At 45.5% G+C, this 69,149-nt stretch overlaps 6 protein-coding genes across 6 annotated transcripts; 4 read left to right on the forward strand and 2 right to left on the reverse strand.

The window, feature by feature from the left end:
• Positions 1-13,485: 13,485 nt before the first annotated feature.
• On the forward strand, positions 13,486-23,614 carry VPS72 (vacuolar protein sorting 72 homolog). The gene is made up of 6 exons (XM_007950899.2): positions 13,486-13,602; positions 17,708-17,860; positions 18,035-18,149; positions 19,164-19,340; positions 22,731-22,875; positions 23,227-23,614. The coding sequence occupies exons 1-6, from the start codon at positions 13,486-13,488 to the stop codon at positions 23,612-23,614; spliced, it is 1,095 nt and encodes a 364-aa protein (XP_007949090.1).
• Positions 23,615-25,400: 1,786 nt separating this feature from the next.
• TMOD4 (tropomodulin 4) lies at positions 25,401-28,769 on the forward strand. Its single transcript, XM_007950903.2, has 9 exons — positions 25,401-25,523; positions 25,749-25,905; positions 26,229-26,345; positions 26,841-26,930; positions 27,116-27,246; positions 27,339-27,446; positions 27,838-27,981; positions 28,236-28,380; positions 28,747-28,769. Exons 1-9 carry the CDS (start codon positions 25,401-25,403, stop codon positions 28,767-28,769), a joined length of 1,038 nt encoding a protein of 345 aa, XP_007949094.1.
• Positions 28,770-29,451: 682 nt separating this feature from the next.
• Positions 29,452-32,120, reverse strand: LOC103205549 (sodium channel modifier 1). The gene is made up of 7 exons (XM_007950902.2): positions 32,070-32,120; positions 31,748-31,818; positions 31,445-31,533; positions 31,249-31,346; positions 31,039-31,127; positions 29,692-29,886; positions 29,452-29,551 (listed from the first exon to the last, which is right to left on the reverse strand). Exons 1-7 carry the CDS (start codon positions 32,118-32,120, stop codon positions 29,452-29,454), a joined length of 693 nt encoding a protein of 230 aa, XP_007949093.1.
• Positions 32,121-33,088: 968 nt separating this feature from the next.
• On the forward strand, positions 33,089-40,497 carry LYSMD1 (LysM domain containing 1). The gene is made up of 3 exons (XM_007950900.2): positions 33,089-33,268; positions 39,624-39,976; positions 40,359-40,497. Exons 1-3 carry the CDS (start codon positions 33,089-33,091, stop codon positions 40,495-40,497), a joined length of 672 nt encoding a protein of 223 aa, XP_007949091.1.
• A 1,587-nt stretch (positions 40,498-42,084) lies between these two features.
• On the reverse strand, positions 42,085-42,639 carry TNFAIP8L2 (TNF alpha induced protein 8 like 2). Its single transcript, XM_007950906.2, has one exon. It carries the CDS (start codon positions 42,637-42,639, stop codon positions 42,085-42,087), a length of 555 nt encoding a protein of 184 aa, XP_007949097.1.
• Positions 42,640-55,134: 12,495 nt separating this feature from the next.
• Positions 55,135-64,915, forward strand: SEMA6C (semaphorin 6C). The gene is made up of 18 exons (XM_007950907.2): positions 55,135-55,252; positions 57,556-57,670; positions 57,963-58,026; positions 58,171-58,227; positions 58,607-58,708; positions 58,922-59,012; positions 59,222-59,341; positions 59,527-59,615; positions 59,933-60,150; positions 60,433-60,564; positions 60,872-61,024; positions 61,256-61,429; positions 61,726-61,872; positions 62,168-62,245; positions 62,371-62,426; positions 62,912-62,956; positions 63,313-63,408; positions 63,870-64,915. The coding sequence occupies exons 1-18, from the start codon at positions 55,135-55,137 to the stop codon at positions 64,913-64,915; spliced, it is 2,901 nt and encodes a 966-aa protein (XP_007949098.1).
• Positions 64,916-69,149: the final 4,234 nt, after the last annotated feature.

Here is a 69,149-nt window from a genome sequence, read left to right on the forward strand (position 1 = left end):
GGTGGATGCAAGGAGGAAGTGGTAAGGATGCTGTTACAGTATGAGGATTGCAGTAAGTGTCACAAAACAGAATGTGTATGGATTGCTGAACAGAAAACCAATTTCCTCTATAAACTTTCACCCAAACTACAATAAAAAGTTAATTAATTAAAAGACAGCCCTTAAATTCTGAAAATAAGTTAGAAAATCTTTACTGTTACTAAGTTAATGAGCCAGCCAAGATAAGTGCCAAATTGAAAACAATCCAGTCAATTCTTGTTAAAATAGAAAGCTGAATCATCTCACTGTGCCACAGAAAATTTTTTATGATTAACTCAGTACCAGTCTTAAGGAAGCACTCCATTTTGGTCCTTGGTCCCACCCTGAATTGTATTTGTGGTGAAAAAGTACTAGAAGGCTGGTTTCTGGCAAGACACCACTGTGACTCTGCTACAATAAGAGCACAAATTTACCTGTTACTACTAAGTCACTGGAGACTAAAAGTCACTATTGAAAAGAAGAAAATGTAAAGGAAGAGAAAAACTATTAATATAATTCTGAAAAGTATGACAAACTCCAGAGGGGGAAATGAGTAGGGCTTTAAAAGAGGAGATAATTGAAACAAATTTTCAGAGTGGAGAGCTTGGAAATAAGAGAGTCCTAGACACCCTACCCCCCTCATGTGTGTGTGGAACAAAACAGAGTTGGCCTTAATACCAGAGCCTCTCCCTGTGCTTTCAGAGCAGAAGCATTTCCGTCAGAAATGAAATGACATCACCTACCAGATGAGAAACTAAGAGGCAGCGTATGACTGCCTCCAATGTTTTAAGTACATATGTAATTTGGGGACGCTAAAGACTGGCCGGATGTGCATTCCTCAGGCAACTAGAGTTTTGCTTGAACAGGTCATAGAAAAAGCAGTCCAGACACCCAGCTCAATAATGACCTATTAACACTACTACATAAATGTGTCTGTAATTCCTATGTAGAGCACAAAGAGATCAGTCTTCTTAGAAGCAAAATTCTAACTCTTAGGGGTCTCTTGGTTGATAAGACTGAGAGCCAAAGGCTTCAAAAGGAAAAAAAGTCTTCACCAAAAATCTGTATGAAGCAATCTCTCTGGTTCTAGTTAACTTGGAATACTGAAAGTCATTCTAACTATACCCTTTTAAGTTGGAGACACAGTATTTTCTCCACATGAAACTACTGAGAAACATGTCTGAAATGTCAGCCTGCCTCCTGAGAAGTATTGCTGAGCATACAACTCTAAAAGATAGTGTTTTAAAAAAATTTGTTCCATCAATAATAATGAGTGAAGCAAGCCAATTTAAGAAGACTAAGCCAATTATGAAAAACAAACTATACCACAGAGAAAAGCTAAATGTTGTTTCTTATCAGATGTGCATTTTTCCCCGGAATCTTCCAGGAAAAAGAAAAAGATGCTCCTATAAACAAAAGCTTGAAATCAGTTTGATCTACCAGTCCTGGGGTCAACTGAGAGTCAACTAAGAGAAGTGTAGCAAAGAATGAGCCACAAATTTACTAAGACTCATCATGATGTCACACAGCTCTAATACACCTTTGCCACTAGTAATAATTTCTCTGTACCTGAGTTTCTTAATTTGGAAAACAAAGGAGTTAAATTAAAGCATCTCTACATTTCCTCCTAGTGATAAACTTAGGGTTCTCAGGTCTCAAATATATAAGCCTTGGCATGAAAACTTAGGTTGAAATTATGAAATAAAGCCAAATCCTTCTTTAAAAGATCTTCTTTAAAAGTCTCCTAGATAAACCAGCCATGGCTAAATGGCAATTGAGATTTCTGACAGAGTGCCACCTTCCAGTTCTACTTCCAAACCTTACTCAATCCATCTTGAAAAAGCAATGAATTCTGCTGGATTAGAATGTATGTATTTCAGCAGGGAAAGCCTAAGTTTAATGAATATCATAATGAGTATTAACTGTCCCCAAAATGCCCTCTCTAGGCAATCAGCCCCCTCAAGAAAATAAGAGATATGGCCAAGTTACTTTGCCAGCAGGCCCCTTTGAGGACGGTGAAACTGATCAGACTTGTTTACCCTACACTGTGCACAAGAAAGCTAATACACTCTAGCTATTTGTTGTTGTTAGTTGCTGTCGACCAGATTCCCAGTAGAACTGCTCCATAAGGTTTTCAAGGCTGTGACCTTTTGGAAGCAGATTGCCAGGCCTGTCTTCTAAAGCCTCTCTGGGTGGGTTTAAACCACCAATCTTTTCACAAGTAGTCGAGTGGATTAACCATTTGTGTCACCAATGAAGAGCTCTGGTAGCATAGTGGCTAAGGCACTTGACAGCTAACCAGAAGGCTGGCGGTTCAAACCCACCAGCCACTCCTCGGAAGGAAGGTTGGGCATTCCTACTTCCGTAGTAATACTGCCTCGGAAACCCAAGGAGGGGTCGCTATGAGTTGGGCGACTCGATGGCAAACAACAACAACAACAATTCTCTCCCCACAACTTCTCCTGACCTTCCCGTAAGCCCAGCCCATCAACATTACTGATCCTCTGGGACAATGCTTGTTGTTGTCGTTATGTGTTGTGGAGTCAGCCCCGACTCATAGCGACCCCTCCTTGGGTTTCCGAGGCAGTATCACTATGGAAGTAGGATTGCCCAACCTTCCTTCCGAGGAGTGGCTGGTGGGTTTGAACCGCCAGCCTTCTGGGTTAGCAGTCAAGTGCTTTAGCCACTATGCTACCAGAGCTCCTGGGATAATGCTTACTCTGGGTTAATTCCATATTGCTCAGTTAAGTACACAAGGTAAATAATGAGATATATCAACTTCCTAGAAAGAAACTGCCCTCTTCATTCTTTTGACACAATCTTTCCCAGATCCCAAAAACATAAGAGACTTTCTAGGAATCAGATGTTTATAAATTAATACATATAGTCAACAGGTATTACAAATAAACAGACTGGAATTTCATAGGAAGGGAAAGAAAAATGATTGGAGACAAAGCTTAAAAACATGAGAGGGTTAGGAAAAAAGTTCACTTCAAAAAGAAAATAGAGACATGAACAAAACAAGGCCAACACACAGTAGAAACTAAACAACACTCTTTTGATGGGAAAGGGTGGAGATAGGAGGTGTAATAGGGGAAACAGGCTAGGAAGGGCTTTCATTTAGGAAACATCATCAATCCAAACACTCTCGGAGTGAGACTGAATGGTGGGCTTGGTTTGGAACACATAAAAAACGGAGATTCCCTCTACCAGGCTATCAGGAAACAGCATACTTCCTGAAGTACACTTTTATCCTTGACTAAGAAAATACAGCCCGTAAAAAAAGAGAAGAAATTGACAATGTTGGTTTTCTTCTTGCTTCCTTTACATCAAAAATACCCCAAAATTCTAGGAAAGAAAATGCCCACCTAAATAACCGTCTTCCTTTACCCAATTCTATCTCTGGTCCAGTGTTACTGCAGTCTTCCACCTTTACAGGCTGTAGTTTCCATTGTATTATCAAAGAAAAACAGGCCAATAAAATATTTAATACCTATTAGGTAGTATATATTTGAACAAAAGTATTAATCAGAAGAGTTTTATTATCAGCCCAGAAGAGCTCACAGAAATTAACAAGCAAACATACTATTTTGATATTCAAAGCTAACTTATAAGTACACAATACTAATTAATATCAGATACTGGATACCTATAAAACTAGTTAATTATACTTGACGCTGGGCTTAAGCAGCCATAGTAGAGATAAGTGGTTAATCAAAAACAATGACATTCTAATGTCAATCCTTAAATAGTTTTTTGGCAGAATCTATCAACAGGACCAAAGAAGTGGCCGGCAAGGGTGGGGGGTGAAGAGAGAAAACAGAAGTCTCTTCTCACTTATAAAGTATCAGCCAAAATGAGAGCTGGTGAGAGTCTGACTACATGACATTCTGATCTATCTTTAAAGCTCCAAATTTCAGCTTCTCATGCAAACAAAGTGGCTTAAGTAACATTACTTTTCACTAATGTGGAAGAACCAAAGGGAAAGAGATCAGCCTTAGAAATGCCTTACACTGTATACAAAAAACACAGACCAAATAAAAACAACCAGAACCCCTATCATTTGGAGTTACCAGATTACAGCATAGTTTACTGATGCGGTACTGCTGGGAAGAACAAAGTGATCTGAATGGACTGATGAGGCTGGCCTTATGATAAAGGTCCCAAGCAAAAATATTTCAATCCTGTGTCCTCTGGGGTTTCCCTTAGCAGTCCAAACAAACAAACAAAAAATAATAATAAATAAGGAATGAAGCTATAAATTACCTGCAAATCATTTGTGCTCATGATAAAATCGTGTAAGTGAAGGGTAACAATTTCAATGTTCTGGTCTGAAGCAGGAGCTGCAGTTTGTGATCATCTAAGGTTTCAAGTGCTTTTCCTTGGGGGAGTCAAACATGATGTTATCATACAGCTCTTCTTTCAGGAAAGCAGTGTTTGCCTTAGCACTCTACCTTTCCTTTCTACCTCCTCCATTAAGTTAAAATCAAGTCTCCAGAACAGAAATTCTTTAATTCTTTCATGGTAGTAAAAAGTGGTTCACTACCTGAATTTCAAACTCTTGACAGAAGTTTAATGGTGAAAAAGGCTCTCTATACACTGGCGTGACAAAAGGTCACACTATTAGCAGTGCCTCATCAGAGCTGATTTTATTATTAAGTGGTGTCATTGTCCAAATGATGAAGATGAAGGAGAAAAGAAGGGAAAAAATAAATTCCTTTTACACACACCAAAAAGCTGAGACTAGATGGCAAACTGCATCACCTTTTATTAACAACGAAGGTGTAAGAATAAGCACATGATGATGGCTGCTGTAAACTGGTATTAATGTATAATTGTCTCCCCCCAAACCCAAATACGGTCATTAACCCAATGGGAAAAGATGTTAAAACATCTCTTAGAGCTTATTATTTGCTATACCTTCTATAACTGACTTGTCAGCATCTTAAAAGACCAGCCCTGACTTGATGGTAAAACAATCTAGACAAGGGTGTAATATTGGAAAAGAAAAACTCATCTAAAGAATCTCCCCTTCTTAATTTGAATGCCAAAAGATTTTGAGCCTGCAAAGGTTATGAGTGGATTCTATAAAACTATGTCAATCTGTCACCTGAACCCTGATATTTGGTTTTATATCTATTTTCAACACTGCCAGAGAAGTTTACCTTTAGAGTTTCACTAAAATTTAAGTGGAGTTCAGGTAAACATCCAAGAATAATAAATTGGTTTTAGGACGGTTAAAACACACACACACTTGGAGTTTCTACAAGCAAGCCTTCTAAGCTTTTAACAATTTCAGAAATCATGAACCATCTCTTATTCCTGCCAACTTCCTAATTTCCTGGTGCCATCTAGAAGCACTCTCCTACAATCAAAAACAAAACTTCTTACTAGCCTTTTTTGTTTGGAATCAAACATTATGTCCTCTTCAAAAACATATCCTCAAAAGGAAAAATCATATTAAATTAAATTCACTAAGCCCACACCTAAATGAACACAGTTACATACACAAAAAAGCCAACACTGGATTTGCATACAATTATCTCATAATGTTTTCAAGCATATTTAAGAACAGAATTTTTTTAAAAAATACAGTTGAATCCAACTGTTTAAATATTTGCCAAAGAAGCAGAGAACAAAGGATGTAAGAAACAAAAGTGAAAAAGGAATTTAAAACTATTTTTAACTTGGACATTTTTACACCTTGACTTCATATATGAACATAACAGAATCAAGGAGCTTTAAAGTCCACTAAAACCTAATCTCTGACTCTCTGGTGAAAATATAGTAATTAAAAAAAAAACTTATATAGTCTATATTATTAACTTCTAGTCCTAGTATCTGGCAGAGAATATAAAAACCTACAAAAGTAACATAATAACATCTAAAAGAGATGATATTAGGACTATCCAAAGTAGGAGTATAGACAGGAGGAGGATGCATCAATAAAAGACAAAAAAAATATTTCATTTTACTCTTAAATCTGTTCACCTGATCAATGCCTCCATGAAACAGAGGCTAAACCAAATTTGGGGGTATAAACTCATGGCTCTTAAGATTAAGATCGTTTCTAACATCATTCTATAATCCTTGGTTCCATTCTGACTTGATAAAAGAAGTTAGCTTAATACAATGGAACATAACTCAACAATAAAGAGAAATGAAGCCCAGATACATTCTACAAAAAGAGTCAACCTTGAAAACACTGAGTGAAGTCAATCACACAAGGACAAATACTGCCTGGTCTCACTTATATGAAACATCTAGAATAGACAAATGCATAGATATCAAAGTGTATTAGGGGTTACCAGGAGTAGGAAAGAGGGAGGAGTTGTTATTAGTTAAGAACACTTGAGTATCTGTTAAGAGTGATGGAAAATTTGGCAAAAGATATGAGTGATGATTGTACAACATGATTAAAGTAATCAATGTCATCGAATTGTTCATGCAGAAAATGTTGAGTTACTTATTCACTTTAGTTACAATTCAAAAGAAAGAAAATTTGCACACCATATACAATCATTCTTGTTTCTGGGTACCCTGGGGGTAAGAGGAAGTTTCAAATAAGGAGATACTATAAAAAATCTGTCACTCTTAACTTTATCCTTCAAGGTTAGAGCTCACCTGCAATGTGAATTGTTCTGGCCCTCTAATGCTTTTATAGGAAAGGCAAAAATCACCTCTCAAGAAACTAAAAATAGATGTACATAAATAAGACTACAGCTACTGAAGAAGATACTTGTGACTATGAATTCACTCATCTTGAGCCAGAATAGGAAAGGTGGAACCCTCTATTGAGCCAATTCAAAATGGCATGGATGCAATCCTAGACCTAAGGAAATGTCAACATCTCTAAAACATTCAACATCTGGCAATCTCTCCTGTTCACAGTGCAGAGGCAACAGGCACTGCGGGACACCCCACATTTCTGATAGAACCTCTCGTTCACTTTCTGACTCAAATTCACCACCACCACATTTTCCCTCCTACACACAGTCTGTTGTTTTTCTTGTGGGCTCCTCAGCCCTCTCTCAATCTTCATTAGTTTCTAACTTAGAGCTCTCTATATTCCCTGACTCCATTCTCCAAATTCCAATTTCCTGATACATCCTAAGCATTCTCCCAGATCACTTCCTATTATGCAATATTCCTCCACAGCACTCAGAACCACCTCCACCCCATCTTTCTTCCTAAGGACTAATTCTCAACATCACTTCCCTCAGCCTGTACTGCAATTAAAGACTACTTCACCTTCCTCAACAGCCTGTAGTCTTTTGACCTTAATTTCCTATATTCCTCAGCCTCTCTTCAAAAATTTTTATTCGTTCTCAAAGTTAAGCAGTCTAGAGATAGGAGTCACCAAAGGAAGGTGTTTGAGAAAGCCTATGTGTACGGATTTGTGTAAGGAGGGGAACGAAGTGAGAAGGAATGACACATGTGGGGAAGTCTCTGAAGAAACAGGGGGGTCTGATAACTCCCACAACAAAATTCACGATTCCCTAACTCCCCAGCAATCTAGAGGGTCCTGTAACTCTTCAATACCTTTACGTCTCATGGCTTTTCTTCCACATTGTGTATCCAATTAACCTCACGATCAACTTGGATTCTACCTGCCGCTCATACTAATTCCTTTGATGAGTGCTTTGTTTACTTACGTTCCCCCCCCCCCACTCCCCACAGTTTCCCTTCCTACCCCACTTTCAATCTCCGTCCCTTCCAGAGTCCACAACCCGGTCTATTCGAAGACAGCCTATGTTTTTGACGGCTTTTTCTCAACTGAACCTATCCTTTCCTCATAGTCCACTGGCCCCTCTGATACCCCTGCCATTTGAACGCCCAGTCTTCTGTCTTCTTACCCGCAACCCCTCGGGCACCTTCCAAGTGCCCTTCCAGCTCTTGCTCTTCTAACGCCCAATCGTCACTAGCCCCCTCCCCACGCGCCGCCCAGCTTACCTGAGGATGTGGTGCAGGAAGGAACCCCGGGATCCACGGGTAAAAACCCGACCGTCGACGGCCCAGAGGAGGCCGTCGCCATCTTAGTAGCCCCCCACTTCAGTTCCCTCGCTCCCTTTCGAGTTCTTCCTCCTCTCGGAATCGAACCTTCCCCACGTCTCTTCACAGAACCCGCGTTCTGTGGGCCACCTCCCCGCCCCTTTGGGGCCTCTCTCAGACACGTCTAGCCAGCCCCAGGACCAGTTTAGGGCCGCACCATTCGGCTGGCATGGGGAAAGACACCCGTATCGCAACCCTTCCACAACTTAAACTGCTTTCCACGGGGCTATTTTCCCCTTTCACAAGGGAATAAGCTCAAGCCGGCTCCTGGGACCGGGTGTTGGAACCAAACCACACCTAAAGGTATGAGGAGTGAGATGTCCCGCAGAAGCAAACGCCCCCTCCCCCTCCTCCCGTCCACAGCCTGTTTCTCGCCCAACCCCAACCCTTCACTTGAGTGTCCAGGGATGTCCATGCACTGCGCATGCGCCCGACCTTCTCAGCGTTCCATCAAGTCAATGGGAAGGGGCGGTCCGGAGAGAAGCGGAATCAATCAGGAGGCTGGTAGAGGTCACGTGAGGCGGGTCCCTTACGCCCTGAGGAGTCCAAGGGTGGAAGACTCACGCACCCTGGGCGGTCTACCTACCCTACGGTGGCTCGATGGGTCAATTTAGATTTGGCTCTTTGAGACCAGTGTGTTTAGTGCTCTGAACGCCAGGAAAGGGTCTACCGAGCTGGCCCTCTCAAATTCACAGCCCAGGAAAGAATTCTGGAGCAAATTACTTGTGTCAAGTCGGAGGTATTAAACAGACGAATATCAAAAAACCTCATAAACCACCAAGAATCTTTACCCGGCCTTTTCCGGGTTTACTGCCTTGTTTATTATTTAGTTTTATGTGCGTATATGTCTTTGCTTCGGAATGACATTTGATGCATGTGTTTTTGTTTGCCTCAAGCACAACGCTGGGCACAATGACAGAGTTCAGTAAATATTTGATGAATGAATGAATGAAGCCTTGTAAAAATAGGCCACGGTAGACTATTAGACCATATCACAACCTTCATGTGATCCAAATGCTTAGCCTCCCATCTCTCAATTCTCTAAGCTAAAAAGGGCATAGAGACAAAACACAGAGAAATTGCCCCATTCCTATCTTCTAGTCTAGGTACTAACCCATTCCACTTCTAACAAAGTACGTTGGAGATTCTGAACCCTGGTGGAAATCTGGAAACCTGTCTAAACAGGTTGTAAGCAATTGCACAGTAGGAGTTGTTGGTTTGGTTTGCTCTTCATTTCCAGCTTCTCACCGTGACTCTCACCGTGATTGAGTACATCGTAGGGATAAATGAGGAGGAATTTAAAAAAAAAAAAAAAACTAGATTTTATAGCTCTCAGGTGGCCAGGTTATTCTATCTAATGTCTTCAGGATTCTTGAAAGAGAATCTAGGACCTCAATGTCTGTACAATATCCTCTTCTATCCTTCCCCCAACCCAGATCCAAGATCGTTTCCCTGCTGCCACCTGCTGGATTATTCGTTCTCTTTTGAATACAGAAAGACAAACTTAAAATGATTGGATTGTCATTTGTAACTTCGAACTGTGTACTATTGAAGTATTTTATGATGTCAATACCCGTACCTTCCACAAAACTAAACAGTACAAACATTACGTGAGGGCACACTGCCTAGAACAACATTTGTCTCATTAGATGTTTAACACTCTTCAAAGTGTGGAAGAGCAAAGACGTTACCTTGAAGACTAAGGTGTGCTTAACCCAGGCCATGGTATTTTCAATCACCTCACACGCATGTGAAAGCTGGACAATGAATAGGGAAGACGGAAGAAGAATTGATGCCTTTGAATTGTGGTGTTGACAAAGAATACTGAAAATACTATGGACTGCCAGAAGAACAAACAAATCTGTCTTGGAAGAAGTACAGCCAAAATGCTCCTTAGAAGTGAGAATGGCCAGATTTCATCTCCCCTACTTTGGTCGTGTGGTCAGAAGGGATCAGTCCCTGGAGGAGGACATTATATGTGGTAAAGTGGAGGATCAGTGAAAAAGGGGAAGACCCTTAAAAGATGGATTGACAAAGTGGCTGCAGCAATGGGCTCAAGCATAGCAAGGATTGTGAGGATGGTGCAGGACCAGGCAGTGTTTTGTTCTGTTGTATATAGGGTCTCTATGAGTCAGAATCGGCTGTACACCACCTAACAACAACAATAAATATATCCCTGTTTCCATATAAAGTATGGAGTTTCTACCATTTCCTGAGTTACTTTAGTTATCAGCTGGTATAGAGGTAAAGCTGTTTTTGATTTAAAAATTGGAAATAAACCAATAAAGCCTTGACTTACCAAGGCAGTAGGTCAAACAAAGGGATCTGATTTGTCACTTGGATAAAGGGGTGAATTTGATTTCGGCCCTCCTGAAAGAAGAGAGCCTTGTTTTGTATCTTCTTAGGGGTATTAGTTTCTCCTCTATGTACCGGAAAATGGTTACTAGGACACACCCACCATGTTTATCTCTTTGTCTCTGTCATGACTGTGAACACTTCAGGACAAAGATGATACCTTATCAATTTTTATAACTGAAGCATCTAGAACAGTGCCTGGAACAGAATAGGTGCCTAATACATAGGTCCTGAATATATGAATGGATGAAGGCAAAATTCAAGTGGAGCTAGGGATATTTAAAAAGTAGGCATATCCCATCTTCCCCACAACCTTGGCTCTGTTCCCACTCCTAGATTCCATCCCTAGGGCGTCCTCTGAGTCATGGAGCCAATCTTCTCCAGTAACATTCCTGGTGGCTATACGTGGAAGTAGGGGCAAGAGAGGACAAGTTGGCTTTGTGCCCCAAGGAGGTGAAAAAGGAAGTTAGAAAAGCTTCCTTTGTATCTTAGAACAGTTCCTAATGTCAGAATGGAATGGCAAAAGAAAAAAAAAATCATGTGGCTGGCAAAAACAATGTAGAGGCAAGAATAAAAGGATAGGTACTTACTTATTCAATTTGTCATCTGTTAATTCAGTCATTCAGTGTACATTATTTAGCCACAACAGCCCCAGGCACTATGAGTGTTTCTGGTGTAACAGATGAAGATGAAGTCTCTGCCTTCAAAAAAGATCACAAACTAATGAAGGAGACAGACACATAAATCATTATAATAAAAGCTCTCATCATGGAGTGTGTACAAATTCTACGGTTTGACAACAGTGTTCTCAGAATAAAAAAAAAAAAATGGGAACAGAAGTTGACCCAGAATCCTGAAAATGCCACAGATTATTTTAAATTGGCACTATTTCCAGAGACTCTAGGAGGCATGAGCCCCATAGTTATTTGAACTATGCTTGGAAAGAGAGGAATGATAAGAGGAAAGACTTCACTGCCCTGTAGAATGAAAATTTTGCCAGGTAGATAAGAAAGGACAGGGATTCTAAGGAGAAGAAAAAGCATGTTGACATAACAGAGATTTGGGTTCAGGGGAATAATGCTGGAATAGGATATATGGGAGGGTGTGGCAACAGCGAGACTAAAAACGCAAGGAGAAGATAAATTGTGAAGGGCTTTGAATGGCATATTAATAGTAGTTATCACCTACTAAAATATTTACCTATTTAATAGTTAAAATACCTACCTAGTAAACATCTACCATGTGCCCACTGAAACTGTGCTAAGATTATATTTTTAAAATCTTTACAATAGTGTTAAATGGTTAAGTATTATTATTATTAAGCCCCATTTTACAGATGAGGAAATGAGATTCAAAGGTAAACTCATATAGCCAGGAGACCTTAAATCTCACATTAGAATTCAGGTTTAATAGTGCAATATTATTGCACCTCAAGGAGTTCAGACTTTATCATGTAGAAAATGAGGGTACCATTAAAGGCTTTGAGCAGAAGAGTGACAAAGTCAAGTCAGTGGCATCACTAAGGAGTGCAGGAGTCAGATTACACCGGTGACACTGTCAAAGTGACACCAAAATGACTGTCTATATAATTTTGGTACAGTGTTTCAGCAGAAATTTATTATTTTTTTAATAAAAATATCCCTGTAGTTAGTTATAACAAGAAAAACATTTTTCATAAGCTCAGCTTACATGTGTCAATATACCTACAAGGCTAAAACTCTATGCTAATTTATTTTTTAAACCTTCTAATGGGTTCTGAGGAGCTGAGATGGCAGTGGTTAAGGCACTTACCTGCCAACCAAATATCCAGAGGTTCCAATGCATCAGCCACTCTGTGGGACAAAAATGAGGCTGTCTGCTTCAGTATAGATTTACAGCCTTGGAAACCCTATAGGGCAGTTCTACTCTGTCCTGTTGTTGTTGTTGTTATGTGCCGTCGAGTCGGCCCAACTCATAGCGACCCCTCCTTGGGTTTCCGAGGCAGTATCACTACGGAAGTAGGATTGCCCAACCTTTCTTCCGAGGAGTGGCTGGTGGGTTTGAACCGCCAGCCGTCTGGTTAGCAGGCAAGTGTCTTAGCCACTATGCTACCAGAGCTCCCACTCTGTCCTGTAGGGTGCTATAATTATAATCCACTAGATGGTGGTGTGTTGGTTTTAGTTTAATGCATTCTGGTCAGAGCTGTCATCGTTATCCAACCACAATGACACTTTAAATCATGTGGTTTCATCTGCATGCTACAAACACTCGAGTGTTTTTGTTGCTGCTGTGTTTTTATAGTTGGCTGGTTTTATCAAATTTTCTGGTGTTTTAGCTACAATATTGAGGTAATTAGTATTTGTGAACCTATATCAATAACTTTTTTGAGAAAGAAGTAGTAATTAAAGGAAAAGGAGAAAAATAAAAAAAAAGGCTTCCCTTTTGTTACCAATAATGTGACTAATTTGTAATTCAATATAGATTTTACAAAACATTTTATTGTTGGTATTCATATAGTCTAAGAAGTATTACATTTAAGCAATTTTATCACGTATTTATCTATATACCACATATTATTTTACGATTAAAATTGATAATAAACATCACTAAGTATGCTGTATGTTCAGGTACAGGAGGAGGTCCATGGGGGCTAAGGGGTGATGTTATGAGTTACCTCACTGGGTGACACCAACCCTAGTGACGCCACTAATTATTGGCTTTTAGAAAAGTTCTTACTAGCAGGAGAGTGTAAAACAGATTGGAGCAGGGGTACACCTATCTCTTCCAAAAGAAAACAAATTCTCGACTTAAGGTAGTAGACAGCCCAGTGCCATCAACTAGAACCCTTTCACTGACTAGCTCTGCCTGGGATAGGGCAGAGGGCGTCAAAGCCCTGCTTAGTAGTGGGCGGGGCTGAAGAGTAAAGAAAGCTAGAGGCCCTCGACGCTCTGTTGCTTCTGTCTGTAGAAGTCCCGCTCCATCGCGTCGGCCACCGCAGGTAGTGGTGTCGAGCGCCTAGTTCTGAGAACCGAACCGAGCTGGGTGAGGGGCTGCGGTGGTGGTGAAAACTCGTTAGGCGATATGAGTTTGGCTGGGGGACGGGCCCCCCGGAAGACCGCTGGGAACCGGCTTTCTGGGCTCCTAGAGGCGGAGGAGGAAGATGAGTTCTACCAGACAACTTATGGGGGTTTCACAGAGGCAAGAGCCGGGTCCAGGAAGAGGGAGGGGAGGAAGCGAAGAGAGGACTTCTGACAAAGAGGGGGTGGGGATAAAGAGAAATCCTGGACGCTGATGCTCGAGACAGGGTGGAAAAGTCTGGGGAATATACTGTGGAGTCCTAGCATACAAAAGCCTTGGACAGGGCTGAAGGAGTCAGGGATGGAGAGGCTTTCTGGAGGGAGACCCTAGAGTATGGCAGAAACCTGTGTATTTCTCTCACCCCACTTCTGACGTCTAGCACACGCAAGGTACATCGTAGTCATTCCATATATAACCGTTGGCTAACCGCCTGGTTATTTCTCTTAGGTATAGAGAGTAATCTCTCCAAAAATTAGAAGAGCTTAGCCCATTCCTGTTTCAGCGTTCAAGTCTCAATGTAAATATCTCCTTAGAGAACTTTTCCTCGACTGTCCCTATTTCTTGCCTTCATAGGACGTATCTCAGTTTGTAATTAGATTTGGTTTGCTTGCTAGTTTATATTTTCCTATTAGATTGTAAGCCCTGTAAGGTTAGAGATGATCTGTTTTGCTCAACAGTATACATCCTGTGCTAGTCTAGTGTCACTCGTTAGATTTTTATTGATCAAATCATTTTATTAAATATCATTGAGCGCTTAGAGTATGCCAGGCCCTGTGATAGGCTCTAAGGAAACAGTATTAAAGAATACCAGTCTGCCCTTACATATTCCATACCTCAGTGGGAGAACTAGTTGGGTTAACAGGCAGTTAAAATGTATAATAAGCACTAAAATAAGAGGTAAGCATAGGTTGCTGTGGTAACCCGTGGGAGCCAGAGTTGTAGTCAGGTTAGGCATCCAAGGAGGAATGATGTTTAAGCTGAGGACGCTGTAAAGTAGATCTTGGCTGGTCAAGAGCAGTAGGTCTGGGAGTTGGGGGAGGGGAGGGGGTGGAGCAGAGTGTGTACAGGCACTGAGATCCAGGTCTGGTCTGGAACCTGCAAGTCTACCCTCATTTTCCAGAATATGAAGGAAATGAAAGTTGGTTAAGACTGGAGGAAATGGGCATGGACCCAATCAGGTAAACTGCATTGTGAGCCATGTTGAGTTTTGCTCTTCAGACTGAGAAGATATATCCAAGTTCCATGACCAGATTTGTGCGTTAGAAAGATCACTCTGTAATGAAGAGAATAGTTTGAAGAGGGCAAGACTAGAAACAGGGAAACTAGATTAGGCAGCTGCAAAACTCCAGGCATGAGATGATGGTGGCCTGAACTGAAGTGGCAGTAGGAGGGAGAAACATAGACAGGAGGATTAAAGAAAAATTAAGGAACTAGAATCCGCAGAACTTAGTGACTGATTAGGAGTCATGATTTATATAGCCCTAACTGAGCAGTTTAAAATAGAACTTTCTCATCTCTCCTCCAAGGCCAATTCACCTCTCCTCATTTTCCTATTCTTGTCATTTTATGAGTAGTTACTTAATATGTACTCTTAATGTTTCCAAAAAGGATTTAAGAAGGCTTATGATACAAACAAAAAAGAGGAACAGTAAAAATAGAGATAGATTAGATAATTGTACCAGCCTATGCTAAAATGGTAATAGCACTTGATAGTAAATTTAACTGAGCTTCCTGACAGGTAAACCTTGAATTTTTCTTCTTTTTTTTTTAAAAAAATAAGAAACCATTCAAGTACTTCAAGAGAAACAAATTTACTTAGCATTAAATCCTAGGAATAATTTATTATTGCATTTTTATACAAGATATGTAAAGTAATAGTGGTTTTGTAGATGATATAAAAACATTCTTTTATCTAGTCTATTCATGACACTCAATAAAAGCCAAAGAAATGATAGTAAACCCATGATTTAGTGAAAGCATTTCAGTTGAGCACTAAGCTAATTAGTGTAGTTGAACTATTACCCTCTAGTGATAGGACTTAATACCAATTAGAGCTGAAGGGATTAATGTGTTCCCATGTTGTCTTTCACAAACATCACTTGGGAGGAAATGATGGTCATCAGTGCAAGAGTGAACTCTGGCTGGCGTGGAGTGTCACCTGTCAGTGTTATTTGCTTGCTTTGGCAGCTTGTGTACCAAGATTAGCCCCTTAGTCTGTATCACTGATTAAAGAGAGAGCCACCCAGCCCAGTTGACTTCCCCTGTCACAAGTGTTTTTTGTACCTTACCATGGTAGCTGCCATTCTAGCTCTAACCTGTATCATCTCAGGCCTAGGCTGTACTCCAAGCTGTCTGCTTCAGCCCATCTAACCACTTCTAGAGCTTTCTGAAACACCCCTTTGTACATACTGTTTTTGCTTCCCCAAAATCTTCCACATTTCCACTGTTCCCCATTACCTGTAGTAGTAGTACCCAACAGTTTGTTTCTCCCAACACACCTGAGGAATGAGGCATTTCTTACAGTGACTTTAGTTTACCTCAGCAGTGATTATCAGTATTAGGACAAGTAAAAGGAAGGAGAGGATTGAGAATCATTGGCCTGCAGGTTAATATCAATTTACTAGCCTGACATTTAGGGAGCTCTGGTGGCTTAGTGCCTAAAGCATTTGACTGCTAACCAGAAGGCTGGTGGTTTAACCACCAGCACTCTGGGAAGGAAGGTTGGGCAATCTACTTCCATAGTGATACTGCCTCAGAAACCCAAGGAGGAGTCTCTCTGAGTCGGCTCTGACTCGACGACATGAGTGAGCCTGACATTTAAGCTTCTTCATAGATTTAATGAGGGAGCTCTGGTGGTGCAGTGGTTAAGGCATTCGGCTGCTACCTAAAAGGTTAGCGATTCTACACCTGTCAGTGCTATGTGGGAGAAAAATGAGGCAATATACTTCCATAAAGATTTACTGCCTTGGAAACCCAATGGGGCAGTTCTACGTTGTCCAATAGGGACGTTATGAGTTAGAATCAACTCAGTGGCAGTGAGTGGTGGGTAGACTTAATGCAACCTTATTTTCAAATCTTACAGCCCTGAAAGGCAATCAGTGTTGGCAGGAGGCTGACTGTGCCATAACCAAAGGCCTTCTGCTTGGAAAGCTTCTTGCCAGAGGCAAAACTCTGCTTTACTTAGCTCTAAATTCTTATTCCATAAACATACTTTACACGTTCCTGCTTCTGTACCTTTGTTCCTGCTATTTCATCTGCCCATGATTCCCTTCTCCTTCTTGGGTGTCTTAAATATACCTACTCCTCACTTAGGACATGATTAGGTTCCAAAGACCCAGTAGTTAATGTGAAAATCAGTGTTAGACAAAAATGATGACTACATTGTAACAACTTCTAAGTTACATTATTTCATAACAGCCAAATTATATCATTCTATAATTGCCAAATTGCATCATTGTAACTGCCAAGCCACTGAGACTCATGGCTCAGCCAGGTTGACACATAACCTTAACTATCATAGCTAGCTTTGCTCTCATTTCTGTGTTTGTTACTATCAGACTTACATTTTTTATGTACAAAATAGTAGATTTTTTTTATTGTTGTAAATGTGAAATGTCGGATAACGAGATAGTAAGTGAGGAGTAGGTGTACTCCCATTGTTTTAAACCATAGCTCAAGTCCTCTTCATACTTGAGAATCTAAAGCAGAGGTCAACAAAACAGCAACCCACAGACCAAATTCATTCCACCACTTGTTTCTATTTGGCCCTTTACGGAAAATGTTTGCTAATGTCTGGTCTAAAGGATTAAAGTCTAAAGCTTAGAACTTCCCATATCACCAGCCTATAACAGGTGTGCCTTCCTCTGAATCTTGTAATATTTTATTGCCATTTGGCACTTTATGTGTTGCCTTGTGTTAAAACTTGCTTTCTGTGATTATGTTCTGTTCTCCAGTAGACTATGAGCCCCTGAAAGTAGAGGCCCTTTGTTCTCCACCACTTAATACAGTGTGCTATGGGTAAAGGGCAGTCAATTAATATTGGAAGGGGATGGTACTAGAGCCAAAGGCCATCAGTCAGGAAGGCTTCCTGCCCAAGGAAAATAAGCAGCTGGGCTGGGATATAGTGGGGGCAGCTCTTACCAAGAAAATGAAGATGATTCTATTCTTCCTGGAGGGCCATTGATATCTCCAATGCCAGCTAGCTCTCATCTCCCTGTGCCCTCAGGAATCAGGAGATGATGAGTATCAAGGGGACCAGTCAGACACAGAGGACGAAGTGGACTCTGACTTTGACATTGATGAAGGAGATGAACCATCCAGTGATGGAGAAGCAGAAGAGCCAAGAAGGAAGCGCCGAATAGTCACCAAGGCCTATAAGGTGCAGAAGGATTCTGGTTTTCTTGGACCTTTTCAGTTCCTATTCTCGCCTCTATGAGGACCCACTACTCCCTACATCAGTCCCATTTTCTACAATGCTAGTTTTCTTAAGATTCTAACCTTCCTTCTCCCTATCTGTTTGGTTCCATGCTCTCTGATCCCAACCTGTCCCCAGGAACCTCTTAAGATCTTGAGGCCTCGAAAGGTCAGCACCCCAGCTGGCAGCTCTCAGAAGACCCGAGAAGAGAAAGCACTGTTGCCACTAGAACTACAAGATGATGGCTCTGACAGTGAGTGGGGATTTTTTTGGGGGGTGTGATGAGGGGGTCTTCCCAGAGACTGATTTTGGGAAGAAATAATCCCATTAAAGGAGTAGAAGACAGGTGATAGGAGGACTTAGCATCTGATAATTATCAGTACTATAAATACATAATTTTCTAAGTGCCCCAGAATGCAAAGCCTTATGTTAAGGGTTTAGTATCAGTATAAAAAAGAATTTTTATACAAGGTTTGTAGCCCAATTTGTGAGGCCAAAAAAAAAGTACTTGTAGTCCATTGTTGTTACGTGCCGTCAAGTCAGACTCGACTCATGGTGACCCCTCCTTGGGTTTCCAAGGTGGTATTACTACAGAAGTGGATTGCCCAGCCTTCCTTCCAAGGAGTGGCTGGTGGGTTTGAACTGCCAACCTTCTGGTTAGCAGTCAAGTGCCTTAGGCACTACGCTACCATAGATAAGCATAGAAAAACAACCAATTCTCAACTATCCATTTTGAATATCTGCTCAAGTTTATCTGAAACTAGTTTTCTTTTGCCATTCATTTTGTTTTTGGAGTGCACTTAAGTTAAGAGATTACTAATTATTTTTAATATTGGTTCAAGCAAAACACAGGAATATAAATCTATTATCATTAAGGAAAGAAGGTAAGCATTTTCAAGCTAGTAAAAATTATATTTGAAAGATCTGGTGATCTGATCTCTTCCTATCCATTAGTATGATTAATCAAGCTATTAGTATAGTGTTCATCAAGGGGAAAGCCTCTTGACTAGTTAATGAAGAGAGCAGAGAACTATGAATATAAGTGGCTTTCTTTAAAGGAGGTGGTTATGTGTCATAAAAGACAGGCTTAGAAACTTTCAGATTAGAGGAGATTGAAGAGAAGTATTTACTAAATGTAATACATGGTCCTAGACTGGAGTCAGTAAAAAATGCTATAAGAGACATTGATGGTCAGTTGACAAAATTGGAGTATGGATGATAGATTAATGTATCAGTAATATTTCTTACTATCTGATTTTCTTCTCAGGTCGGAAGTCCATGCGTCAATCTACAGCTGAGCATACACGACAAACATTCCTGCGGGTACAGGAAAGGCAGGGCCAGTCACGACGGCGAAAGGGGCCCCACTATGAGCGACCTTTGACCCAGGAGGAGCTGCTTAGGGAGGCCAAGATCACAGAGGAGCTCAACCTACGTTCCCTGGGTCAGTTTATGGTTTCAGGAACACTGGGTAGTGGGGCTGAGAAGCATGAGAAAAGCTGTGAGACCTGGAAGACTAGAAGAACTGGACAATAGAGATTTGGGATGAGGGAATCAGGAGAAAGAAACGGGGAGAGTGTGTGATTAGAAGCAAGGGAGCAGGCAGTTGTGAGCTGAAGAACAAGCTACATTGTGGTTCTTTGGTGTCAAATAGGAAAGAGTTATATGGACCTGAGTTAAAATCCTGGTTCTGCTGTTCATGTGCTGTGAGACTGCAGACTAATTATGTAACCTACTTGTATTTTGCTTTTCTTGTTAACAAAACAAGATAGCAATGGCTCCTGTTAAGGATTGAATTGTGTCTCCAAAAATACCAGTTGTCAATCCTAACATTTATACCTATGGCTTTGTTATGTTAATAAAGCAGGATTAGTAGAAAGTGTGTTCTGAGTCAGTCTCTTTTGAGATATAAAAGGGATTAAAACAAGTAATCCAGCAAGCAGAGATGAAGGAAGTTAGATGCCAGGGCACTTGAAGATCACCCAGGAGCAGAAGCTAAAAGAAATACTTTCAAAAGAGATTGACTCAAGGCATATACTGATCCTGCTTCATCAACATTACAAAAACAACCTATTCCTGAATGAAATTATAACCACAGGCATAGAAGTTAGGAATTACAAACATATTTTGGGGAGGGATTTCATTTTACTTGGATTCACTGTCAACACCCATGGAACCAGCAGTCAAGAAATCAAACAGCAAACTGCATTGAGTAAATCTGCTGCAAAAGACCGCTTGAAAGTGTTAAAAAAGCAAAGATGTCACTTTGAAGACTAAGGTGGCCCTGACCCAAGTCTTGGTATTTTCAGTAGCTTTGTGTGCATGTGGGAGCTGGACAATGAATCAGGAAGACTGCAAAAGAATTGATGCCTTTGAACTGTGTTGGCAAAGAATATTGACTATACCATGGACTGCTAGAAGAATGAACAAATCTGTCTTGGAGGAAGTACAGCCAGAATGCCTCTTAGAAGTGAGAGTGGCGGGACTTCATCTTTCATACTTTGGTCGTGTTGTCAGAAGAAACTGATCCCTGGAGGGGGATATCATGCATGGTAAAATAGAGTGTCAGCGAAAAGGGAGAAGACCCTCAATAAGATGGATTGACACTGTGACTACAACAGTGTGCTCAAGCATGGCAACAATTGTGACAGTGGCACAAAACCAGATGTTTTGTTTTATTGGCCATAGCACTGCTGTGAGTTGGAACCAACTCAACAACAACAACATTTTGAGGGCCCACAGTTCAATCCATAACACCTGTTGTGTAATATTTTTCTCAAGCAGCACTCAGCAACCAAAATCTGGGCAAGAGTTTAGATAATTGGCAAGAGAATAACTGAAATGATAGATTGAAGAATTGAAGCTGGATTTAAAAAGGAAAATGAAAGAGGAATCTGGTGGATAGGGAGAATGCAGAGGGACTATGTGTTAGAGGTACTGAAGAAGTAGAGGAACAGGGGCATCTAGAGCAGTGGAACAAATACACCAGAAGTATAGGCTGTTGTGGTCAGAGCCTAGGATATATAACTTAAGCACTGGGGCACTTTGAGGAGGTGACAGTCAAGGCTGTAGCTGTAGCAGAAAGGGAGGAACTAAAATATCATGGATGAGAATGTTGCTAAGAGATTAGATAGAAGAAACTAGGGATGAGGTGTCGAAGGGCCTACCAGTGTGGACTTTGAAGTCACCCAGCTGACATAAAATGATAGGACTAGGAGTGGAAGGAAGAGTAGAAACCAGTGCCAAAGTCTTCAGTGAGTGAGGGAGTAACTGTGACTAGGAAGGAGAAAGGGTAACCTAGACTGTTGCACAGGTCTCAAAAGAGAGGGGAGTTTGTAGGTGGGTGGAGAGTAGTGATCTGAAAGCTTCGGCGTGGAGCTCATAGGACACAGGCATATCCTGCATGGTATGTGAGATAACGAGCAGCCTCCACCAGAGGGCCATGAGGAGAATGGTGGCCTTAGCAGTGGCCAGTTTTCAGTTAAGTAGTGTAAGGAATGCGGAGTGAGGAGGTTGAGGGTGAGTTTGCTGTTTATAAAGCAAGAATTCCAAAGGGTAAAGGAAATGTTACAGAGAAGGGGAGGAATTGGAGGCAAGATCAGGGGAGAGCATTATTACCAATTAGAATTCAAATATAAAAAACGTTAAGTCACTGGAGGGCTTTACAGAGGGATTTTTTTGTCAGACTAGACATATAGAGAGTTGTGTTCACATAGCACATGTTTAAGAAAGACACACAAATTTGGAGTTCATTCATAGGAAAGGGACCAGGAATTTTTTGATCTGTTTATTCATTAATAGATTTATTGAACCCTGTAAGGTGCAAAATGCTGCATGACCCTGATAATACCTAGATAATCTGAGTCACAGTCATTGCCCTTAAGGAGGAGACATACAACCAACAATGAATTGCTGTGAAACAGTGTTATAGAGTGTAGGCAGCTGACATAAATAGTGTATCCAGGGGGGTTGTGGTTAATTGGAGAAGGGTGCCTAAAAGGAGCAGTTAATTAGCCCCAGCTAATTGTTACAGTGTGAGGATGCAGACCCAGAGTTTAGTTTTCAAGAGAAACCAAAAAATCTCTATACTTAAATGTACTTGCCTAATTTTTACATATCAACTACTAATTCAAATTTTCCTGAAAAATATAATAAAGATCAACTATAAATACTTAAATGAGTTGCCAGCTTGCAACCTCTGCCATAGACTGCAATAAGGACAGTAATAGAAGTGTGTGCTAGCCCGGTGGTGGCAAAAGATGGGAGTGACACAAGTAGCAAAAGGAGGGGGTGACTCAAACCATGTCGTATGACGAATGGTTCATTGAAATGGGTGTTGTGATCAGACTTGGAGACCAATTTCAACTATTTATAGTCATGTGGAAGATTAGATTGCATCCTTTATGGCCACAAGTAAAAAAGGAAATGTATTTCTACTCAACATAGGAAAGAAAGAACTCTAATAACAAGAGATGCCTAAAGATGTAATGAGCTGCCTTGAAAGGGAGTGAGTTGATAGGCATTTGTAGAGTAGATTCTGGTACTTCTGTGGGGGAATGAACAGGCTCATCATCAAAGAGTCCCTTCCAACTCTGAAGTGCTACACCTCTGAGTGGATGAGGAACCAAGTGTGCTTGAGACATGAAGAGCAGAGAGGATGTCACTAATGTAAAACAGAAAACTTGTGAAGTGGGAGGTGCTGGAGGACTTAGAGGACTTTCCGTAGTAGACCTGGTTAGTGAATGGCTAGACAGCCAGGAAGATATTTGAGATCATGGAACAGGACTGAGGGGTGGGAAATGATGACCATTCGTTCATTCCTTTTACCCTGAAGAGACGTATGAGCGGCTTGAGGCTGACAAAAAGAAGCAGGTTCACAAGAAACGGAAGTGCCCGGGGCCCATAATCACTTATCATTCTGTGACAGTGCCACTTATTGGGGAGCCAGGCCCCAAGGAAGAGAATGTCGATGTCGAAGGGTGAGTGACTCAAGGGGAAAAGAAGTTCCCCTCTTCTAAATTTGGCTTGTATTCTCTTGGCCCCATTTCATTTGCCTTCCTCACACAGTTCTCCCAAATACTAGGATATCTTTCAGATTCATTCTTTCAGCACTTTATTCTTTCTCTCACTCCTTCCTCTCTTTCCAAAGAGGCTGTTTTTCCTTCCAACCCAGTTTTCTTTTTCCCTATTTGATAGGTTCTTTCAGATTGTTCCCTTTCATTCTACTCCCTTTTCTCTTTCCTGGCCCCTTTGATCTCTTTCTGTATCTATTTTCTCTTCAGTTCCTTGTTTGTTTGTTTATTTATTTATTTTCTGTCTTTTGCCCTCAGACTTGATCCTGCTCCTGCAGCTTCTTCATTGACTTCTCATGCTGGTACTGGACCTGTCATCCCCCCTGCCTGCTGCTCACGTACCTTCATCACTTTTAGTGATGATGCAACATTTGAGGAATGGTTCCCCCAAGGGCGGCCTCCAAAGATCCCTGTTCGGGAGGTCTGCCCAGTGACCCATCGCCCAGCCCTATACCGGGACCCTGTTACAGACATACCCTATGCTACTGCTCGAGCCTTCAAGATCATCCGTGAGGCCTACAAGAAGTATATCACTGCCCATGGACTGCCTCCGACTGCCTCAGCCCTGGGTCCTGGCCCACCGCCTCCTGAGCCCCTCCCTGGCCCTGGGCCCCGAGCCTTACGTCAAAAAATTGTCATCAAATGAAGAGATGTCTAATCCTTAGAAACCTGTTTCTTACCCTCTTTTCTTACCCTGTCTCTTGACACTCCCTCTCTTCTTCCTGCTTCTCCTCTCTGTCATCTCTGAACTTTATTTACCTAACCCTTTTTTCTTCTATATTTCTTTCCCCCTAGTTCCTGCTAGTTTTATTTTTAATCTAATAAAATAGAATCATCCTTTTGTCTGGTGTCTACTGTAGGGTTGAGAACAAGAAGTGGTTTGTTTTTTTTGTGTGTGTGAATGTCTGAGTATATGTTGATCTTTGTATTTGTTTCATAGCACTTATTATGAACTGTTCTTTTTTAATTGTAGAGTACTACTCCAACTAGATTATAAATACTTTAAAATTAGACACCAAAACAAAATCCTTATACTCACTTTTACATCCCTCAGAAAACTGCTTTGAATATAGTGAGCACCAAATAAGTAGTAACTGATTCTTGTAGAACTCCAGGGTCTAGGACTCAGGTTTGTATGAAAAGGTGAGGAGGTGCCATATCAGTAAGTGGCCACTAGAGGCTCTCAGGGCTGGGCAGGGTATGGGGGCTGTGTATATGTGATCTCCCACTACCCCCCACCTGGCCAGAGCTAAAATAATAAAATGCTGAGCTCACTGTTCCCCCACCTTCTCCCCCGGCACCGGGCTCCTCCTGCTGCCGGGACAGTCCTCCAGCAGAACAGACAGACTGACCGACAGAAGGGGAGGTGAGAAGGGAGGTGGCCCTCAGAACTGGTAGGTGGGGAAGGCAGGGGGCTTATGGGTCAGAGCCTGGTGGGAGATGGGAGGAGAAAAGTGGCTCCAATTGGGAATGATACTGTGTGCCTTCGTCTCTTACTCAGTCCGTCCTATCCCATCTGTATAGTTTGCATTAGTGTAAGTGGCTCACGTAAGTGGCTCACGTTTTGTGGCACGTTTATTTAACATGGTATGTTTGTGCAGCTTGTGTGTATTTTTCATATTGTAAGGATTGTGCAAGTTCAGTCCTCCCACTGATTTCAGATAAACTATGGAGGCATTTCCCACTCATTGGGCTGGTTGGTGTCACCTTCCCATCTACAGCTAGGGACAAATTGTGGGGACTCAGCCTCTTCTGAGGTCTTGCCATCCTTCCCTCAACCTGGAAGTCCCCTAAACTTTCTCAGCCCTTGCTTTCCTTAGGATCTAGAATTTTAGCAAACAGTTAACCCTTGATCTGCCCTATAAAAGAAATAGGGTTAGGACAAGAGGACTGTCCTCTTTTTTTTTCCCACAATCCTCCTTGCTTTCCATAACTGGTTTAGGAAAAAGCCTAGGTTATGGGGAAGAGAGGAGGAATTTCCCTGAAGCTGTCTACCCACCTCTTTCCTTTCAAAAGGAACTAGGCATGGGGCCAGCTGTGTTGGCAGGTCCTCCAGCAGCTGTGCTAGGGTGAGAGGAACTGACGGGTGAGGTTATAGGGGAGAAGTACTGCCAAGATTTTTCCATCATACTGTGGCAAGGCAAACCCAGCTTGATTGCCTGGGATCCCCATCCAGAGTGGATGGAAGCTGGGAAAGCAGGAAGGAGGTTCTGATTTTAACTACAAACAGGCTAACCTTCCCCCAACTTCCTATCCACAACTAGATTTCCAATCTCCAAGGTCTCATTCCTTGCTCTGCTGCAGGCTGACTGATCTCTTTGTGTCCCTACTGTATCCATGTACTTCTTCCATTGTTCAACCACTTTCCTCGTGTTCCCTAGGCTCCCGATACTGTGTGAGTACCACACAGCAGGGAGGGGGTGGGTGCCACCATGTCATCATACCAAAAGGAGCTGGAGAAATACAGAGACATAGATGAAGATGAGATCCTAAAGACCTTGAGCCCCGAGGAGCTAGAGCAGCTGGACTGCGAGCTACAGGAAATGGACCCTGAGGTAAGAAACTCAGTGGAGAATCCAGACGATCCACAGGGAACCAAGGGCAGTCCCCAGGCATTTGGGAAGGGTGCTAGGCCCTGGGTGGCTGAGACTAGGGCTGTCTGCAGGGTCTGGAATCCTAAGAGGGTCAGGGAAAAGATATCTGGAGATAATTTAGGGAACCCTAGAAGGTGCCCAGGTCAGAGTAGAGATCTGACTTGCTCCCCAAAACTCATCCCTAAGAATATGCTCCTGCCAGCTGGACTAAGACAACGTGACCAGACAAAGAAGAGCCCGACGGGGCCACTGGACCGAGAGGCCCTTTTGCAATACCTGGAACAGCAGGCACTAGAGGTCAAAGAGCGTGATGACTTGGTGCCCTTCACAGGCGAGAAGAAGGGTATGAGGACCCTGATATCCATGCCTCCTGGAACCCAAATGGCTGTCTCTCACATCCCCCTTCCATCTTCCCTCTCACCTTCCAGCTCCAAGCTGCCCAGGGACTCAGGTGCCTTGATGCCTGCATGTCAGGCTTGCACTCTTGAGCTCTTATAAGAGATCAAGAGACCTAGGGGTTGTGATTCTTGAGCTTGTAGAGGACTCGGACTTTCCAGTGTCCCCTAGGGACCCAGCATTCCACCTCCTGGAGAAGGAAAGGAAGCTGGAAACCATAATCTTGGGAGAAATAGCCTCTACCTGAACCCTCCTTCATCTCCCCATCAGGGAAACCCTATATTCAGCCCAAGAGGGAAATCCCAGCCCAGGAGCAGATCACCCTGGAGCCTGAGCTGGAGGAGGCACTGGCCCATGCCACAGATGCCGAAATGTGTGACATTGCAGGTAGGCAGCTGTGGGAAGTTGAAGGGGGTGGGAAAAGCAGGGGCAGAGATCCTGGTACGTGGGAGCCATGGCAGAGGGCTGGTGGGGAAAGCCCTGAACCAGGTCACAGAGGTCTAAGAAAGCTTTGAAAGCAGTGGGTTTTATTTTTTATTTATGTATTTTTTTTCTGTTTAGTTAACACTCAGGGCAATTTTACACGGATTATAAAAGCAAATGAAAGAGGAGCTATTCTGGCTGAAATCAGGAAGGGGTCTGCACAGACTCCCTCAGCCTCCAGTGGCTCCTTAGGGACCTTCCCATAGCTCTATCTGAATGTTTTAACATCCACTGCCTTGGGCAATTTATGGAAAGAACCCCTGGGGGAGGATGGGAAACCTCTTCGGTGTAGAAGAGGTCAGGCTTTAAAAATGCTGCAGCAGGTTTAGAATGAGGTAGAGGAATGCTTGGAACAGATCCCTTCTCATTCCTTGTGCCCCTTCCTCTTACCCTCTCCAGCAATTTTGGGCATGTACACACTGATGAGCAACAAGCAATACTATGATGCAATCTGCAGCGGAGAAATCTGCAACACTGAAGGCATTAGCAGTGAGTGTGTTTGGGGAGTGTGACCCCAAGGCTCTTGGCAGGTAGTCCCAGAGTTTGAGGAAAGGTGGTAATGGGTGAAATAGGTGAATCAGGGAGAGGGCATGAATGCATGAATGATCAGAGAACCAATGGGGAGGATACGGTGGGGGACATGTTGGGGTTCCCTTCCTGCCCTCACCCCCCAGGTGTGGTGCAGCCTGACAAGTATAAGCCAGTGCCAGATGAGCCCCCAAATCCCACAAACATCGAGGAGATACTAAAGAGGGTTCGAAGCAATGACAAGGAGCTAGAGGAAGTGAACCTCAATAACATACAGGTATTTGATGCCCATACTCCAAACAGTGGGATAACGCTGCTGATATACCCAAGCTCCTTAGCCCAGTATCTCTTTATTTTCCCTGCTGATAGGACATCCCGATACCCATGTTAACTGAGCTGTGTGAGGCAATGAAGACAAATACCCACATCCGGAGCTTCAGTTTGGTGGCCACAAGGAGTGGTGACCCTATCGCCAATGTAAGCTAGTTGACATCCCAAATTCTCTCCCCATACTCTGACATGCATCCTGGCAGGGCTGTAATAAAGGATCGTGCTGGAGGCTGTCTCCATCATGTTTTCTTAGGGCTGCCCCGATGAAGACTCCTATCCTCAGTTCCATGGCTCACAACTCTGCAATCCTTAGATCATTTTCCTGTAGGGCCATAGCCCTCTGTAACACTTAACTCCACTGCACATTTAATCCTCCTGCTTTCCTCTAGTACCTACCTTCCCTTCTGTTCCCTTCTAGCCCCACTTAAAGCTCCTCAAGAACTCAGAAGAGCTATGCTTCCCTCTTGCTCCTGTTCTTTCTCTCCTCAGTCATCTGTGAAACTTCTCCCTAATCCTAACCCAAGTCCCTACTACCCAGGCGGTGGCTGACATGTTGCGTGAAAATCGTAGCCTCCAGAGTCTCAACATCGAATCCAACTTCATCAGCAGCACAGGGCTCATGGCTGTGCTGAAGGCAGTTCGAGAAAATGCCACACTCACTGAGCTCCGTGTAGATAACCAGGTCAGTACTCCTTTCCTCTGTCTTTGCATTTAGCTAACACCCACTGAGCCCCCTCCCTGAGCCAACCATTGGGGTGGCCTCATTTTATCATTTGAATTCTCCTCTATGTCACTCTCTCTGTGACGGTCCAAATCAGCATTCCTCATCACCCACTCTGGAGAAACAAGTTCCTTTGACCTCCCAAAGAGGTCTGTGGTCTGGGATGTTGAGGAGCCCAGAGGGTAACTGATAACTTCTGTCTCTCCTTCCCCCAGCGCCAGTGGCCTGGTGATGCAGTGGAGATGGAGATGGCCACTGTGCTAGAGCAGTGTCCCTCCATCGTCCGCTTCGGTTACCACTTCACACAGCAGGGGCCACGAGCCCGGGCAGCCCAAGCCATGACTCGGAATAATGAACTACGTGAGTGACTGCAGACATGGTGTGTGATAGGGAGGGCAAAGAGGTACAGAAGCTGGTGGATACTCCTGAATGCAGCCTCAGTGCTGCCAAAGAGACATTCAAATGAGAAGTGTAAATCCTATGAGTGATTAGGAAGTAGATAGAAAAGTCCCCCTGCCCCAAATATATGCAAGTGGAGAAATGGAAAGAAGCTGGAGATAGCTGTTTGGAGGCATGGTATTTTTACCTGTGGTGTGGTTTATTTTGTTTTAATGTGGTGTGGACCTGTCAGGTGGCTTAAGACACTACCTCTTCATGAGTCTGGAAAAGAAGAGTGCCTTTGCAAAAAGATGGAATAGACTTGTGTTTTCTCCTCCTCCTCTACAGGTCGCCAGCAAAAGAAGAGATAACACCGCCTTTCCTTTTACCAACTAGAGCTGGGAGCCCTGGATACGTAAATCTTCATCTATCCCCCTTCCTGTAAATAAAGGCCCTTCTGTCTGCTCTGCCTGCCTCCTTCCTAGGGCTTTCGGGTAGAAATCTTGGCACTAACCCCCAAGGGTTACTGCCAGTTCACCAGGGGATTATTTATACTCTGGGGATCAACAGGCAGGGAGGTTCAGGTTACTAGGAGGTGGGAGAGCTCCCTCCCTTGGTATTCCCCATAACTCTGTCAATACCTGTGATCTGTTCCACTTTCACAGGGTACCTAATCTCAACCCTGTTTCCAGATGTGGCCAGGTGCCCCCCTCCTCCCAGAGCCTACCCACAGCCTTCATGTGATCTGAAGGGGTAAAGGACTTTCAGTGGAGGTGGGAAGGAGGCAGACAACATGAAGGGCAAAGATTTCCTTCTGACAGGCTTATTAATAGGGCACCGGGCTGCATGCAGCTGACGCCTGGCATGACTTTGGTGAAAGGTGGGGGAGGGGTTCGAAGTATGGGGAGCTGTGTACGTTGCAGGGAAAGAGTGTCTAGCCTGTGAATGAATAGATTTGAAATCCTCAGATAGGATAAGGAGCCAAAATTTCCTCAAGTTTTGCTTCCAGCGCCTGTTGAAGTTTATTTGTGAACTGAATGGGGAAAGAGGGTGTCAGTCCAAGGGGAGGTCAGGGGGTTCATCTTCATCAGAGTCAAACTCAACATTTTCATCTTTCACCCATCGACCCTGTCCATCCTGGATCCATCCAGAGCTGGAAATATTGAAAAACCAATATTGAGGTTTATTAAGAAGTTAGTGGGGATAAGAAAAAAACAATTGAATAGGTTTAAAAAAAAAAAAAAGGAAAGTCAGAAAAGAACAAATCTGAGGGAAGTGATTTGGTATACTTACCTTCGAAGGGTGAGGTAATGATCCAAGGCTCGTCTTCTTGTGGGACTCATGGGTGCAGGGGCTGGGACAGTTGCTGACTTCTTGGCCTGTGGACTAGCTTCTGGCTCAGATTCCCTGCTCATCTTCCCACTTTGGAGTTTAACTTCTGGGGGTGGCAAAGGGGAACAGGAGATGGAGGGACCAGGGGTTTCTGGTCTGGGTAGAGAAGGATTGAAGACTGTGAAAGTGGTAAAGGATCCATGACCCTGACACCAGAAGAACTTGATCGTGCCCAGCTACCACTATTGACCGCTCTGATAGGGATCACAATAGAAGGTCCTGGATAGAGTAGGAGGAAAATGTAGAACAAAACTCAAAATCATAAAAAAGACCAGAGTTACTGGTCTGACAGAGCTTAGTGGAACCCTGAGACTGTGGCCCTCAAACACCTTGCAGGCCTGGAACTGAACTCATCCCAAAGAATCAACTTTCATCCAAACAGACAGGTCTATAAGGTGATCAATAACACCAGGGAGGAATGCATGCCTTAGAACAATCAACTATATGTGACCAAAAAGCATTTGCTTGGGGACAAAACTCAGAAGGCAAGAAGGGACAGAAAAGAAGTATGAATGGAAACAAGAAACACAGGGACAAAGTGGGAAGAATGCTGTTACGTTGTGGGCAATTGCAATCAAGGTCACAAAACAAAATGTATATGAATTGGGGAATAGGAAACTAATTTATTCTGTAAACTTTCACCCAAACCACAACAGGTTTTTTTTTTTAAGTGGTAAAGGACAATCCCCTGTGATTCCCAATTCCTCAAAGCAGTATTCCTTAAACTGTGTTCATGTATTTTGCATGAAAAAGGATTCTAAAATCAAATGGATTTGGGAAAGCCTAGGTTAAACAAAATATTTTAACTTTTGAAATCACAAAATTCTCTTTTTCTTGGAATACCAATTGGCATCTTCAGAACACTAGTATTCCTCAGAATATAATTTGGAAAACAATAATTTTAGAGCCATCTATCTCCATCTGTCCCTCCCTAGTGATTTCCCACACCAGTAGTTCTTTTCCATCCACTGTCTCCATCTTTTTATGTCTCTAACCAATATGAAATACCTTCTCACAGTTACTCCCCTATTCTTAGTTTCTCCTCGTATAGCAATGTTCATTGGGGAAAGAACACTCTTCTCAACAAACGGTGCTGGGAGTTGGACTCCCTACTTTATACCATATACAAAAATTAACACAAAATGGATCACAGACATAAACTTAAGAGCTACTACAGTACTGCTATCCTTTCCCTATTTACCATCCTCAAATCATCATCATTTTCTCTGGTTTTCCCATCCCACAGACCTGTACTTCCGGCGGCAGCAACTGTTATAGTGGGGAGCTCTGTGCAGAGCAGTCTGGGTGATTAATCGAGTCTGGGCCAGCAGAGGAGCCTGGTTTGGAAATGGGGGGTAAAGAGTCAGAGCCTTCAGAGCTAGAGAGAAGCCCAAGCCCTTCAAGCCTGGGATGTGCAACAGGGTCTTATCTGGGGCACACCTTCCCCTCTCTGATTACCTCAACTTTGGTCTCCTCCTGTCTCAATTCATTCTGTGGTCTTGGGTTCTGTTCCATTCCATTTCCTGGCTGCTTCTTTCCATAAAAACGCTGCAAGCCTGAGGAGTAAGGGAAAGGGAGTTAAAAGCAAAGTGCCAAGAATGGTCTGCAGAGCTTTTGAGGGTTTACTGTTTATCCCGTCTTCTTCTAAACTTACTGGACAAATGCTTCTTCCCTGCACGGTGGGCAGTCAGCATGGCCAGGGTGTCCAGAACAGGCCGGTGAGGACAAATGGCACAAGCAAAGCTGAGAAGTGGGACAGAAGAAGATAATTGGTGTAGGTGTAGGGAACGGAGGCCTACTGTAGGTCCTACTCTGTTCTAGTAGTCCTTTCCAAAGTCCAACTCCCAGGTCTCCTAACCTCCTCACTCTAGATACTCCAGAACTCTTCCTTAATAACAAAAGCTAATTGAGGTCCCAACTGCAGAATCCTCAGGCATAAGCCACTTCTCGCCCTCACCGTCCATCCCGTAGCATCAGTGCCTCATCCTCCGGGATATAACTGGCCAGCAAGTCACCGACTCTTCGTTTCTGCAGTGGGTAAGGGAAGAAGTCCGGACGAGATCAGCGGGACAGTAGTAAAGGAAATGATAGGGGCGAAGGGCCAAAGGGACTAAGGGCCAGTGACCACAGAGCGAAAAAGATGTCACCACCCAGTTCCAGTAGCCTGGCACTCTTTCGACCCCCACTCTCCGGAGCTGTTGCCAGAACAACGAAACAAAGCTCCTTCAGAGTCTTAGAGGGCGGCTGAACCTGCTCCAGACCTCTCTTTCTGCGCTTACTTTGAGCACATTGAGTTGACTCCAATCGTCTCCTTCCCTTTTGAAAGACATCTCGACTGCAAATCCTAGAAGCAATAAATTTGGTCGCACAGCATTCGTCTCTCCTTTCAGGCCACCGTAGCAAAAGAGAGGCGGCTCCTGTCCCTCTTCCAGTTTTTTTCCGGTTGGCCTCCTTACTTCCGGGGACCCGCTTCCCCTCATGCACTGCGCGATCCCGAAAGCACCCTCCTCTCGTCCAAAGGGGACTGCATTTCCTATGGTGCCCTGCGACCCCGCAGACGCGAAGCCTCTTGGGAAATGAAGTCTTTTCTCAAAGAATTTGTCTACCGGCAGGAATCACGCCCTTGCATCTAGGCAAATTCGAGGCATTTAGAGCGACAAGAACCTATATGTGGAGCTGATGCTTGAGTCCGAATTTTAAGACCAATCTGATGTGGAGCAGGCCCTTTAAGATCGCTAAGTGGGTAGTGGACTACAAACTCGCCATCCTCAAGCGCTTCGTCTGAAGTGCCAGCCCACCTAGCGTGGGCCTGACTAGTTTCTGACCCTAGAGGACCAACCCTGGGACTGGGCAGTGCCGGGGTGAGGGGAGCCCCAGAGGCCGTGCTGCCCGGCTTGGGGGCAAACCGAGGAAAAGGTACTGAGGAGGTTGCCTAGAGTTCAAAGGTCAGAGGTCAGTGTAGTGAGGAGTTGTGGGTGTTCTAATGGGACTCGGTAGAGACTGAATACCCAGGGGCCAGGTTTGTGGAAAAAGGGCCTGGAAGGAGAAGAAGCAAGAGCAGATAATATCTGCTTAGAATATGCTAGGTCCCTAGGGGAGGGAGGGTAGGATTGCCTGGGGCGAGTGGAGGTTCAGCGAGTGGAGGGGAGCTGAGGGCGGAGCGTAGGGAAGGAAAGATTTAGGAGAGAGGAGGGAGGAATCTCCCTGGATATCAATTCCCAGCCCCCAGCCCTGTCACTGTCGATCAGTTAGCCAGTCCTCCCTCTGTCGCAACCCAAGCTGTCAGCAGGGTGAGGAGATGGCTTCTCCCTCTAGACAGCCCCCGGTCGGGGGATCTGGACTGCTTCAAGGGAGCCGGGCTCGTTCTTATGGAAGCCTGGTGCAGTCTGTCTGCTCCCCAGTGAGGGAAAGACGTCTGGAGCATCAGCTGGAACCTGGAGACACTCTGGCTGGACTAGCACTCAAATACGGGGTGACGGTGAGTCTTCCAGGACTAGGTTACTGACAGCCAGTTAGGAGAGAATGAATGTGTGTAGTGACCCTTCTAGGTAACTTTCCCAGAATTTTCCCTGATTGAGGCTGTGCCTGCACTGCCTTTATCTTTGTTTTCTGTTGTCAGTGTTTCACTGTCTGGATGGGACAAATCCTGTCCCACTATCCTAATGGAGAGGAGCAGCTCTTACTTGTTGAAGCCTAATATATGCCAGATACTATGCTAGGTTCTTTGCATATATTTGATCCTCACATGCCTATCAAGTATACAATTACTGTTCACTATTTGTGGATAAAGGAGCTCTGGTAGTGTAGTGCCTAAGGAACTTGACTGCTAACCAGAAGGCTGGCGGTTCAAACCCACTCCTGGGAAGGAAGGTTGGTCAATCTACTTCCGTAGTGATACCTCCTCAGAAACCCAAGGAGGGGTCGCTATGAGTCGGGGCCTACTCCATGGCACATAACAACAACAACAACACTTGTGGATAAAGAAATTGAGATGAGGACTGATCTGTTAACCAATTTTACCAGAATCAAACAGCTAATGAGAATCTTAGTTGGAATTCAAACAGGTCTGTCACACTCTAAATCCTGTACTATTATTAACTACATAGAAACTTTTTAATTGAGAGTGATTAAACATTTACAGCAAATAATGGAGAGCTGGTTTTTAGTTCTAAGTTCCTGGAGTGCCTATCTCTTCATGTTTTTTCCTTCTCAGTGCTCAGCCTTCTTCCCAGTAAGGTGGCCTTTCTTGGTAAGGAGAAGGTACTCTTTACACCAAGTAAGTGTAGGATGCATTTGATAGGTGTAAAAATATATTGTATTAAAGTTGGTGAGTGCTTTTCCATATCTTGTCCAATCCCTCACAAACAAATGTTAAATTTAGCTAACATCTGTATGTTTGCTATCTTTAAAGCACTGTGGTAACCATCTTGGAGATAGAAACAAAATGTGTGGCTCCCTTCGTGTGAGAAATTTCCTGGGACAAAAATAATGATAGTAGGTGGCAGAATGTGGTAAATGTGTAATGCTGTTAACAAAGATGGGAAATTAGAAAAGGAGATTAATTTTTACTTGGAAGGGGGAGGAGGTAAACATCAGTGCAGCTTTTGAAGAAGCTATCACTATGGTCCTTAGAAGACTTTGAAATTCTTTTCTCTCTGTTCCTCTCTGATTTATGTAATAACTGTTGTTTACATAGGTTTATGTCTTCTTAATAGCCTATACTGTCCTTAAAGGAGGCCTGGTAACACAATGGTTATGTGCTCAGCTCCTAACTGAAATTTCATTGGTTTGAACATACCAGTGGCTCGGAGACAGAAAACTCCTGGCAATCAGCTCCCATAAAGATTACAGCCTAGGAAGCCCATTGGGGCAGTTCTCCTCTGTCCTATAGGGTCACTATGAGTCAGAATCAACTCTATGGCACACAGCAACAACATACTCTCCTTAAGAGTAGAAACTCCTTTCAATTTTATGTCCCTAAAGTCTGGTATAGTCCCAAGCGCATAGAAATTTAATAGATGTTTTTTGAATGAATGAATGAGTATGGCTAAGATTTTTACACATAGAGATTGAGAGTGCAGAAGAGAGAACATTTCAAGTAGAGGGAATGGCCTAAGCAAAGGAAACCGAAAAAACAAAACTCACTGCTGTCGAGTCGGATCCGACGACTCAGGGACCCTTCTTTGGGTTTCGGAGGTGGTATCACTCCGGAAGTAGATTGCCCAATCTTCTTTCTGAGGAGTGGCTGGTGGATTTGAACTGCCAGCCTTCTGGTTAGCAGTCAAATGCCTTAGGCAGTATGCCACCAGAGCTCCCCAAGCAAAGGAAGTGGGTATAAAAGTACAGAACAGCTCCTAGATCTTACCTGGGCCTCAGAAGCCTTGCAAACAAGGGAACTGGGGTACCAGTGAATTAACAAGTACTTATTGAAGCTTTTTTTTTTTAAATTTCTCTGTACCCTTCCTGGTGCAGAGAAGCCTTATAGTCTAGGGAAGAAGAAGAATCCCTAGGTTCTAGTTCCATTCTGCTGCTTACTGACTGAGTGACTTTGCTTAGTCACTTACGCTCTCTGGAACCTCAATTTCCTCACCATTGGTAAAATGTATTAAATAATGATAATTACCTAAGTTATTATTTATATATCACTTAAGAAATACTTTCTATGTAGAAAGCTCTATGGATGTGTTACTTCGTAGTATCTTCGTAAGACTATGAGGTAGGTGTAATTATTCCCATTTAAAGATGAGGAAACTGAGGCCTAGAAAGATAATTTATAGATCATGCAACTAGTATAATTAGATTCAGACCAGGTTGTCTCATTCTAAAACTTTTACTTTCAACTGCTCTGTTATACTAACTGGTGGTACAGTGATTAAGCAGCTCAGCCACTAACTTAAATGACAGCAGTTTGAACCCACCAGCCTCTCCATGGGAGAAAGAAGTGACAGTCTGCCCTTCCATAAAGATCACAGCCTTGGAAACCCTATGGGGCAGTTCTACTCTGTCCTATAGGGTTACTATAAGTCCGAATCAACTCGATGGCAACTGGTTTGGGTTTTTTATTATTATTATCCTATCTAGATTCTAAGGGCCTTTGTAACTCTTAAAAACTGTGACTCTATGGTCCAGGCTCTCTCTGGACTTTGACCTTGGTTACATCCTTTTTAAAAGTAGGATAATTTCCCCTTATATGGTGCTGCTAAGATATAATAAAAGAAACAGAAACTTCACAGAGTAATTCATAATGTCTTGGAACTGGAAGGGACTTAGGATATTATCTAGGCAAAATTAATAGCATAGAAGCCTTTGGCAAAGTAAAAGCACAAAACCAAACCAAACTCACTGCCGTCGAGTTGGTTCCAACTCATAGCAATCCCCGTTGGACTTCCAAAGCTGTAAATCTTTATGTAAGTAGATTGTCCCATTTTCCTTCCACAGAGCTGCTGGTGGGTTTGAACTGCTGACCTTCTGGTTAGCAGTCAAATGCCTTATCCACTATACCACCAGATCTCCTTGAAAATACAAAAGTGCAATTTTAATGTGTTTTTATTGTTCAGATTAATCTGATTTTATTTTTAAACACATTATAACTGTATAAGATTTTATTAGTTAAGTTTATGATGATAATCTTGCCCCAGGGTAGAAACATCTTTGATACTTGACAGATAATGGATTTCTAAGCTGATTATGGGTTTCCAAAACTGGCAACCTGGCTCTCTTATAGTAAAATACTGATGCACTATATTTGTGGTTCGTATATTTTATTATTTATTTATTCATAAAGCATTAATGAGCCCCATTAATATCAAACATTGTGGGATGCTGAATAGTGCTCTGGGGATACCAGACAGCAAGTTACCATCTCTTCCTCTAAAGGACTCAAAGGGTAGTGGGAAAGACAAACATGCAAAGAAGTGTATAACAAACCCTACTGTCATCAAATCGATTCTGACATAGCAGCCCAAAGGACAGAATAGAACTGCCCTATAAGGTTTCCAAAGTTGTAAATCTTTATGGAACCAGACTGTGGAGTGGCTGGTGGGTTCAAACCACCAACCTTATAGTTAGCCGCCGAATGCTTTTAACCACTACTGCTCCTCCAGTAGTTTTGGGAGTCCTGATAAGCTAACACAAAGGGAGTCATGTAGATGAGTACAAGTTTTCTAAGCAGATAAGGAACTAGTGAGGAGGCATTTCAGGCAGAAGGAATAGCATAGATAAAGACATAAAAGTGTAAAAGAGCACGGAATGTTCATAGAAAAGGGAAAAGTTTGGAATGGCAAAATATATAGGTGAAAAATATATATATAAGTGACAGAGGGAAGAGAGATGAAGCTTGATTTTTCCTATCAGGGCTACACTGAGAAAGTCCTTGAATGTTAATTTGGATTTTATCTTTTAGGGCCAGGAGGAAGGAGCCCTAGGAGGTTATAAACAGATTTATTTATTTTCAAAAGATGGATGTCAGCAGAATATAGAATGGGTAGTAATGGAGAAAGAAAGACCAGTTAAAAAACTGTTGCATAACCCAAATGAGAAATATGAAGGGTCTTTTCTAAAGCATCATCGGAGAAAGATGTGGCAGTCACATCCATAAAGATTTACAGCCCTTGTTGCATTGGGGTAAATTGTAGTCAGTGTCATGAGACAAAGTGTATGTGAACTGCTATATGGAAAGTGAATTTGCTCTGTAAACTTTCACCCAAATCACAATTTTAAAAAAATTAAATAAAAGATTTACAGCCTTGGAAACTCTGTTCTATCGGGTAGCTATGAGTCAGAATCAACTCCGCAGCAGTGAGTTTGTTTTTGGGATTCTAAAGCAATGGCAGTAGACGTAAAGATGAGACCATGTGTTAGAGAGATTTTTTAAGCACTTTCGTTGCCACTTGGATATGGGTGGTGGAAGGAAAGTATGAGTTGAGGATGACATTTATATTTCTACCCTTGGAGATCAGGTAGATGGATAGTGATGCCAGTCACTCTGTCCAGTATTTGATGAATAGGTACTAGATAAATACTTCATCAATGAAATTGCTTATATTATACTGGGAAAAACCTTCTCAGAAGGAATATATAAAGACCGAGGATTCTAGTTCTAGCCCTGCTATTAACTTGCTAAGTAATCTTATGCAAGTAACTTAACCTCTGAGCCTCAGTCTTTCATCTTTAACAGAAGTTCTCAAGTGAGGTTAGGAGACCCCAGAAGTTCTTGAGACTTCTTCAGGTGTCCCCAGGGTCTAAATTATTTTCATAATAATAATAATTGATTATTTGCTTTTTCATTCTCATTCTCTCATAACTGGATAGTAGTAGAGTTTTCCACAGACTGTATGACGTGTGATACCACACTAGATTGAATATAGATACACATAGGAGAACTAATTGTCTTCCATTGTCAGACATTAAAGTGATTTGCAAAAATATAATACAGTGCCTCTCTTCTCCCTACCTTTTTTTGTTTTGTTTTGGAAAATACAGTTATTCTTCATTCAGATGTTTATGTTAACATGTAATGAGTTTATTACTTTTCAATAAATACATGTTTTTAAATTTTCTCAGTTTTAATTTTTTTTTTTTTTTTTTAAGTTCATTGCAGCGTTATTTGTAATAGCCCAAGACTTCTGACTTAGGTAGTCAGTCAGAAACATGGAGCATATTCCCTAATTTCCTGTCCTGTTCTCTCTACTTGCAAGGACTGTCACAATATATTACCATGCAAATAATTTTAAGTAAGAGAAAGGGAGAAAATCAACAAACGTGATAAATTCCACAACAAGGATACTGTGTTAGCAGTTGAGTTAGAATTTCTACTTGGAGTGAAACACTAAGACAAAGTCTATTGGACTCTACTCTGCAAGCTAGTAATGACAAAATGCACAGCATAGATCTTGTATAACTATGAAAAGCAAATTTACGCAAGATCACCACCATTCATCATTTATGCTATGGCTGAAATAGAATTCGACAACATAAACCCAAAATTTTTTCACAATTACTGGCTGAAAAAGTAGAGGATATTTAAGAGAATGCAAATAAAGTAGTAATCAAATAGAACTTTTTGGGGTAAAATGGAGGAGTTCTGAAATCTAGGTGGTTTTAATTCTCTAGCTAGATCTTATTTTGCCTTTCTAAAAAATTGAAGAATCCTTTTGGCCACCTAGAGGTGATTTCCTTTGTATCCTGCCAGATGATCCAAATCTCCTTTAAAAGGATCATGGCCTTATTCCTTTAAACACCGTAGTGCCCAGAAAACCTCGTGCCTTGGAGGAAGTTCTTCCCAGGGAACCCACTCTCAACTTTCATTTGTTTCAGGCTTTTACATTCTTTGGTTCTGAATCATGAGTCAAGTCTACTTGTCATTGCATTAATATAGTGATGTAATGGTAATTCTTTTCCTCAGTGAAAGAATTCACAACTAAGGCAAAGCGAACCTTTGTCAGGTGAAGGGCTGCTGCTTGCAAGGTTTCCCTTTGAGCACATTCTTCCCAGCTTTCAAACTAGTCTCCACTACTACTATTCTAGGCTGCCAACCCCACCTCTCTCTCTCTTTTATAGTATGTTCAATATTGACAGCTGTTAACCACGTAAACCAAACCTCTTTGGGGTACTCAATAATTTTTTAAAATGTAAAGGGGCCCTGAGATCAAAAAGTGTGAGAACTGCTGATCCATAAAATAAGAATGATGTCAACCCTTTGTACTTTGGCTTGGTTGTTACAAGGTCAGATAAGACTGTACAATAACTTTAAAAAAAAAACAAACATGAAATGCTATACAAATGTAGGATTACTTGCTATTGCTGTTATTAATTTTGGTGACTTTTCTTTTAAGATGGAACAGATTAAGCGTGCAAACCGCCTTTATACTAATGACTCCATCTTCCTGAAGAAAACCCTCTACATCCCCATCCTGACAGAGCCCAGAGACCTGTTCAATGGTTTGGATTCTGAGGAAGAGGAAGAGGTACAGCCTAGTAAGGATGAAGCTGGGCCACACTCAGCTGAGAGGAAAAAGCACGAGATAGGTTCGAGACATGCTAATGGTGAAGTCCTCCCCACACCTGGCCAGGAACCCCCCACACCCATCCATGACCTCTCGGCCTCTGACTTCCTTAAGAAGCTTGATTCACAGATCAGCCTGTCAAAGAAGGCTGCTGCTCAGAAGCTGAGAAAAGGGGACAGCAGGTAAGTCTTATAGTTCCTTTTAAGCCCTTCCATGAACTCCTCCTTTCAACACACATAAAAATAAACACAGTGCCAGCAGAAGCAAGGTGATACCTTTTTCTCATGTGGCTCCAAGACATGGAGCAGAGACAATGGCTGCTAGAATGAGTAGAAGCAGTGGGGAACTGAGTTCTATATTCTCGTTGGAGTCCAACTTACTGCTGTGATGATCCATGAAGGAGCATTAGAGTTAGGACTTATCCAAAAGGTATTGAGACATGGTCTTAGAGCAAACAGCTCACGTACTAAAGGAGAAGCTTAGCTTCTCACATCTCTTTTCATTGAGGCTGTCCTTAGGTTCTTCCTTTGATTTGTCACCCTTTCCCCTTCTCCTCACCTGCAGGGTGCCTGGGGAAGATATAGGTCCCCACCTGAGCTCCCCTCGGATGCAGCAACGAGCAGTCCTTGGTCCTGTGCCGCTGACCCAGACCTCACGGACCAGAACACTACGGGACCAGGAGGATGAAATCTTTAAACTCTGATGTCCCCAGAACTGATTGAGAGCAGCAAGATGTTGAAGGAACAACTTGAGGGGGAGAGGAGCCTGAGGTGAGGCTCAAGAACATGGCTTCCCAGCCCACCTCCCTCCACTCCTGCCATCTTCCCCAGCCTCCTTATCCATCCAAGGGTTCCTCGGCCTGGGGAAGTTTTATTATAAGAGTAGGGGATGAGAAATAGGCCTCTTTGGTTTTTTGGCTGAATCTAGTACCTTAGATTCAAAAGTCTCTTTTTACATCCCTGCTGCCTTTCCTATCCCTTCACTATTCCTTGGCCTTAGAGCAGGGAAGCAGGGAATCCTCCAGCTCTCAACTAAGTATCTAATTTATTTGGTGCTATATTGAAGTACTATTTATTTGCTGTATTCCTTCACACTCTTAGCCAAAAAAAAAAAAAAAAGGGATTTCTGTGGTCTTTAGGTGAGGGGAACCAAGAAACAGTGAGCCAGTGACTACTGGTTCCCCACCTCCTTGGCCAAGTGTATGTTATTGAGGATGGGACAGTCAGTGATGTGGGCCTGCTGCAGAAAATGGGGGATTGTGCTGGGCCTTCCCCCTAGTCTGAAAGTTAAGGATTTGGGCTCAGCCTTGACTAATTAATCCCCTATCACTCCCCAGCTCTTGCTCTGAGAAAAAGTAGCACTATAGGGTTCTGAATTCTCCATCTTACCAGTTCACCCCTCTGACCTGCTCCTCTGCTCAGACTGTGGTGGGGCTAAGGAGATGGAAGAAGGCTTATGTTGGGGTTTGAAGAGGATCATAGAGCCCCCTGCTTTGAGGGGTCTGTGTTATAGCCCATCCCCACCAGAGCCTATCTATCTATGCCTTGTTCCTCACTGCATATTTATTTACAATTTGTAGCACTGATCTGCGGTACAGTTTTTTGAGTTTCTTCTTGAAGTAGGTGAGACAACCTCATTGATACTGGAACTAAGCCTCAGTCTCCCGTATGGAAATGGCAAGAGGTGAGATAAGTGGTGTTTATTTACCGCCTTTCTTCTGTAATGATCGGAAGGTGTGAGAAGTTGGAGAGATTAAACATTGAGCCCTGTGCATGTTTTAGTAGTTTTATTTCCCCTGTGAGACTCTCCCCTGCCCTAGCCCCTTCTTCCTGTACTCCAGAATAGAACCTCTGGTATCTGTCCATCTCTGCCTAGAGCTGGAGGTTCTAGGATGTTCCTAAGGACTCTCTTACCCTTTCTGTCTTTAGTGTCCCCAGAGGGATTAGATGAACTGTATCCCCTTCTCTTAGTTCATAGAGGAGGGGGATTTCCTATTTCAAACGTCCCTTATGGAGGAAATAGAGATCCAAGTTTCACTTCATCTTTTTCAGGCAGTTTTGTTTCCTGTCCTGGGTTTGAAACGGGAGAGGGGCCTCAGCCCTCAACATTGCTCCTTCTCCATCAGCCATTTGGGTGTGGGGTGGTCTCAGAGCCAAAAGCACTCTTGGGAAGGACTGAAGCCTGAAGAGTGAAAAGCGTTAGTGCAGATGAGCAGGGTTAGAAAGCCCATTATCTGTTGTTCTCTCAGTCAGACATTTTCCCAAGGTGGAATGTGTTGGGTTCAGGACTCTCAGAGCTTCCCCTCATCCAGCAGCTTCCTGAGCCCATCACAGATCTTGCCAAGGTGCTGAGTGAAGTCAGGCCCATAGAGGGCTGTGAGCAGACTCGGGTCAGAGAAATGATCAAACACATGGCGGATGCGGCCGTGTGACTTGGGCGTAAGGTGGTGCTCCACCAGCTCCAGCAGCACATCCCGGCACTCAGTCAGCAGGCGGGCCAATACAGCAGCCTCAAAGGTGAAGTCCACCTCGCCAAAGCTAAGTGCTGTCATGGCTCCCTGCCGCAGCTTCTCACGAAAGCGGGTGGCCAGGGCCAGCTCACTGGGGCCAAAGCAGCCACTGCGGTGCAGCACAGCCACCTTGACAGCCACCTTGATCAGGTCTTTGATAACCCGCTGGGCCTGGGGCCGGCTGTGTGTATATTCTTTGGACACACGGTAGAGCTCATCCAGCACCTCACTGCTTGTCTCATCGATGAAGAGATGGGCCACGGACCGACCTGCCATCTTACTCAGTAGCTTCTTCTCTGCTTGCAGTGCCAGACTCTTTGAGCTGAAGGTCTCCATGGTTCCTGGAAATGGGATGTGTGGTCAGTCACTAGAAGAAAGGCCACAGGCTTCTTTAGAAAGAGAGAAATGGCTTTTCCCCTTTCTGCGTCTTTTTGGTTTCTTTCTCATCATCATCTTTGTCTGTCGTCTTAATTCCCCTGAGCCCCCTTGTTTCTCTGTGACCCACTCCTACTTTTCTCCTTTAATGCTGTAGGAAACTTCAATGTCCAAAACAGCAAGAGTAGTGATATCTTTGGAGGAATGTGGCCAGCCCACCACAAGTTAAGTCTTAAGGGGAAATAGGCTATCACTGCTACAATGGAGGGGAGCTCTGGTAGCATAGTGGCTAAGACACTTGCCTGCTAACCAGACGGCTGGCGGTTCAAATCCACCAGCCACTCCTCGGAAGGAAGGTTGGGCAATCCTACTTCCGTAGTGATACTGCCTCGGAAACCCAAGAAGGGGTCACTATGAGTCGGGGCCGACTCGACGGCACATAACAACATAACAGCTACAATGGAGAAGATAGGACTTACTGGCAGATAATTCTCATAGCTACCATTTTTGAACACTGACTGTGTATGCCTGTGAAGTGTAGGCATTACTGTCCTTATTTTACAGCTGAGCAAACGGAAGCTTATATAAAAGAATTTGCATTAGGTCAAACAGAACTGTTTTTCTGACTCCAAAGGCCCATGTCAACTAATGCTCTGTACTGCCTTTAAAGAAGTGAGAAATGTAGGCAGTCCCAGGAATTCTAGTAAGAACTAATGCTAATAACTGACTGCCATTGAGTTGATTCCAACTCATAGCAACCTCCATTGGGTTTCCAAGGCTGTAAATCTTTATGGAAGTAGATCACCCCATCTTCCTTTCATGGAGGTGTTGGTGGCTTTGAACCGCTGACCTTTTTGTTAGTAGCCAAATGCCTTATTCACTATGCCACCAGAGCTCCTTAATGCTAATAGTAACTAATATTTATTGAGAGCCTGTACGTCTCTGGGTGGTTCAAGCAGTTTGCACTAGGCTAATAATCAAAGGTTGGCCATTTGAACCCACTCAGTGGCTCCTCAGAAGAAAGGCCTGATGATATACTTTCATCAAGCTACAGCCAAGAAAACCCTGTGGAGCAGTTCTATCCTCTAACATCTGAGGTGGCCATGAATAGGAATCAATCTGATGGCAACAGGTTTGTTTCTTTGGTTTTACTAGGTGTCAAGTGCTTTGTGAATTATTGCAATCTTCCAGATGTCAATAAGGTAGATAGCCCCATTTGCAATGAGAACACTGAAGCTACAAGAAATTCAGCAACTTGGCCAAAGTTACAAATAAATGATAATAATGACCTTCCAACCAAATAATCCAAAGAAACCTCCTTCCCTGGAACTCTCTCAATGAGGTTGACACATGTTGAGGAAGACTGAGAATCAAGCACCCCAGGGGGGCAGGCACTATTAGAGGTCTAAGGTCTTTTGCTGCGGTTGAACTGAGGACCTTCCTGGTGGCAGACCAGCTGCATATGTCCAGAGTTCTCTCCCCATGGTCTTTACCTGTGGTTCTTCTGGTGTTTTGCTTCTTACTTCCCCCTCCCCTGCTCTGCAGGATGTGGCTATGACCGCAGTGAGGAGCAGCCTCACCCTCTCCTCCAAACCAACATGGGAGTATGAAGGGGTAGAGCAGATGGGTAACTATGGTTTTTTCCCCCCCCACAAAATCAGTACAGTGGGAACCTGGAAACTTGCTTTGTTCCCCACTTGGCCTGGGGCCTTTTGGGTCAGACTCCACAGCCGGAAGAGAAGGTTGCTCCATGTGAGCCTTCCTTCCTCCTTGGCCTTCCTGTTACCCAGCTCTCTTGCACCCCCATTGCCATCTCATGCTTAGTCTGCTGTCCTCTGTCTCTCCCTGTTACAGCCTCCCTTTTTATCTGGTCTGAGTCCTGCCCTGTGGTCTCTGGTCATGCTCTCTCTCTGACTCTTACCCATCTGCCCCCATTATCTTCTCAGATTTCCTTGTAACATTCAGTACTTCGTCACACACCCATATACACCCCTATCCCTCAGCCTTTGCTGTCTCCACCCCATCCTAAACCATATCTTTATTTCTGAGACTGCTTTGTCCCAGGGAAAACTGAGCTAGACATCTCTATGGGAGACCCAAGAATTCTCTCCATCAAGTGAGCATCTCACAATATGGAAAGCTATGGCTGAAAGAGCCTGGCACTCTCCTGCCACCAACACCCCTAAAGCCTTGCCTTCAATTGTTGCCAGTCCCTCACCTGCCCCGTGCTGGTTGCCCGTCTTGCCTTGGATGTTCCCCGGAGAGCTGACAGAATGGAGAAGCTCCTAAGTGAGAGGCCCTTTGGCCTGGCCCCACCCCTCAAGCCCCGCCTACCTACTCTCTGCCCAACCTCCGGTTGGTTGATCACCACTATCACCAAGAAGGCCTACCGCTTAAAGCCTCTTAAAAATAAGACAAAGGAATAGCACTCTGGGGAACAGTCTTGATTCTTGGGGAGCAGGGACATTTACATATGCCCTGCTCTCTTAATTGTGCTTGCTTTCCTCCCTCCCTGGTTTCTTAATGCTCTGTTAGCCCTCATAATCTGCGATACTGGGGAAGAAGGGAAGTCCACATTTCTGGGATGAGACTCAATGGGAAAATTTCTGAAGCTTGAACCGAATTTAGGCTGGAGACTCGTAGGGCAAGCCAAGAACCAGAAGGTCTGAGTATGTTCCTGGAGTGTCCAGGGAAGGGTGATGCTGTGGTGCGGCATTACCACAAGCACACGCTTCCAGTGCCTGGCTGAGTAAGCATGACCCATCTAGAACCTTTCTTTATACTGGAGGGTGAAAGGCTGGGACCTGGGCTGCTGGACCATATATGACCAGGAGGTGTCAGCACAGCACTGAGACACTATAGGGAACAAACCTACTGAGGTTAATATCTGCTAATGGGAGCTCTGGTAGCATAGTGCCTAAGGCGCTTGACTGCTAACCAGAAGGCTGGCAGTTCAAACCCACCAGCCACTCCTCTCGGAAGGAAGGTTGGGCAATCTACTTCCATAGTGATACCGCCTCGGAAACCCAAGGAGGCACGATGGCACATAACAACAACTGGCACATAACAACAGCAACAATGGGAAACAAAAATTAGGGTAAGTCTGTTTCTGTTGTTGTTATTAGGTGCTGTAGAGTCAGTTCTGACTCCTAGCGAGTCCCTGTGTACAACAGAATGAAACCCTGCCAAGCCCTGCACCATTCTCACAGTCCCTGCTGTGTTTAATTAAGCTCATTGGTGGAGCCACTGTGTCAGTCTATCTCATTGAGAGTTATCTTTTATGCTGACCATCTACTTTATGAAGCATGATGACCTTCTCCAGGGGCTGGTCTCTCTAGTTTCTGAATGAGACAAAAATATTTACTATCAAGAATCTTACAGCCTATTCAGGGAGATAAGTGTGGAGAACTTATACAAGTTCTCCATATACAAGGCAAATGATGTCATTCGCAGTAATAGTTGTTAAGTGCTGGCAAGTCAGTTCAAGGTTTAAAGAATTATGACAGTAAAGGATTACTCTCATAGATTACATCTGATAGGAGGGCTTTGAGAAGTCTTTCTGGAAAAGCAGTCTTGGTAGGATGGATTCAGGTATTTAATAGGCAGAAATGGGGAAGAAGTGCATCCTGGATGATGGAGACAGTATAAGCAAATACCAGGAATAAATATAATACAGTGCATACACAGGAAATGGTCATTTATTCTGTATGGCTGGAACATAGTTTGGGAGAAAAGTAAAGAAGAAAAAGTCCAGGTCATGACAGGCTTTAAAGGAGTTGGTTGCTCAAGAGGTTCATACTTTTCCTATAGGTAGTGGGAAACCATGAAAGCCTTTTGATCAGGGGAGTGAAATCATTAGGTCAGTGTCTGGAACGTGTTAAATGGTTCAACCAGTTTTTAGCTGTGGAAGGGACATGCTTAAGAAGGAAGTGATGGTACAGCCTGCTTAAGCACAGGATGAGAACTGACTGATGAAAGATCTTGGGATTTGGTGATTTTACAAAAGAGATGTTCTACAAGAAAGGGAAAGATCAGAAAGTAGGCTGGTTGTGAAGAGTTGAAGAATAAACTGAAGTTCAGAAGTGGAGCCAGTCAGCATACTACTGTCTTCTGTTTCTTTCTTTTTTCCCCTCGGTCTCTCTCTCTTTCCTTCCCCTCTGTCCCAGACCTCATTCCTCCTGTCCCTCTCCTGCATACCACTGCCTTGCCCATTAATTCTTACTCATTCTTCAGGTCTCAGCTGTAAAGTCACATATTCTGTAAAACTGTCCGCAACTCCCTCCCTAAGGTACATTAAACCTCTCAGTTAATGTAGCCCTCCCCAATTGCAATAATCCCTCTTCACAGTAATTTGTGATTTTACAAATTTTTTTCTGTACTAGATTGTAAGCTCCATGAGGGCAGAGATAATGTGTTAGTGCCTAGCACATAACTCTGCTTAATAAATATTTGCTGAAAGTAAAAATTCAAAACATACCCGAGAACTAGGAGATAAGGGGAAATAACACTATCACAGTCCCATGTGACAACATTCATTTGCTTCATTCATGGGGAAGCCTTTTATTTTTTCTTACTCTATACCCATTTCTTCTAATCTCCAAATCCACAGCATATAATTAGCAGCAAATTAAAAGACAAAAGTGGAGTTTTTAGAAGCAAGAACACCGATAGCAATGAGAATTTATTGCAAGAGAAAACTAGTAAAAAAAAAAAAAAAAAAACCTGACAATTGAAAATTAAAGCATTCTTCACCATGTAAAGGAAGAATAAATAGTATTAATGACATACATTTAGGGTTTGGGGTCCTCACTGTTTTCATGGACAATGGAGTTCACCTTGCTGCCTCTGAGTTAGAAAAAGGGGAATGATGATTTCTTACATGTTTAAAGCACTTTAGGATTTACAAAGCATTCTCACCTATATTACAGGTAGTCACCAATTTAGGATGGAATTCTATTCCAATAATTCTATCATAAAACCTTTCTAACCTAAGTCAAATGCCTTGTTTTATCAGTTTTCATTATTACTGCCTGTTACTATTGGTATCTTTATAAATCATGAACTTGAATATCTGTGAGTGAAAATCTGAGAATGATAACATTAGAAAATCACACTGCAACATTGTATGTAGTTCATATTACGATAAGATGGACAAAAAATAGACAGTCATGAGCAGTTCATCAAAACTTGAATATGTCATAAATCAGAGTTTACCTGTATTTTATTTGATTCTGTGAGGTAGGGAGGAAGATAATATGTCCCTTGGAAGATGACAGATTCAGCCTTAGAGATAGTGGTTTATCCAAAGCCATACTCTAGAGGTGAATCTAGCTCTTAATGACTTCCAACTCATGTTCTTTCCATTCTGTAATCCACAGGAAATTAATAATACCTTCTTGAATAATCTCAGAAACAGTTAAAGTGAAAATGTTTTGCACTTCATTGGATAAATTTCAGTTATCTGAAAAAAAAATTACTCAGAATGGAATATTCCTATGGGTTCTGAATAGCTGACGTTTTATCATGGTTAGATCAGTATTCTCATACCAATTCAGGAAGAGAAAGTTCAGTGTAATTTGAAGCAGTCAAGCAAAACTTCAGTCTGACATAACTAGAGGTAGTCATGGCTTTTAATCTTTGATGCATTTATTTCTTCCCCTACGTACGTTACATACTGGGCATTTTGATTAAGTGCTGGGGATAGAAAGGTTAAAAACAAGTTTCATATTTTTAGACTAAGTGGTAAATAACTATGAAAAATACAAATGGAAGTATCCAATAAGAATTGTGTCTATCAGTTTAAAGCTCAGGAGAGACCTGAGTTGAAGACCTAGATGCTTATGGTAAACACCCCATAATAAGTAACTATTGTAACTGTTTGTGTGAATTCTCTTGATCAATGAGAATGTATAGAGCAAGAAGTGGCTAAGGTATGAGCCTAGGGAACACCAACATAAAAGGAGAGGTTGAGAATGGTAAGAAAGAGAGGGCATATTGATAGAAATGAAGCCATTCATTCACTTAGTCTCTGTCAAGAGAAAGGACTCCAGGACCAAAAAGAATATTTCAAGGTGGGAGGGATTAGTAGGGTCAAAGGCTGCAACGAAGGAAAAGGATAGAATGAAGAAATGTGTATCAGATGTGACAAGGAAGTCATTAGTGGCCTTGAGAGCGATTTCAGTGGATTGACAGGCAAAACCTAGACTGCAAGTGATTGAGAAGTGATTAAGAGGTGAGAAACGGATACAGCAAATATAGCTGACTTTCTAGAAATTTGTGGACTGAAAAGAGAAATTAACTGAATTAGCTGAATACAGGCAAAAATCAAGGGAAAGTTTGCTTAAACTGTGTCCCCCTGTTTGGGACATTATCTCCTTTCTTTTGCACAGCCATTACCCACCAATGTGCTCCATGATAAACTATCCAGCAATCGCATTTTTCCCATGGAAAGGATCTTTTCCTTACATTTGGGAATTTGTGTTCAATTTAGGTTTTGTTTTATTTTTTACTCCTTTTTTTCAGATTTGGTAATTTTAATCATTTTTAAATATTTTAAGCTATTCAATATATCTAATACTGGTTTTAATTCAATAGATGATCATTTTCTTAAAGATTGGGACCACATCCCATAGTGTATTGAGCCTGAAGTATGTGCTTAATATTTATGGGATTGAACTGAAATTTGAGCTGGACCTTAAAACTCTAAACGAATTACTGCCTTCATCTGTACTCCCTAATCTAGTCAATAAACACGTAGAGATTACCGACTACATTCTAGAACCTTTGTTAGAAACTGAGGGGCCTACTTTCAACCACTGAGTGCCTCTATATATTGAGGTGTCTTTTTCTCTAAAACTTTCTCCAGTCTTTTAAAAAGCCCCATGTGTCCACTGAATTGTCTTAGACTCAAGATCCCAAGTAGCTAATCTTGCATAGGTATTGTACCATTGTCTCTGACTCTGTTTATCTCACTGGCTCACCAGGACTTCCATATGTGTCTATTTCTCAGTGTTTGTACATGTTTATGTCTTACTTAATCACTCTGTGGCTTAGCCCAAATGGCAAATCCCTGTCCCTCCTTTCCCCCTGTCTGGAGACAAGGATATGGAGGGGGAAGTGCCCACTCAAATAAAACTATCTAAGAATTCCACTGTCTGCCAGGCCACCCACTTTCCTGAGAATTTCATGAATGTCTTTTGTCCCAGCCCCACGCAGGGAAGAATCTCAGCAGGCCCCACCAAGGTGGGAGCCAACCAGTGCTGTCTGAGGTAGACTGATTCTTCCTCCACAGTGACATTCCCAGAATCAAAGGGTCTTTATGGAGGATGAGGATGAAAAGAGAGCAGTTTTGCTTTTGAAAGGATGTCCAGAGCCCTCTGAGAAAAATTGGACATCACTAATCTTGTGCATGCTAACCAGAAGGCTGGGGGTTCAAACCCCTCAGCCACTCCTTGGAAGGAAGGTCGGGCAATCTACTTCTGTAGTGATACTGCCTCAGAAACCCAAGGAGGGGTCGCTATGAATCGGGTCTGACTCAACGGCACATAACAACAATTCTGTGCCTATGGGGCAGAAAGGCTATGTGGGATTGGGGCAACTGGTCACTTTCTCTCTGGCTTTTAGGTTTCCATGTTGCTCCTCTTTCTGTCTGACTCTCTGAGTCAGTTTATCTCAGTCTCCACATCTCCCTTGGCTTCAGCCCCTGTCACCCGTCCTTCTCCATCAAGCCAACAGCCTGTCAGCCAGCCAACCTGACTTCCAGACTCCTTAACTCCTGGCCTGGTGGCCCAAGCTCATTCTGCTTTGAAAGGAGTAGAGAAAAGGAGCTCATGACACCTTTTCTCTTCCTAAGCCTCAAGTCCTCAACTGTATGCTTGGCCTTCTTTTCTGGGCATGATGAATCAGTGGAGGCACAAGGAAAGAAGGAGGATGAGATTGAAGAAAAAAAAAAAAAAGTGTAAAGGAGGAACAAAGGGTTGGGGCCAAATAAAGGCGGGGTGGGGAGGAGACTTCCCAGGGAGTAGGGTCCCCCAAAGATACAGAGAAGTGATAGAAGGTAGAGTCGCGCTCAGCCCAGCCTAGCCGAACTCCTTCCTCCCTTCCCTGGTTTCTTGTCTTTCCTTCTAGCTTCTCTTCTGTGAGACTTTTCCCCAGGGCCTCTCCTTGTTGATTCATGTGATCCTTTCTCTGTCAACCCGTCTCTGCTTCTGTGTGTGTATCTCTTCTTCTGTCCCGGTCTCAGCTACTGTCCGTGAGCCTCTCTCATCTCTCTCCTGTCTCTGGTCTTCAGTTCACCCTCCCAGCCTGACCCTCATAGTGGGCGGTGCTCTTGGCGCCCTGCCCCCGAGCTGTACTATTGGCGGCAAGGTGTCGGGAAGGCGGTGTCTAGCCCGACTTCAAGGACTGGATTAGCTGCAGCGATTTGGGAGGCGGCCGAGAGGTGGGTCCGGCTGGGAGGCGGGCGGGGCGGCTAGGGCCCGGCCCAGAGCTCCGGGCGGTCGCATTGTTTTCCTTCGCGGAACCGCGGCGGGAGCAGGGTCTGCGATTCGTATCCTGGGCTCGTTTGCCCGGACAGCTCTGGGAGCCCGGCTCCAGGGTCCATGCAAATCGGACGCTACTTAATCTAGCCAGAGCCCCAATCACAGATTGCGAATTCGGAGCTGCGCGGGCCCCCTGCCAGCCCGCGGCGATCTCGATCCCGCTGACCCGGATCTCGGAGCAAGTACCCCAGGGCTGGGATGGGGCTGCAGGGAGGCAGGAGGGATGGGGGCCGCTGCAGTCCGGAGGCAACCCTCCGAAGTACAAGAGGGACGGGTAAGGATGTCGGCGCTCTGTGCGTCTGGCTGGCGAAGAGGGTCAGCGGAGTTGGGGTACCTTGAGGGAGAAGGGGACCGTGGTCGAGTACCAGCACCGCACTGCTGGGCGGAGGGTCTGGGCGCCTGTTAGGACTGGCTTTCTGTGAGTCGCGTCTCTATCCCAGAGCGCGAAAGGGGACGCTTTGAGGCGCGCACAGTACAGAGGGTGGAAAACCTGGTCCCTTGCATCCTTCGCAGGGAAACTAAGGCTAGGAGAACGGCCGAGAACCGGACCGTCTCGATGCCTCTGCAGGAATGGGAAGGGGGACGCCTCGTTCTGGATCCTGGTGTCACGGCAGCTCGGCTTGTCCTTGTGCAAGCGGGAATCTGAGCAATTCTCAGGGGGCTGGCTTTGGCACAGAGTCGGGGAATGAGGTCCCCAAGAAACATCGGTCCCAGCGCCCATCTCCTTCTTTCACCTCTCTCGTCCCCGGGCTTTGTTAGCCTGGGGTCTGCCAAGGAGGAGAACCGAGCTGGTGACCACATCCCGAGCCCACGGATCCCGCTCAGCGCTGGCCCTGGGCCCGCCCTCGTCGTTCCCAGCCTCTGGCCCTGTTTCTTTGGCCTCAGAGACCCGCCTCCGCTCGCCCACCCCCGCCCCCATCCCCACTCCGTCTGCGTTTGCAGGCCCCTTCAGCCCCTCCTCCCGCTAACGTGGCTCTGGGACCCGGTCCCGGCCCAGACTGCTGCCCGCCCCTTCTCGCTGCCTCGGATCCAGTGAGGGGGAGACGCGTCGAGACCCTGGCCCTTGGCCCACCTCATGCAAGGCTCTAGACACCTGGATTATCCTCGTTGGGGGCTTGGGTGGGAGGCAGGGTAGGTGCCCAGTCTGGCGCTGAGCGCTAGGGACGGGGAAAATGCCTTCGAGAAGGGAACACGTTTAGGCCCCTCGGCACCCCTACCACCCCCCAGGAAGGTGGACTGGGGCGGGCGGGCGACCAGCCCGAGGGCTTCCTGCTATTGTCCCCAGCCCAGACTCTTTCTCCATCCCTTCCCCAACCCCTGCCAGACAGTGGCTATGACCTGGTCACTCCCAAGAGGTGGCTGCCGGGGGCCAGGAGGAGAGAGAAGGGCTGTTTCCTCTTCCCAGCTAGGGGAGAACCTAGGAGGGGGAGAAAGAGATGGCCAGATCTCTCTCATTTGCTTCAAATTGAGAGTATGAAGCAGCTGGGATTGGTCCCAGGGCAGAGTGAGCCTTTCTCCAGACCAGGGGTGGGGTAGGGACACCCAGATGCTGCTCCCCAAGAATAGCAATGGTAAGTAAGCCCTCTTAAGGTAGCATATTGAGTCTGGGGGACCAATCCAAAGGCCAGCCAAGTGTTTTCAGAGGCTGGACTAATCCAGCCTAAGGTGGGGGGTAGAGGGAAGCAGGAGCTGCTCTCACAAGGAAGAAGGAAAGGGCTGTGGGTGCTGCTATCAGAGCATTTTGCCTGGAAATGAAGAGCATGTAAATGAGATGCAAATTAGTCTCTATTGTCCCCAGCTAGGGCGCTTTTGCTAAGAAGGATGCTGGATTCTGAAGGTTTTAATGTGGGAGTGGTCGCTGTGCCCCCTGCAAACTCTCCCTATCACCCTGTACCCCAAGGCTGGTCTAGCAGCTCCAGGAGTTTCTGGCAAGGGACCATCCCTGGCCTCTGCCCTCACATCCCTGGGCATGAATGGGCCCCACAAGGCTAACAACATCTTTGTAACCTAATACAATGTCAGTGGCCCTCCGACTTCTAAAGAAGCATCTCCCTGACCCTAGCCTCAGCAAACTTTTCTTAAATTTTCATATTTACGTTCAAGGGGAGGTGTAACTGTCTCTGATCTCCTCCTGTCCCTTCTTCCATCAGGTCAGAGGTCTTCTATTCCCCCAAGACCCCCACAGGAGTCACCACCCCAGGTAAGGAAAGGGCAACAGTTCCTGAGAGCAGGGGATGGAAGCAGACATGGCCAGGGAGCAGGAAGAGGGTCTGGTTGCTCTCCCCATTTGCCAGAGAACAAAGTTGTTTCCAAGGTGAAGATACCAGTTGCCCAGGGCAACTTGGGGGGGGGGCAGAAGGGGGAGGCTAGGAGACAAGCTGTGTCCCTTTCTCTTCTCTTGGGAGCACCAGCATCCGGAAACATGGTAGGGAGAAGGAGGGAGGCTTGGCCTCTCAACACCAGAGGGTCGTTAGTTGGCTGGCTGCTCTTCCCTGGGGAGGGGGGTCATCATTAGGTGTTCCTACCCCTTCCCCTCCTCCATCTCTCTTGGGGCCCCACCTGACGTCAGCCTCCCCACCAGTGACGCTGGATTGGGGGGGGGGCACTTGGGTTCTAGCTCCAACAGTAGAATTGTTGGAGAAACGGAAAGGGGCTGGGCATGGAGCCCCAGGGTCTCTCCTTGAGGAGACATGGTGGGATAGGATTGGTGTAGGACAGCTGTTCACAGAAAGAAATTCTTACCCTTCCTGACCTGATTTCGGGAGCCTCCTCACTTCAATTCAGGGGAAGGCAGGAAGCTGATGGATACCTCCTATTGTGGGTCTCAGCCAGGGTCAGCTGGCTGTGGGAAGGAGGCTTGTCTCACTACCCCTTCCACCGTATCCATCTTTTCCTGGACTTTGGTCTACAATTGCCTGCCTATCATTGAATTATTTATATTTCAATTGCAGAGGCAGCCCAATAAAGGAAGGAAGGGAAAAAAGGGGCATGTTCAGCCATTTCCCCTCCCCAGTATAGCCCCTTCTATTCCTGGCTTCTTACATGGGGTGGGTCCACTCTACCCCTCCACCAAGTACATGCATAGGTTCTTAGGAGGCAGGGAATGAGCAGGGGGCTAGAGAGGCTGGGAGGGGGCATAGTGGTCGGGGAGACAGCTGCAGCCAGAGCTAAATTTAGCCTCTGATCTGGCTTTGATGCAGATTCATTTTTGGCTAAGACAACCCCCAACTCTACCCCCTCCCAGCTTATCCCCAGTAGTGGGAAGGGCTCCTGAAGCAGAAGCTTAGACCAGGGTAATGACCCCCAGGCTTCCCCTTTTCCCTCTGCTCTGTTCTTCAGCCCTACAGAGGAGAGTAGCTGCCTCACAGCTGCCTCTGCCTGGGCTCAGTGCCTGCATCGCTCCCAGGGTGCTGTGGGGGTCTGCAAGGGAGGGGGGAGGCAGACATGGTGCCCTCTTCCTCCTCCAAGTGCCAAAGAGTCACTATTTATAATTTTAAGCCTTCAGTATCTAATTATAGCTGAGAAGGGGTTAGCAAGAGGGGGGCCAGGAGGTGTCACCTACAGAATGTCCCAGACCCAGTCAGGAGGGAGGAGGAAAGGCTGAGTGAGAAGGCTGGGAGGGGGAGCGGGTGTGTCCTGTCCTCACCTGGGGTCATCACCAGCCATCCTCATACCAGCCAGTTTGGGGCAGTTGGAACGGGAAGGGCCTTGAGTGATGGTGACAGCCGGCTGGGACTGAAGCAGTGCCAGAGAGAGGGCTCTTTTCCTCCACCCCACAGGGTCTTCTGGGGTTAGACCAGGGAAGGAGCCCTGCTCAGGGAACTTGCCTCCTCTCTCACTTTCCTCTCTGTTTCCCTTTCAGGGCCAGCATATGGGTGAGGGGGCACCCCCTGGGGCCTGAGCTGCCCCACACAGGATGCCCCGTGACCCCTACCTCATGCCTTTGCTGCTACTGCTGCTGTTGCTCTCACTGCCCTATACCCATGCTGCCTTCCCCCAGGACCCCCTCCCTCTGCTGATCTCTGACCTGCAAGGTGAGTGCCCTGGTACCCTGCCCCCTCTGTGTGAGCTCATCACTCAGTCAGCAGTTAAAAACTGAGAGCTCCTATGTAGAGGGCAAGGTGCAGGAAGGCTCCCAGCCTCAAAGAAGCTAACAGCCTGATCAGCAAAGGGGAACAGACAGGGAGAGTGAACTGGCACCTCATGACAGTTGCCTCTCACTGCTGGGGCTGGTTTCTTCACTGAGAGGCAACTGGCATTTGGTGGCTTTGTTAAGAGACTCTTTAGCCAGACCGAAGCTTAGCAGGTTTGAATCTCTGCTATGCTTCTTACTAGCTTTGGGAACTTGGTCAAGTTATTTAACCTCTCTTTGCCTCAGTCTCATCTGCAGAATAAGAATAATAATAGTATTATACCTGGTAGAGTTATTTAGGGATTAAATGAGGTAATGCATGCAAAGAGTTGAGAACACTGGCACAAATTAAATGCTTTATATGTATTTGATGTTATCATTATTAATTATCAAATAGAAATTTGGAACTAATTCAGGGGTTCCCAATACTTTCTACCACTTGACCATCATGAAGAAAATCATAAACCCACTTTTTGTGACTACATAAAAAACACACTGCTGTCAAGTTGGACCTGACTCATAGCGACCCCTCCTTGGGTTTCTGAGGCGGTATCACTACAGGAGTAGATTGCCCAACCTTCCTTCTGACATGGGTTTGAACTGCCAGCCTTCTGGTTAGCAGTCAAATGCCTTAGGCATTATGCCACCAGACCTCCTTTTGTGACTAGAATCTTTATTTATTGGTATAACTTTTATATATAAGGAACTCTGGTGGTGCAGTGCCTAAGGCTTTTGTTAAAAAGAAGTTTGCAAGTTCAAACCCATCAGCCGCTCCTTAGAAGGCAGATGAGACAATCTACTTCTGTAAAGATTTACTGCCTTGGAAACCTAATGGAGGGAGGGGGTCACTATGAGTCAGAATCAACTCGATGGCAGTGGGTTTGGTTTTTTGGTTTGGTTATATATGTAGGATTGAGAGTAATTTTAAGGATGGAGGAACTGCAGTTGAGTTATTGAGAGTAATTGTTAGGGGACAGGTAAGAATAGCAAACATTTTTACACACCAGATGCAGTTCTAAGCACTTTACAAATGTTAAATCATCTATCCTTGAACTCTGGCCTCCCTTTGGGCTCTAGCAATGGTTTCCATAATCAGGCCAGGTAGATGCTGGAGTTGGTCAAAGGAAGCAAAACTCTTGGAGGTTTAGCTAGCCTGTGAAGGCCTTGAGGGGAGGGTGCCGACACAGGGTAGAGAGAAATGGGATGAGTAGGAGCTCTGGTGGTGTAGTGGATAAGCCATTTGGTTGTTAACCAGATCAGTGGTTCAAATCCACCAGCCACTCTGCAGAAGGAAGATGGGGCAATCTACTTCAGTAAAGTAGGAAACCCATTCAGAAACCCAGTGGGGGTTGCTGTGAGTTGGAATTGATTTGATGGCAGTGCATTTGGTTTGGCTTTAGATGCCATGAGATGAGAAAGTGCAGTGTGGGAGAGAAAAGGAATTGCTGGCCCAAGGAAGGATTGGGTTTAGGTCTGAAATCCAAGAGACCTGGATGTGAATCCTGGTGCCTGTCACTTTCAAGGAGCCCTGATGGTGCAGTGGTTAAGTGCAGGCTGCTAACTGAAAGGTTGGCGGTTTGAACCAACCAGCTGCTTTGCAGGAAAAAGATGTGGCAGTCTGCATCTGTAAAGATTTACAGTCTTGAAAGCCCGATAGGGCAGTTCTTCTTTGTCTTATAGAGTCACTGTGAGTTAGAAGTGACTACGGCAATGAGGTTTTGATTTTTGCCACTTTCAAGATAAATTCATTTATATAAGCTTCCTAATTAAGTGTGAGGCTCCTTATCTGTAAAATAAGCCAATGAGAGTGTCCGCCTCAAAGGGGTGTATTAGATGAAATAATGTTCCTGAAGGAGGCGCCCTGGTGGCACAGCAGTTAAACCATTCAGTTGCTAACTGAAAGGTCGGAGGTTTGATCCCAGCAGCTACCCTGCGGGAGAAAGATGTGGCAGTCTGCTTCCATAAAGATTACAGCCTTGGAAGTGCTATGGAGCAGAAGTGCTAACACCATGCTCAGAAGAGATTAAGTGCTCCATGTTAGCTGGTATTATTTTTATCAATAGCTTTAAGGTATCTCACACCTTTCCTCACATACCCACTATGTCTATGGCTAGGTATTCCTCTCCTACTTTTGTGTGGTTGGAGAGGGCGTTTGGGGCATGTGTGGTATCCCCTCAGCACCCCATCTCTCTGTGTGCCCTCCAGATACCTCCCCATTATCCTGGTTCCGGGGGTTGGAGGATGATGCTGTGGCTGCACAACTTGGACTGGATTTTCAGAGATTTCTGACCTTGAACCGGACCTTGCTGGTGGCCGCCCGGTAAACTGGCTGAGGCAAAGTTGTGGGGAAGACATGCATGCTCCTGGGCAGACATGGGACCTGCATGGCTACTGCAGCATCTTGCAGGGGACACACGCAGGTGCACAAGCCAGGGACATGGACATGCTTGGACCCAGAGCACAAATGCCAAGCCGTAGAGTAAGGGAGAGAGTAAAGCACAAGAAGTCTGCGCTGTTTGTCTCTGTTCAGCTGAACATGGGGAAGGTGGGGACTCAGGAATTTGGCTGGGTGCCCTGGCTTGGCTCTGATCCCTCCTTACCCACTCCTTCAGGGATCACGTTTTCTCCTTCGATCTTCAAGCCCAAGAAGAAGGAAAGGGGCTGGTGCCCAACAAGGTGAACATGGGGAAGGCATGGAAATGAGGCTGGGAATGGTTTAATAGGGGTTAAGTGGGGAAGAAGGAGGATACAAACGGAGCTCTAATGCGAGGTAGGGTCCAAGGTGCCCTATGATTTTCCCTCTTCTACTTTTCTCTTCAGTATCTAACATGGAGGAGCCAGGATGTAGAGAACTGTGCGGTGCGGGGGAAGCTGACGGTGAGCAGTGGTGGGAGAATTCTGAGAGAAGACGAGGACTACCCTGCCTCTAGGCTCTGTCCAAGCAGTCCTCCACCATGTCCTATTTCCCACCCACCTTTTCTATCCCAGGCCTCAGAGGAAAATGGGAAGAAAAGGGAATTCATGATTTTTAGCTTTCTTTATGCATGACTCACAAAAAACCCTGGGAAATAGTTATTATTACTCTCAGATAAGGAAAGTAAGACTCAAGAGAGGCCAAGGCTACAGAATTATTGAATGACTTATTTAGGACTTCATATTGCTCTGACTAGCTCAAGGGTAGCAGTCTTCTTCCCTGTGTCCTCTATTCCCAACCCCAGTGACCCATGCAGCTGATCTGGAATTTTGGGTTCTTTAGGACGAGTGCTACAACTACATCCGTGTTCTCATTCCCTGGGACTCCCAGACACTCCTTGCCTGTGGAACAAACTCATTCAGTCCCGTGTGCCGCAGCTATGGGGTACAAAAGGGAGGGTGGGAGGGTCACTGTGGGAATGAGGTGGAGAACCCAAAGTGGCCCATCAGTTTGGTGGGGAGGGATCAGGATCTGAGTTGGGGTAATGGTTGTGCCTAGAAGGGTAGGGAAAGGGAGGTAAGGGAATATGAGGAAGCAGGTTATGGAGCCAGATTCTAAGAACCCAAGGGTTCTAGGAACCGTTCCCTCTGCCCCCAGATAACTTCGCTGCAGCAGGAGGGTGAAGACCTGAGTGGGCAGGCTCGATGCCCCTTTGACGCCACCCAGTCCAATGTGGCTATCTTTGCAGGTGTGGACCTGGGCATGTGGGAGGCAGGCATGTGGGCTGGAGGGAGCTCCCACCTTAGCCCCTCTCCCAACTTGGTCTCTCCCTCAAGCCCGAATGGAGGGTTGAGGTAAGGACCAAGGCCAGATCTAGGTAGGGTTGGGAGGTCCAGGAAGAGCCAGGATACAGATATCTGAGCCTTCCCCCTAACTCCACCCTACCCACCCCTCCAGAGGGCAATCTGTACTCAGCCACAGCTGCAGATTTCCAGGCCAGTGACGCAGTAGTTTACAGAAGCCTTGGACCTCAACCACCACTTCGCTCCGCCAAGTACGACTCCAAGTGGCTCCGAGGTCAGGGCGGGCCTTGGGGTGGGAGGCTGCTCCTGGGGAGGTGCAGGGTGAAAACTATGGCAGGGAGCAGGCAGATGGTGGCGGTGGTGTGTATGTATGTAAAGGAAAGAGTCTGTGTGGTGCCAAGAGTTTCTGAGCAGGTATAGATACGCTTCCATATCCTTTTTTGTCACTCCCTTCTTCAGAGCCATACTTCGTCCATGCCTTGGAGCATGGAGACCATGTCTACTTCTTCTTCCGAGAGGTCTCTGTGGAGGATGCCCGCCTAGGGAGGGTAAGGAGGTGGGCATCAGGGGTGGGTAGTTGGAAAGTTCTACTGGATTCTGAAGAGCCAGTCAGGGGAGAGCTCCTGATTCTAATCTCCACAACACAATCCCCTGGACAGAGCCCCCAACTTGGAATAGCCCCCAGTCCTCTAGCTCTACATTCTGCTGTCCTTCACCTTGACTCAGATTGACACTCTGCAATGTATCCTACCTTTGCTGTAACCCCCAACATTTGTCTCTTGGTGCTCTTAACTGTATTCCTTTCATCCAGTTGGTCCTGTGACTCCCTCACTTTTGCCTTCTTGTCCCAACTCTCCTCCTCCAGGTACAGTTCTCCCGGGTAGCCCGTGTGTGTAAGCGTGACATGGGTGGCTCACCTCGGGCCTTGGACCGCCATTGGACATCCTTCCTGAAGCTGCGGCTCAATTGCTCTGTCCCTGGGGACTCCACCTTCTATTTTGATGTCCTCCAGGCATTGACTGGGCCTGTGAATCTGCATGGCCGCTCTGCTCTCTTTGGGGTCTTTACTACCCAGACCAATAGGTTGGTACTGTGCTGACCCATGTGGCCCAATCTGTCCCCTGTCCCACCAGTGTCCAAGCTCCCCTCTGAAAGACTACTGATGGGGGACAGTGAGGGGAAGCTCTATTCAAAGCCAGTTTGCTTTGCTGTCCACCATTTTTCTCCGAGCCTGGCTCCCAGTGGCTGTCCTGCCCTCAATCTCTACCTCCTAACGTGGTGCATGAACGGTAGCTCTCACTTACCTGGGAGGGGCTATACTGTCTCTTCCAATACCTAGCCTGCATCATTTTTTGGCTCCCTTAGCATCCCTGGCTCTGCAGTCTGCGCCTTCTACCTGGATGATATTGAGCGTGGGTTTGAGGGCAAATTCAAGGAGCAGAGAAGTCTGGATGGGGCCTGGACCCCTGTGTCTGAGGATAGGGTCCCCTCACCCAGGTACCTAGGATGGGATGGGTTTTGTGGGGGCAGAAACAAGCAGAGTCTGTTCTCAAGATGGGACTGAGGAACGGCTAAGGGGTCCAAGGTCTAGGGAGGGGGCTATAGTGGGTTACCATCAGGAGAGACCCCATTGTCTAAAGTTAGGCCCAAATCCAAGTCCTGAGAAGAAGTGGACAGTGGACTGGAGGGCTGCAATAGAGAAGGGAAGCAGTGGTGTATCTGTGTGTAGGGGGAGCAAGGGTAACAATTGTAACCAAGCCTGGGCTCCCTTCCCTAAAGCTGCCCCTTCCCATGTACCCACCAGGCCAGGGTCCTGCGCAGGAGTAGGTGGAGCTGCCTCATTCACTTCTTCTCGAGACCTCCCTGATGATGTCCTGACCTTCATCAAGGCTCACCCACTGCTGGACCCCGCTGTGCCACCTGCCATGCACCAGCCGCTGCTCACCCTCACCAGCAGGTATGGAGCTAAAAATCACTGCCCCTGGCCCCTAGCTCTTCTCCTTCTCTGACCCCACAAGGTAAAGGGCATCAGTGGAGGGACAGAACATATGAAAGTAAAAAGGAATAAGCTAAGAAGGAAACACTGGGATGTGGGGGAAGAGCCCAAGAGTGGGTACCAGGACACCTGGGCTTCCCTTGGAACACTCATAATCTTCACTTTTCCCTGACCTCAGGTCTTTCCCTGCAGGGCCCTACTGACCCAGGTAGCTGTGGATGGGATGGCAGGTCCCCATAGTAACACCACAGTACTGTTCCTTGGGTCCAACGATGGGACAGTGCTGAAGGTGCTGCCCCCAGGGGGGCAGTCTGGGGGACCTGAACCCATCCTGTTGGAAGAGATTGATGCCTACAATCCCTCCCGGTGAGCTTTTAGAGGGCAGGGCTCCCACAAGGCAGAGGTGGGATGGGAGATGGTTGATAGGGTGGTAGGTATGGGTGGGGACTCCCAACATTGTCTTCTGTGGTACAGGAACTGTGGAATAGAGAAGGGGTCTTGGCAAGAAGACTGGACATTATGGTGGGGCAGGGTGGCCAAGCACGAACTCCAGTTCTGTGGATTGTGTTCAGCTGCTTGTGTGCCTCCCAACCTTGTTCTTCCCTTCAGGAAAAGGGAATCTTCATGTGGCTCATCTCTGATTTTTTCTGGCCTCACCCCAGGTGCAGTGGGAAGCAGTCAGCCCAAACAGCACGGCGGGTCATGGGGCTTGAGCTGGACACTGAGGGTCACAGGCTTTTTGTGGCTTTTTCTGGCTGCATTATCTACCTCCCTCTTAGCCACTGCACCCGGCATGGGGCCTGTCGAAGGTGAGAGAGGCCTGAGGCCAGGCCCTTCCTGGGTAAGCTCCCTGGACCTTCCAGGAACACAGGCCTTGGGGGAGGCAGGGGTAGGTAGGTAACTGGGTATGTGTGTGTGGGTGTTTATGCCTCAAGTATTTTGAAGGTGAGCAGCAATCAGGCTATGGAATAGGGATTGAGGTGGATAGGATGAGAATACAGGGCTAGAAGCCTCTTGTAGGTCAGAGAGAGAGTGAAAGAGGCAGGGGAACGGACTGTTATCAGAATGGGGAGGGTCCCAGCCTCACATGACTGTTTTCCCTAGGAGCTGCCTGGCTTCTCGGGACCCATACTGTGGATGGCATAGCTCCCAAGGCTGTGTGGATATCAGGGGACCTGGTGGGTAAGTGAGAGGTCCCTGGATCTCCTTAGGAGAAAGGTCCCCATCATTAAGAGAAGCTGAGGGCTAGGGTGGAGGGATGAGGGCAAGATGTAGAACTGCACTGAGCCACTTCCTTTTCTGCCTAGGACTGATGTAGATCAGGTTGGGGACCGGGAAGCCATGGAGGATGGTGACTGCCAAGGTAAACAGAAGGGGTGACTGCAGCCATAGCTACACATGGCTCTTAGTTATCTAGTGCTTCTATAACAGAAATATGAGTGCCTTTAACAAACAAATTAATTTTCTCACAGTTTAGAAGGTTACAAGTCCAAATTCAAGTTGCTGGCTCTAGGGGAAGGCTTTCACTCTGTCACCTCTGGAGGAAGGTCCTTGTCTATTTGAGCTTCTGCTCCTGGGTTATCTTAACATGAGTTGGGATCTCTCTTCCTCCATCTCCTATTAGTTTGGTTTAATCTCTTTTATATCTCATAAGAGACTGACTCAAGATTGCTCCCTATGCTAATCCTTAGTCATTAACATAACAAAGACAACCCATTCCCAGATAGGATTATCATTACAGGCAGAGTTTAGGGTTCAAAACATATTTTTTGGGGGCACAGTGACCTTCACCAGTTCTTCATTAAGCTCACCCCACCCCTATCTTTACCCTCTTTCCCATATTCATAGATGGAGCTACTGGGAGTCAGTCTGGCCCAGGGGATTCTGCTTATGGTAAGTCCTCTTATGCCAGTTTCCCCTTTTCTTGCTCAGCTTCCACGTACCCAAATCTGTGCCCCATGGTGGCAGCAGAAAAGTACTGTGGACACCCTGAGAGAGTCTCAGAGAAGGGCCTGCATCCTCTAAATATACCTGGCACATAATAGGGTGCTTATTAATAAATAGTTTTGAACAAATAAGTGAATGTATCTCCTGCATGGTGAACCCTACCCCATACCCACAAGAGTAGAGGCTGGAGTTCTAGACCCCTGGGTTGGGGGTGGTGGTGGTGGGGGTGGTGGAACTCCTGGATGGGTGTCAGGAGTAGAAAGCATGAGCCTCATTGGCTCTGACCTGGTCTCTGTCACCAGTGCTTCTGGGTCCTGGCCCTTCCCCTGAGACCCCCAGCCCCCTCAGTGATGCCCATCCCCGGCCCCAGTCTTCCACTCTTGGAGCTCACACTCAGGGTAAGGGGGCTGGCTGGGAGGGATAGGAGTGAAGTGTGCGGCTGCCCATTCTTGGAGAATTCTAAGCCACTCACTGACTGGTGTTTGGTGCTCACTAACGTTTGTTTAGAGCCTCTTCTCCCCAGACCCATCTGTACATCTCAGCCCCACCTCCTGCTCAGCTCAGCCAGAGTTTGGCACTTGCTGTTGGCATGGCTACAGGGGCCAGAGCAGTAGTGGGGACACTCCCCAGGCCCAAGCTCTAGTCTGTGTGTGAGGCTTAGTGTGATGGGCTGTGTGTTGGGGGGTCAGAGGAGGCGGGGAGCGATTCCTGAGGAAGGTCAAGGCTGTGTGAAATGACGCTGAGCCACAGAAGGAATGAGGGTAGATTTCGGAACTTGCCACTACACTCTCTAGGCCCAGCACATTCAGCGCACCCGCCTACCCTCCGCTGAGCCTCCCTCCTCCCTCTCGGTCAGCAGGCGTGCGCCGGGACCTCCCCCCAGCCTTGGCCTCCCGTTCCGTTCCCATCCCACTCCTCCTGGCCAGTGTGGCCGCAGCCTTCGCCCTGGGTGCCTCGGTCTCTGCCCTCCTGGTCTCCTGCGCCTGTCGCCGCACCCACCGACGTCGGAGCAAGGACATCGAGACCCCGGGGCTCCCGCGCCCTCTCTCCCTCCGTAGCTTGGCCAGGCTCCACGGTGGGGGCCCAGACCCCCCGCCGCCTTCCAAGGACGGAGATGTAGCACAGACACCCCAGCTCTACACCACTTTCCTGCCTCCCCCTGAGGGCGTGCCCCCGCCTGAGCTGGCCTGCCTGCCCACTCCGGAGTCCACCCCCGAGCTGCCAGTCAAGCACCTCCGTGCCGCCGCAGGGCCCTGGGAGTGGAACCAGAACGGGAACAACGCCAAGGACTGTCCGGGCCGCGCGCGAGGCGGGAATCCTACGGGCGGCCCCGCCCCGCGCGTGATGGTGAGGCCGCCACCGCCGGGCTGCCCCGGTCAGGCCGTCGAAGTCACCACTCTAGAGGAACTGCTGCGTTACCTGCACGGCCCGCAGGCGCCCAGGAAAGGGGCGGAGCCCCCGTCCCCCGCCCCTTTTATCTCGAGAGCACTCCCACCAGAGCCTGCCCGCACCCCCACCCTCTTTGCTGGTTCCAGCCCCCTCCCCCGGGAATGCACCCTGCCTCTGAGGCTGGACGTGCCCCCAGAGGGGAAATGCGCAGCACCCACCGCGCGGCCTGCGCTCTCCGCCCCAGCTCCCCGGCTAGGGGTCGGGGGGACGCGGAGGTTGCCCTTCTCCCCTCACCGTACACCACCTGCCCTACTCACGCGAGTCCCTTCGGGAGGCCCTTCCAGGTACTCCGGGGGTCTCGGGAGGCACCTTCTGTACCTGGGCCGGCCCGAGGGGTACCGGGGCCGTGCCCTAAAAAGAGTGGACATCGAGAGGCCCCAGTTACCCCCGAAGGCTCCCCTAGTCAGTCCCTCCTCCCAGCCGGCCATAACTAACGGCAGCCATTTTAACTTTTAAAGGGAGCTACCTCAAGGCCTCAAGTGGGGCCCTTGAGGCTTATTCTCTTAAAGGCCGTGGGCATGGACGCCTCTCCAAGGACAGACCACCTCCCTCCCTCCGTGTTCCGCACCTCCTGCCTTCCTGGACTCTGAGAGTCTCCCGGGGTCCCTTCCCGGCTCGGGTTTATTTATTGACTGTCTTTCCCCCTGTCTTCGAGAGTGGAGTGGGAGGTGAGAAGCTCGTCCCCTCAGTGAGCCAGCTTTTCGAGGGGCACTGGCAGACTCCCACTCCCCCCTCCCTTCCAGCCAAGCTGCCTTAACTCGCTCCTCCGGGCTTCCACCATGGACTGGGCCCCGGGCGGGCCGCATGGCGGACTGACGGGCGGGGGCCAAGCGCGTATTGTACAGAGTTCTCGGACCTCCTGGGACGTCCCTCCTCCTACCGTGTAGGAGCCTCCGCTTCCCAATACAGCTGTGTCCCCGAGCCGTTGCCTGACTTGACTCTCAGAGGAGGGAGGAGGTGTCGGGAATCGGTCGGTGTTCGCCCTGGGCGTCTTTGCCCCTGAATCTCTATCTTCATCTTGGCCTTGAGCTTTCTCCCGAGTAATTGGGATGGCTTTCGTCCCACCGGGGTTAATCAGGAAAGGTTTCCTGAAGGAGGCTAGCGAAGAAATGGTGTATGCAGATAAGCCAGGGCCCAAGAGACCAAAGGTGGAGTTTAGGGGAGGGCACTCGGAGCATGTTTTTGGATTGAGGAGAAGGGATTCAGAATTTCATTATCTATTCTCTGGCGTGTGTAAGGGGAAGGAGGCATTTTAGAAGAAATACGATGAAGCTGCAGTGTAAGGGACTTAAGTTGCACATCAGGAAATCTTGTCCTAAGAAGAATTTGGCTGGAAGAGTCTGCGTTGCATGAAGGGGCGGGGCAGCGGGTAAACTGCAGATACAGCAAAAGGATTCAGCTGTTTTTAGGCTAGAGTTTACCCTAGCAGTCCCTTGGGAGCGTTTCTCCTGCAAATATAGGGAGGGGATGTCAAGGCCGCGTATTTACAGCACGTAAGCTAGCTCCCTCTCGTGGGGCCTCCAGGCTGTGCTTGTGCCCGGCGCGCTAGGGATCAGCTGGAGTGTGGCAGCCGTGAGGTTCCTTTAGTCCGGCTGCGGCTGGCTGCAGGTACCTGTCCGTTACGCCGGGGACCAATAGGAAAGAAGAACAGGACCCTTGCCCCGCCCACACTCCTTGCACTAAGGCCTCGCGCAGGAAGCGGTTCCTTTCGCTGATGCACAAGTCGCGTTTTTACTGGTGTGTAGCGGGAGTATCAGCCCAGCTCGAGCCCTGGGCCGCCCTCCCGCTGGTGCCGTCTGGAGTCCCGACCTAGCCCTGAAATTACAAAAGCCTTGCCAATTGCTCTCCCCGTTGGTTGCCTGTGTCCTCGGCGGTAAACCGCTGAGAACAATTTGCTTAAAACACTGAGAATGTTTCTAGCCCAACCTTTTACCACTTAATAACCGTTACAAGTCAAAACCCTGTCCTAAGCCTCCGTTTCTGCATCTAAAAAATGGTGTTGTTGAAAGGCTCAAGTAGGATAGCGTATGTGAAAACGTTTTCTAAAGCAGATTTCTCATGGTACTTTGTGAGATGGTGATTTCTCCAAACTCACGCTTAGGCTATTCCTAACTTTGCTGAAGGATGTATGTTTTTACTAAGCAAGCCTTTTTTCATTTGCATCCTTATAACCTTCATTTACAGATCTTACCTTCAAGGGTTTTCAGTGCCCTCTGAACATTCCTCACACCTCAGGCTGTTTGACCAAATTTGGTTGTCCTCCAAAGTCTAACCTTTTCACCTTGGTGCTTATTTAACCGACTTGGGGTGGTTCTTCAAGTTTTTCCTTTATTGGATGCCTTATTGTGGCATAGTGCCTAAGGCATTTGACTGCTAACCAGAAGGCTGGCAGTTCCAACTCGCCAGCTACTCCTCGGAAGGAAGGTTGGGCAGTCTACTTCCGTAGTGTTAACACCTGGGAAACCCAAGGAGACGTCACTATGAGTCGGATCTGACTCCACGGCAGTGCGTTTTTTATTTAAACCAAAATGTTCTAAGGCCACTGTTTCCTAGATAGTGGCCGAGAGCACTGAAGGAGTGGAGAATCTTTCCAGTCACATTATCCTCTTCAAACCTAGATATTAAAGCAAGGACAAAACCAAATTTCAAGGCTGCAGCCTTTGACGGTCTCTGAAAGACAAATCTCACAAATACAGTTCTTGCTGTGAAGGTGGTCAGGAACAAAAGGGGTAAAAATACAGACCTAAAAGAGAAGTAGGTACAGTCTGCAATGGAAATTTAACCCTGTGACCCCTTGCAGGCAGCAGCGCTTTACAGATTAAATTCTTGGTTGTAGTTTAAGTGTGAAGGATGTTCATTTATTTGTATTTTATAAAACATAAAGCCAAAAGTGTCAAAGCTGGACTGACTCTCGGGACCTTTCCAGGGCTCCTGGAAGCAACTATGTTGCAGTGAGAGCAACAGTCCTTGAACTCTGCCATGCCACCTACTGGTTTGTTGTGTAACATCCACACCAAACTCACTGCCATGAAGTCGCCCATTCGGTTTTGCAGGCGGTAAATCTTTGTGGAAGTAGATTGCCCCATCGTCCTTCCCAGGAGCAGCTGCTGGGTTTGAACTTCCAACCTTCTGGTTAGCATTCAAATGCCTTAGGCACTGTGCCACCAGAGCTCCTTATGTGTAACCTAGGGCAATTCAATTAACCTTTCTGTGGTTGTTTCTTTTGCAAAGAATGGAAAGAACAGATGTGAAAATGGGGTTGTAAGACACCATACAGATACATAGGTTTAAATGAAGTGCTTTGTGGGAAAATGTTATTTGCTCGAAATACATTACTACCGAGTATGCAATCCTAAATACTCACAAAATAACTTTTCCTGACATAGAGTAGTGAATAATACATTAAGGAGATGAGTTCAAAGAAATTTTTATCACTGACAATAGAGGGGTAAACATGATCCCAATTAAGGAATCTGCAGATGTTAGGTGCCCTCCAGTCCTACAACAGAAGAAAACATTGCCCAGTCCTGCGCCATCCTCACAATTGTTGCTATGCTTGAGCTCACTGTTGTAGACACTGTTATCAGTCCATCTTGTTGAGTGTCTTCCTCTTTTTCTCTGACCTTCTACTTTACCAAGCATGATGTCCTTCTCCATGGAACGGTCCCACATGATAATATGACCAAAGTACAAGAGACGGTAGTCTTACCGTCCTCACCTCCAAGGAGCTTTGGCTATACTTCCTCTAAGACAGATTTGTTTGTTCTTCTAGCAGTTCTTGGTATATTCAATATTCTTTGCTAACACCATAATTCAAAGGCATCAATTCTTCTTCAATCTTCATTATTATTCACTGTCCAACTTTAACATGCATGTAAGGCTATTGAAAATACCATGGTGGTCGCAGGGGACATCAAACTCAGTTGGCATAACTTACTACACAAAAACATTGCTCTACATCCTGCTTTGGTGAATAGCGACTAGGGTCTTAAAAGCTTGCAAGCGGCCAACAAGATGCATCAACTACAAGGAGGAAGTAGGAAGAGAACTGTTACATTGTGGGGAATTGCAGTCAATGTCACGAGACAAAATGTGTATGAATGGCTGTATGGAAAATGAATTTGCTCTGTAAACTTTCACCCAAATCACAATAAAAAATTTTTAAAAAAACAAAGAAAATACCATGGCTTGGGTCAGGTACACCTTAGTCTTCAAAGTGAAATCTCTGCTCTTTAACATTTTAGAGAGGTCTTTTGCAGCAGATCTGCCCAGTGTAATACATTGTCTGATTTCTTGACTGCTGCTGCCATGGACATGGATTGTGAATACAATAAAATGACATCCTTGATAACTTCAGTATTTTCTTAATTTATCATGATATTGCTTATTGGTCCAGTTGTGAGCACTTTTTTTTTCTCTTTATGTCGAAGTGTAATCCATACAGAAGGCTACAATCTTTGATCTTCATCAGAAAGTGCTTCCAGCAAGCAAGGTTGTGTCCTGCGTATCACAGATTGTTGATGAGTCTTCCTCCAATCCTGATGCTGCGTTCTTCATATAGTCTAGCTTCTCAGATTATTTGCTCAGTATACAGATTGAATAAGGATGGTGAAAGGACATAAACACACCTTTCCTGATTTTAGGCATTTGCTAATGTGTTCATTTGGAGAGACTCTGTTAGCTACAGAAT

This window comes from Orycteropus afer, unplaced genomic scaffold, assembly GCF_000298275.1.
Source record: "Orycteropus afer afer isolate SDZICR_OR568_19922 unplaced genomic scaffold, OryAfe1.0 scaffold00290, whole genome shotgun sequence".
NCBI classification, from domain to species: domain Eukaryota; kingdom Metazoa; phylum Chordata; class Mammalia; order Tubulidentata; family Orycteropodidae; genus Orycteropus; species Orycteropus afer.

Coding starts and splice junctions, on each gene's coding strand:
- TMOD4 (XM_007950903.2), top strand. CDS start 25,401: ATGTCATCATACCAAAAGGAGCTGGAGAAATACAGAGACATAGATGAA. Junction 25,906..26,228: donor CTTCACAGGCGAGAAGAAGG/GTATGAGGACCC, acceptor TCTCCCCATCAG/GGAAACCCTATATTCAGCCC. Junction 27,247..27,338: donor TGAACCTCAATAACATACAG/GTATTTGATGCC, acceptor CCCTGCTGATAG/GACATCCCGATACCCATGTT.
- LOC103205549 (XM_007950902.2), bottom strand. CDS start 32,120: ATGTCTTTCAAAAGGGAAGGAGACGATTGGAGTCAACTCAATGTGCTC. Junction 31,128..31,248: donor AGGAGGAGACCAAAGTTGAG/GTAATCAGAGAG, acceptor TTTCCAAACCAG/GCTCCTCTGCTGGCCCAGAC. Junction 29,552..29,691: donor CATTACCTCACCCTTCGAAG/GTAAGTATACCA, acceptor CAATATTTCCAG/CTCTGGATGGATCCAGGATG.
- VPS72 (XM_007950899.2), top strand. CDS start 13,486: ATGAGTTTGGCTGGGGGACGGGCCCCCCGGAAGACCGCTGGGAACCGG. Junction 19,341..22,730: donor GCTCAACCTACGTTCCCTGG/GTCAGTTTATGG, acceptor TTTACCCTGAAG/AGACGTATGAGCGGCTTGAG. Junction 22,876..23,226: donor GAGAATGTCGATGTCGAAGG/GTGAGTGACTCA, acceptor TTTTGCCCTCAG/ACTTGATCCTGCTCCTGCAG.
- SEMA6C (XM_007950907.2), top strand. CDS start 55,135: ATGCCCCGTGACCCCTACCTCATGCCTTTGCTGCTACTGCTGCTGTTG. Junction 58,228..58,606: donor CGGTGCGGGGGAAGCTGACG/GTGAGCAGTGGT, acceptor TGGGTTCTTTAG/GACGAGTGCTACAACTACAT. Junction 59,616..59,932: donor AGGATGCCCGCCTAGGGAGG/GTAAGGAGGTGG, acceptor CTCCTCCTCCAG/GTACAGTTCTCCCGGGTAGC.
- LYSMD1 (XM_007950900.2), top strand. CDS start 33,089: ATGGCTTCTCCCTCTAGACAGCCCCCGGTCGGGGGATCTGGACTGCTT. Junction 33,269..39,623: donor CACTCAAATACGGGGTGACG/GTGAGTCTTCCA, acceptor TTTTCTTTTAAG/ATGGAACAGATTAAGCGTGC. Junction 39,977..40,358: donor CTGAGAAAAGGGGACAGCAG/GTAAGTCTTATA, acceptor CCTCACCTGCAG/GGTGCCTGGGGAAGATATAG.
- TNFAIP8L2 (XM_007950906.2), bottom strand. CDS start 42,639: ATGGAGACCTTCAGCTCAAAGAGTCTGGCACTGCAAGCAGAGAAGAAG.